This window comes from Stomoxys calcitrans, chromosome 4, assembly GCF_963082655.1.
Source record: "Stomoxys calcitrans chromosome 4, idStoCalc2.1, whole genome shotgun sequence".
Taxonomy (NCBI): Eukaryota; Metazoa; Arthropoda; class Insecta; order Diptera; family Muscidae; genus Stomoxys; species Stomoxys calcitrans.
The window spans coordinates 131,886,302-131,958,390 of NC_081555.1; the positions used below are offsets into that span (position 1 = coordinate 131,886,302).

The following is a 72,089-nucleotide window of genomic DNA, read 5'->3' on the forward strand; positions in this document are numbered from 1 at the left end:
CATTTTATCTTTTGGATTTCTACATTGACAGGGGAAGTGTTTGTTCTTATTTGCAATTCTTCATTCGGTTTGGCCAGAAAATTCAAAGTATATGTCTAAGGCTGCGATTTATGAAAACTTGGACTTTCCGAGTAGTTGCTTGTGTCAGGTTCCAAGTTGTACAACCATATAATCAAATAGATTTTTCATTACTGTTGAAGATCCTGACTTTTGTATTATATGAGATCTCCAAATTTTGTTGAGTTTAAGAAAGTCGTCTCTAGCCTAGTTGTACATATCTCTGCCTCTGATCCTTCGTCCTTTGGTATTTTGCTTCCAAGATAGGAAAAGTTGTCAACGACTTCAATGACATGGTCGTTTATAGTAAGAGGTGTCAGATTTGATGTTCATATTCTCATTATTTTGGTCGTTGCTATGTTTCCTTAGTCATACTTTGGCAACATTTTCATTCTATCGTTCCAGTTTCGCCTTTATGTGCTCGAACCGATGCGCAAAGAGGCATATATCATCCGCGTAGACCATGTCTTCAAGGAAGTCGTTAATACCCCAGCAAATGCCATAGGGTGCCTCAACATTAGTTGCTTCTAATACCAAGTCTAATAAAATTAAAAATAGCGTCGGTGACGGGATGCAACCCTGCTTCACTCCTTTGTCGATTCCGAAAAGTCTATACTCATTTCCATTGAAACGGACTGAAATTTAAGCATTCCTAAACAGCTCCCAAATTAATGTCAACATTTTTTCAGAAATGCCCTTATTCAACAACGTGCTGGATTTTTTGATATCCCCCCTTGGGATATCAAAAAATAAAGTAAATCAAAAACCTCTAGGCTTTTATTACTTATTATATAATTTTATTGTGCAATTTCATATTGCTCGTAGGTTTCTTATATGCTACTACTGTACACAACATATTCCAGTATCCATGTTTTTTTGTCACATCACAATGAACCACATTGCATTGCAACAAGTTAATTAATTAATACAAAAATAATTTCTTATCCTAATTATTTAAAAGCTAATAAATTTCAATTTATTTTATGAAACAAATACTTAATTGCGTGGCTTCATTCTAATTCGTATGCCATTTCCACTCTTCATTACCAATTCGGCCAAAGGATTGGGTTGAAAACCTTCCACAGGGAGAAATTCGAAATTGCGTAAAAGAGCAGACAAAGAACTTTTCAATTCGAGCATGGCGAATTTTTGGCCTGAAAAAAGAAAATGAAATAGAAAAAAAGGAATTGATTATTATTTTTTTTAAAATTGGGAAAACAAGTAAATAAGTGGACAAAAGATGCCATTAATATCACACATATGTCATTATTAAACAAATGTTGTATCCGTCATTATAATTCAGTATTCAGCCAAAGTGTTAACATACATCTTTTCAATTGTCGAACTTGATGTCCAAAAACTAATTTGCGGCAATGTTCGAAAGTTGTTGAAGATAACGGCTGCTAAGAGTTATCAAATGTTGGTAGAAGCTTACGGTTAACTTGCACCAACTCAAAAAAACTTGTGAACGATGATTTGCATTTTTCAAAAGAGAGATAACAACACAGAAGATAAGGAAAAAAATTTGCAGATGAGGTTTTCGAATCATAGGTTAATCAAAATTGTTATAAAATGCGATAATACTGAGACACATCTGCAAGATCGACGAAATCGAAAAAAAAATGAAAAGCCAGTGCCCCTATACACTCAGAAATGATAAGAGCAATTGTTCGATCTTCTCCTCTCCATCCTCATTCTCAACATGACAGCTTCTCCAGCAAATCATTATGCGAGATTCCCATGTACGCGGCCATATGGCCTATTGGACATTGCCCACTTCTGAGGGTTGCTACATATATTTTTGGCGCAATTAGGGAAATGCAAATATTTGTCATGATTTATAATTGTTCGTGAATGTATTCTCCAGCTGGATTTATACACTTTTGCTTGTGCTCAAACCAATTGTCGAAACACTTTTTCCACTTCGATTCAGACACCTCCAAAACATGGTTATTGGCAACGAAAATCGTAGATCATGCATTTTCATATCAACCAACGGAGGATGGTGGTATCCACCATTTTCTACCCTATAAAGTGTATATACCATCAATAACTGCGCCAAGTATGGCCAAACTCGATTCGCAACCTGATATAGTTCCAATATAAATGAATGAAATTGAATTTTGCATGACGTGTTTTGTTACGACTTCCAGCAACTGTGCCAAGTACAGTGTAAATTGGTTCATAACCTGGTATAACATCCATATTGACTTCGTGTGCCTATATAGGGAGCAAGTATTATTCTATTTGGCTGAAATTTAGCATGAAGTGTAAAGTGTAATCGGCATGTTGTGCCCTCTAAAAACTAAAAAGTAACCTCGAAAAAGTAAACTTTAAGTTAGGAATCCCGTGCTACTTACAAAATCCTTAATTGATGAAATCATGTCTGGTATAGTGTTCCCACCTAAATATCGGTGTCTTTTAACCGCGAAGGCATGGCAATGTCATAGGAAATGCTCCAAAGTCTCATCATCTTCCCCATATGCCCTACGCACTTGCTGCACCGATTTTGCATAAGTAAGCTCATAGTCCTATATGTCCCGTTATGATACCCAAAGTTATGCTGACCTCCTACATACTTCCTTTCAGTAATAGCCTCGTCCTCTCAAGATCCGGATCACCCCATAGGATATTTGCAGTCCTATCGGCATGTAACACTGTTGGCGAAACAGTCCTAAATGTGACACTTCCAATTAAGTAAGATCACTCCTAAGTATTTGATCTTGTCAGATGTCGAAATCGTTTTATTGAGGAAACGTGGTGCGTTAAATTGGTCCACTTTCGTCTTCCTTGTGAACAGGCATATTTCAGTGTTCTCTGGGTTAACATTGGAACCCCTGGGTCTAGACCAGTCATATACCTTATGGAAGACCCTTTCGAACCTGCTGCGTAGCTGGTTTGGATCCATACCCGTAAGAAGTATTGTAACATCGTTGGCATAGCAGACGTGTTCAAATCCCTCCTCAGTCAGCAAATGAAGATTTGACAGCCCGAACAATTTTTCGAAATGGCGAGTTGACCAACTTTAGTGGCCTGTCTAAGGCGCCCGGACAACCCAGGGACAACCTTAAGATGTTGCACACGATCTCGTTATTACCTCAGTTATTCAAAGAGGTATCTCTACCCGTTCTCCCACGGCATATTTTTGACTAGTTTTTTTTTAATTTTCTGCCACTGCGCAACATTTGTGAAGTACTGTACCATTTGGTATGGTAGCCATATAAAAACTTCCCTACAGAGAGGTGTCGCACTGCGGCACACCGTTTGGACTCGACTATAAAAAGGAGGCCCCTTGTCGTTGAGCTTAAACTTTAATCGAACAACACTCATTGATATGTTAGAAGTTTTCCCATGTTCCATAATGGAATATTCATGGGCAAATTTGAACTATCAAAATTGGTTCTTCTCTCTTGGTGGTGAACTTCAGACCCCAAGCACTTGGACTTTAATTTTAAGGCCAGATTCATATTCTACTCTTGTTCGTGATCCTCGTGGTCGATCTATTCTATCATGCTCGGTCTAACGCACCTCTCGACCGACGAAAATCACACTTTATTAGACTCTGATACACGGGTGGTATTGTATGGCTTCGAAGCATGAGTACTTGCGAAAGCAGATGAGGTAATACTTGGAGTGTTTGAGAGAAAAATCCTGAGTAAAATATATGGTCCAATGGAGAGTGCTAATATTCTACTTCACATATCTCCTACTAGTGTCAGAACAATTTATAAAAATTACACTTACAACGCAATGCAAATTTGCCCATGAATATTCCACCAAGGAACAGAGACAAACTTCTCACATATCAATGATAAGGGACCTCCATTTTATAGCCGAGTCCGAACGGTGTGTCGTGCGACACCTTATTTTTAGAGAAGTTTTTACATGGCTGCCATACCAAATGGTACAGTACCTCCCAAATGTCACCAGCATTAGGAGGGGATAAGCACCGCTGATGTTCTCGCCAGGACTCGAACCCAGGTGTTCAGCGTCATAGGCGGACATGCTAACCTCTGGACTATGGTGGCCTCCGACAACGCATCTACATTAAATTTTCTTTACAGTTTAGTAAGCAATGTTGACAGTATAGGGCCACGTTTTCTGTATAAAGACGGAACAATGAAATTACGTTTTTTTACGAAAAAATTACAATAATTGACTTCTTTTTCTCATTTTTTTGTTTTGCAACTCAAATAACTTTTGCCCGAAGAATCGGACCTTAGTATATATCGCGGCAAAAATATAGTTTATTTTATCAGCTTTCCAAATCATTTAAAAAATGTTTAATTTGGTGCAGAAATGTTTTCACAAACAACAAAATAAAGGACCAACCTCTGCGAAAATTTAAAAAAATTTTGTTAGTTCGAACAAAATTTTGTAGAGCCATCAAATGAGCCCTCAAGCGTTCTAGGGCCCTGAAATGCACATAAGCAGTTTGACACCTCATCTATTAGCGATTCGAAAATAGCAAAATTATTTCCACTTATATCTTTTTCTTCCCCTCCCACTGTGCGTCGTTTGAACTACACATCAAAATATTGGGTTGCCCAAAAAGTAATTGCGGATTTTTCATGTAGTCGGCGTTGACAAATTTTTTCACAGCTTGTGACTCTGTAATTGTATTCTTTCTTCTGTCAGTTATCAGTTGTTACTTTTAGCTTGCTTTAGAAAAAAAGGTGTAAAAAAAGTATATTTGATTAAAGTTCATTCTAAGTTTTATTAAAAATGCATTTACTTTCTTTTAAAAAATCCGCAATTACTTTTTGGGCAACCCAATACAATGGTTGCATTGGCCATGTTGTTGGGTCATGTTGTCAGAATGAATGAAGAAGCTCCAGCGAAGAAGTTTTGTGAAAGTGACCATAGTAGAATACGCAAATGGGGAAGACCGAAACTCCGACGGAGTGACCAAGTGTAGAAAGATATCTCGCAGCTGGGTGCCAGAGATTGGAGAGGGAGCGCAGAAGATGGATGCGCTAAGTTCGGCCAGAGGAATAAATGTTCCGTAATGCCCAATAAAAGTAAAGTAAGTCCATACATCTAGGGGGTAGGTCAAAGCTCAGATGCTCATTATAGGTATAGGCATCCATTTATAGGTTTTCGTGATGGAGCTTCCACACACACTCCCACTCACAAAATTGATTACAAAAATACTATTTTTGATCACTTACCTATGCAATTCCTGGGGCCAGCACTAAAGGCCACAAAACTGAAGGGATGCAAATCTTTGTCGTTTTTGAAAAATCTTGATGGCTTGAATTTCTCTGGTTCGGGGAAATATTTCTCATCACGATGTACCACATAGGATAAAATACTAACACTGCAGCCTTTGGGTACTTTTAATTTACCCACATCCATGTCCTCTTTTACGGAACGCGAATAGAATGGTACCGAGGGATACAAACGTAAAGTCTCTTTGATAACCGCCTCTAAATAAGGCATGGATTCTTTCTCCCTACCCTCCAGAGAGGCAGCTTCTTCGTAAGCCTGCTGCTGCACATCGGCATGTTGTGAGAGCAGATATATGGCAAAACCAATGGCTGAACTAGTTGTATCATGGCCTTCGAACATAAACGTATCGACCTCTTCACGTATTTCCGTATCGCTAAGGGGCAAACCTTCCATTTGCGATATCAGCAACATATCCAAAAAGGCGAAACGCTTTTTGGTGCCTATATCATCGATAGATTTTTCAGCATCTTGCATATTGTGTATCTTGGAATCCTGCAACATTTTACGTCTTAACTTTATGACACGATTGGTTTCACCATGCAAAATTTGCAAGGCAGCCACCATTTGCCGACCCGGTTCGGTGTATTTGAAGAAAACGTTATTTCTTTGCCAAAAGGAAAAGGAGCGTTTGTGTAAAATGTGACATATGCTGAAGAAAAGAGAAAATGCAGTTGTTAAAATTTAACTAGAGATTCTCTTTTCAATTTACTTACTCCTGCACTGCTCTTACATATTCCGATTCACTTTGCATTTGGGCATTTTTCTTTATGCCCATGGCCGTCTCACAGATCACATCCAAGGCAAACAGTGTAATGTAGGGATAGATGTCAAACTCCTTTTCGTTGGCCTTCTCCTGCAAGCGGCGTATCATAATTTTGCAATTCTCTTCCATGGGCTCTTTGAATTCGCTCAATATGCGAAAGTGAAATGCCGGTGTGAGCAGCTTTCTGCGCGAATGCCAAGATTCACCACCATTTGTCAAGAGGCCCGATCCCAACCAGGGCTGTATAACTTTGTAGTTTGATGATTTGTACAACAGGTTGTTGTTGCCCAACAATTGTTTGACATCTTCGGGATCAGTGAAAAACACCAACAAATCTTTGCCAAACCATATGCGAAATGTTGAACCATGCTTCTGTCGTAGCTCCTTCAACCAGGTGAGAATTTCTGAAACACAACAATTTGGTTCAACAAATTTATATACATTTAAAATTAGACAAATCATAGGAGTTTGATAGGAAGCCGAAGGAAAATTTGACATCTGACCGATGACTTTGGTACAGGCACATTTAATACTGCAAAGACGCAACGTGAAATCTAGCAATAGATACATAAAATGTGCCCATTAGTGTACACATTCCAACTCCAACTATAAAACAAGTGAAAGCGTGCCGGGCCGAATCTTATATACCGTCCACCATAGATCGCATTTGTCAAGTTCTTTGAATTATTTTTTCAATAAATATATGGCCTACATCAAGTTATTGGCCGATATGGAACGTGCTTGTAAAAGCTGTTAGAAACCATAAAAAATAAAAAAAATACAATTGGGAGATCGGTTTATATGGCAGCTATATCAGGTTATCAACCGATTTAGACCATAGAATTGGCACAGTTGCTGGAACTCATACCAAACGACATATGTAAAATTTCAACCAAACTGGATAAGAATTGCGATTCATAATCTGATGTAGCTGCCATATAAACCGCTATATAAGAAAAAAATCTTGACTTCTTGAGCCACTAGAGGGCTCAATTCATAACCGATTTGGCTAAAATTGTGCATGAAGTGGTTTGTTGTGACTTTTAACAACTGTGCTGAGTGTAGTTCAAATCGGTCTATAACCTGATATAGCTTCCATTTAAATTCGATCTTGTGTCTTGACTTCTTGACTTTCATGCAAATGAAATTTTGCATACAGTGTTCTGTTACGACTTCCAACAAGTGTGCTAAAAATGGTTTAAATCTGTAGATAACCTGATGCGAGGGTTGCCTTTTATATTTCGGGATTAGAGAACACAAAAACAAATACTAATCATCGAAAATCCCTTTATTGTTTTTCAAAATATTCCCCATTAGGGTCTGTAAATTTTTGCATGCGTTTGAACCAATTGTCGAAGCACTTTTGCTACTCTGATTGAGGTATCTCCAAAACATGCAATGTGAGCACATCAACCGCTTCTTCAGTTGTCGAAAAACGTTGACCTCTCATTTCATTTTTTAAATACTGGAATAAAAAGAAGTCATTCGGTGCCAAGTCAGGACTATACGGATGACTCATCAAATCGATGTTTTGAGTGCTCAAAAATGCAGTTGTTTAAGCCGATGTGTGAGAGCTCGCATTGTAGTGGTTTGGAGTGATCCGTCTTCGGCGGTTAGTTTTCCTGATTTCTTAGAAGACAACGGGCAAACAAATGATTATGTACCACTTCGCATTGACTGTTGTGCGTTGTTCTAGTGGTACGATTGCGACATGTCAAGTTTTTCCGAAAAACCCGGCGATCATTTGCTTGGAAGTGCGAGCAACTTTTGTTGGATTTGGCTCATCTTGAAACGACCATACGGTCGACTGCGGTTAACTTTCAGGTTCGTACGCGTAAATTAACGATTTGTTACCTGTCACGATGTGTTAAACGTGTTTTGAAGCACCGCGGTCATATTTTTGGAACGTTTCTTTCGACCAATCGACACGAGCCTTTTTTGAGCGATTGACAAATTGTGTGGAATCCAACGCGAACAAATTTTTTTGACGGTGAAATGTTCATGCAATATTGAATGTAAGCTGGTCCCACTAATACCTAAGGTTGTCTCAATCTCACGATAGGTCACATGACGATCTTGCAATAGCAGTTGGCGCACGGCATCAATGGTTTTTGAAACAACTTCTGATTTTGGACGACCTTCACGAAATTCATCTTGGAGTGAACTACGACCTCGGTAGAATACCATCGATAAACACTGGTCATTGATGGAGCTTCATTGCCAAAAATTGAATTAAGTTCATCGATGCTCAGATATTAAGTTAATCCAAGTCGAAAGTTGTAAAAAATTGGCACGAAAATTTTCACGATTTAATTCCATTTTTGGGCGAGATGAATCGTTACAGTTACTGTAAACAACACGAATAGCACTCGTATGGCAAAACGTTCTCAATGCGTATAACCTCAAAAATGTGAAGCTTTGCGATAGGGCTGTCAGTTGGCAGATTGCAACACAAGGGTTGTTCAATCCCGAAATATAAAATGCAGCCGAAATATTCCGGCTGCCACATAAAACGATCTGGGATCTTGACTTCTTAGGCCTCTAGAGAGCGCAATTTTTATCCAAGTTGGCTGAAATTATGCACGAAGTGTTTTATTATGACTTCCAACAACCGTGTTAAGTGTGTTCTTAATCGGTCTTTAATCTGATATAACAGCTACATAAACCGATCTGGGATCCTGGCTTCTTATGACTCTGGAGGGCGCAATTCTTATCCGATTTGACTGAAATTTTGTTGTGACTTCCAACAACTGTTCTTAATATGGTCCAAATCAGTACATAACCCTATATTACATCTTAAGCCTCTTGTGGGCGCACTTCCTATTCCATTTGGCTGAAATTTTGTACAACGTCTTCTCCCTTACTTGTTTTTGGCAAGAAAGGTAATTTTATTGTCTCGTCTCTATGGAGAAAATTTTACCAAACACATTTAGTTCGGCTCATTGTACCGTAAAGAGGACTTAATGTGGATTAGTAGCATATAGCTATATGCAATACAATATTGGCATTTTTTTCGAAAAATGTGGAAAACCGCTTTGAGCTCTCAAAACGCAAAGCCATAAGGTTCGGATTTGGATATAGTGCCCATATAAACTAATCCATTTATTTTACTTTTTTTGACCCAATAGTAAGTATTTCTTATTCAATCTGGCTAAAATAACTTCTCGCTAAAATAATTATTATCCAATTTACGCGCTTAGTAGGATCTGAATTGGTCCTAAACCGGTTATAGCTCCCCAAAATCCGATCTACTCATTGTACTTCCGATTTGGCTGAAATTGTACACAGAGTTTTCTGTTATGATTCCCAATTCTCGTTCTCATTCTAATTATTCTAATATCTCCAATTTCATTCTAATATCTCTGAGACCAAGAAGTGTCTCCCACCACTTGATCTTTCCATCGGGTTTTGGTCGTCCCGGTTTGCATGTACCACCGTGTTTGCCTTCAAAAGACTTCTTTGCTGGAGCTTCTTCATCCATTCTAATAACAAGACCTAGCCAACGCAGCCGTTGTATTGTGATACGTGTAACTGTGCTATCGTCATCATACAGCTCTTGGTTCATTCAGTTACTACTGCCGGTGACCGACCTATGATGTCGATGCCTTCGGCATAGGCGAGTAGTATGTGTTCTCTTAGGATTAGTGTGTCACATCTATTCACATATGCATCTCGTATAATCTTCTGCCTACATCAAAGCCATGGATTTGATGTTTAATTCTTTGGTAGAATTTCCGGACTTCATTCTGACTTGTGTACATCTCGTGGAGTATGCCGTTGCCAGCTGTTGTGTTTGCAGCTTTTCAATGTCGAGCTTCCGTGCAGTGTCAGATCGTACTTTCCTCGCCATGTTTAAACGAATGCGAATCTATGCTGCAACAAGGTAATGAGCCGATGAATGAATGCTTTCCATCTGGATGAATGCTTTCCATCTATCACAACGTGATCAATTTGGTTCCTCGTGTTTGGATCGGGTGACAGCCATGTGGCTTTGTGAATATTTTTATGTTGAAATCTGGTGCTACTACAATAATTACCACGTTTTTTGCCGCGGCGAAATCTATCAGCCTCAATCCATTACCGGACGTTATTTCGTGGAGGCTAAACTTTCCGACTGTTATACCAAATATGTCTTCCTTCCCTATCTTCGCTTTAAAATCTCCCTAAAATATTTTAATATTATGGGCGGGGCAGCGTTCATATTCTTTCTCTAGGCGCTCGCAGAAAATATTCTTGGTCTGCTCATCCTTGACGAATTACGATTTATGCGGATTGTAGCTATCCCCCCGAGTGTCATTGTAGCTATCCCCCCGAGTGTCATTGACACTCGATATTTATGCCACCTGAGTCCTCACAGAGACTATCCTCTCGAAAATCGCTGACTGCCGGCGGCCGTCAGATAGCTTCCCGTGATAATGATGGACACCACACATGTCGGAGCTCAAAGTTCCAGCCTGTATGGTGCTCATAGTTATCCCGTGTCGGCTGGGCTACGGCACCAGAAGCTTAAATTTTTGCTGGATTGTTCCGAAATTTGGTACATAAAGTACACATCTGCCCTTCAACCAATTTTATTTGTAGACATTATTAGCAGAATTCATGTGGTGGCTTGCCAAGTTTCGGCTTGGCAGAAATTAACACATTTTTGCTTTGTTCTTTGTCGAACACTTCCTGAAGTGTCATCCACAATAAAAGTGACAACTTTCAAGTACTCTTTTTTATTTTACCAATAATAATATTATTGCTTGACTAACATTATTATTTTCTTTATTAGTGTTTATTGTTTATTATTATTATTATTTATACAAATACCTTATTGAATTGTTATTATTTGACAAAGTTATAATTGATTTGTTATTATTGTGAGATATCTACGCCACTTCGAAAATTAATTTTTTTATTTTTCTTTGTTGTAGTTATTCCAACGTATTTACAATTTGGATTTAATACATGTTTGAAGAAGAAATAAAATTGTTGCACCTAATTTGAGAATAAGGTAATCAAATGACCTTTTGTTGTTTATGGTTTTATTTAAGTTAAAGTTAATCAAAAAATTTTTATTTGTTTTTGAAATATTATGAAACAAAATGTTATGTTTTCTGAGCCTAAAGGTCAAATTCGTTATATTCCGCTTTATAGGTTAGGTTTAAGCGGCAGTCTGCAATCCACCTAACTTACATTTATAGATAAATGTGTGCAGATAGTATCACACACTGCCTGCCGACTCTTAAAAATTAACTAGTTCAAATCGTTCTATAACTTAATAAAGTTCCCATATAGACCAATCTCCCGATTAGTCTTCTTTGTCTCTCAAAAACTTTAATTTTTACCAGATTTCTTTGAAATTTGGTACATAAAGTATACATCTGCCCTTCAACCAATTTCATTTGTGGACATTATTAGCAGAATTCATGTGGTGGCTTCCCAAGATTCGGCATGGGCGCAATTAGCACATTTTTGCTTTGTTCTTTATCGAATACTTCCTAAAATGTCATCCACAATAAAAGTGACAACTTTTAGGCACTATTTTTATTTTACCAATAATAATATTATTGCTTGACTAATAATATTATTATTTTAACTATTTTTGTTTATTATTATTATTTATACAAATACCTTATTGAATTGTTATTATTTGACAAAGTTATAATTTATTTGTTATTATTGTGAGATATCTACGCCACTTTGAAAATTAATTTTTTTATTTTCTTTGTTGTAGTTATTCCAACGTATTTACAATTTGGATTTAATACATGTTTGAAGAAGAAATAAAATTGTTGCACCTAATTTGAGAATAAGGTAAGTAAATCAAATGACCTTTTGTTGTTTATGTTTTTATTTGGGAAGTTAAAGTTAATTAAAAAAATTTTATTTTGTTTTTGAAATATTATCAAACAAAATGTTATGTTCTCAGAGCCTTAAGGCCAAATTCATTATATTCCGCTTTATAGGTAAGGTTTAAGCTGCATCCTGCAATTAGTCTAACTTACACTTATAGTTAAAAGTGCGCTGATAGTAGCAAACACTATCTGCCGACTCTTAAAGATTAACTAGTTCAAATCGTTCTATAACCTAATAAAGTTCCCATATAGACCAATCTCCCGATTAGTCTTCTTTGTCTCCCAAAAACTTAAATTTTTACCAGATTTCTTCGAAATTTGGTACATAAAGTATACATCTGCCCTTCAACCAATTTTATTTGTGGACATTATTAGCAGAATTCATGTGGTGGCTTCCCAAGATTCGGCATGGGCGCAATTAGCACATTTTTGCTTTGTCTCTCTTTGTCGAATACTTCCTGAAATGTCATCCACAATAAGAGTGACAAATATCAAGTACTATTTTTATTTTGCCAATAATAATATTATTGCTTGACTAATAGTATTATTATTATTATTATTTTCTTTATTTGTTTGTGTTTGTTTGAATTATTTATATAAATACTTTATTTAATTGTTATTATTTGACAAAGTTATAATTTATTTGTTATTATTGTGAGATATCTATGTCATTGTACGGAAATTCCTTGTTATATTAATTTGTTGTTTTTGTTTGTTGTAGTTATTCCAACGTGTTTACAATTTTAATTTATTACATGTTTGAAGAAGTAATAAATTTATTGCACCTAATTTGAGAAGATTTTAAATCAAATGACCTTTTGTTGTTTATGGTTTTATTTGGGAAGTTAAATTAAAATTAATCAAAAAAAAAATGTTCGTTTTTGGAAATATAATTAAAGAAAATATTTTATTCGTTATATTCCGCTTTATAGGTTAGGTTTAAGTCTGCAACCAGCATAACATACACTTATAGATAAAAGTGTGCTGATAATAGCAAACATTGTCTGCTGACGCTTAAAAATTAACAGTACTACCGATTCAAATAAAAATTTAATAAATTTTTCTGAATTTTTTGCGTTCTTTCTCATTGCTCTTTGAAAATCTCCGTTTAGAATATTAGGTGGACAGGGCCCGCTCCGCTGTGCCTTCTTTCACTCTCTTATTTCATCTAAGCTCTATACTGGAGCGGTCAGGAAATAAGTCCTATTTGCGGGCATTTGTACGACCTTTGAGATCTTTCAATACAATGTGGATATCATGTTAGTGCTCTACTCCCAAATACGTTTCACTTGATCCTTATATAGCAAATATGTCCGGTATGGGGTATTTTTGAGGCTGAGGCTGTAGTCTCAAATAGCTTTCAATTGAGTCCCATATTGTCATTATTGGTTTATATTCCATTTGGGTGGCTTTGGAGGTGGGGCGACCCCCTAGATATCCCACCTGGTGTTTTTGAAAATAGGGTAGGGGGAGTGTCCGTCCATTAAAGTTTGAATGTTTGATCTACTTCAATCTCTTGATTTTGGCCGTGGATTTGAGTAGCCAAACTCTTTGCCTCGAAAGTGGATATAAGATTCATACTCTACTCCTAAAAACCACATTTGAGCTACATATTGCTGTAGTCGGTATGCAAATTTCAAATTTTGCCCATGAACATTCAACTATGGAACAGGGGCAAACTTCTCAAACAATGAGTGCAGTCCGATTCAAGTTTTAAGCTCAATGATAAGGGACCTCCTTTTTATAGCCGAGTGCGAACGGCGTGCCGCAGTGCGACACCTCTTTGGAGAGATGTTTTACGTGGCTTAATACCTCACAAATGTTGCCAGCATTAGGAGGAGAAGACCTCCGTTGAAAATTTTTTCTGATGGTCTCGCCAGGATTCGAACCCAGGCGTTCAGCGTCATAGGCGGACATGACGACGTCTGCGCTACGGTGGCCTCCTTCTTTAGTCGGTATATATGCGTTGTTTAAGGGGAGTTTATGAGATGAGGCGTTCTTGAAACACTTGTTGATGGCCGGTTTGAAGGGACTTTAGGGGGGAGGACCCTGAAAGCACGCTTCTGATTTTATTTCACGTCCGTTTGATAATCATTCCCGTTCAGTTAACATGTCCGTTCGGTTGGTTTTACGATGTGGCCTCCCCCAGGTTATTTGATCTCAAAATTTTATACCAATTTCGTGTTTTCGCTTTAATCGGTGCATCCATCTTCGAGAGCGTTTTTGAAAATTGGGGTTAGGGGTCGTCTTAGCCGTCCGTTGACATCGAACAGATGTTGCAAATATAAAACCCATATAAACCATATAAACCGATCTCCCGATTATACTTCTTGACCTTTATATGGCTCAATTTTTATCTGGTTTGGTTGAAATGCACAATGACCTCTCGTATGACTTCTTACATGCGTGAAAAGTATGAACTGAATTCGTCTAAATCCTTATAAAACTCCCATATAAACCGATCTCTCGATTGCACTTCTTAATCCCCTACAGGATGCTTTTCTTATTTGATTCGGTTGAAAATGTGTACAACAACTTCTCCCATGACCTTCAACATGCGCGCGAAATATTGTCTGAATTGGTCCATAACTCTCATATAAACCGATCTCCCGATTCAAATTCTTAAGCTTCCCTATTCAAATTCTTAAGCCCCTATATCCAAACCAAGAATTGCCCGAGTCGGTCCATAACCTGATATAGCTCAAATAGCTTATCCATTATCCTTTGTTTGCCTATCATCCATGATGGTATATAAGATGCGGCCCGCTTTTACTTGAGAAAAACTTATTTCGTTGAGTGTAGACATTATAGACCATTGTGATACCCCAGAAGGAAGCTATCTTGAACTTGCCAAATCGATTCCAAAAGCCTAAAAATTTACGAGCGTTCACATCCGCTAAGCAAGACATGTCCATAGGGAAATGGGAATCTAAAGTGGAATCCCATTCAGTGCGTGACAAGCGCTCAGCAGAGGTCCTTTTCTTACATTTTTTGCAGAAGGTGAAAACGACAGCAACACGATGAACTTCTTCAAGTTTAGATTGGACCATATTATTCGTTGACTTCAAGCCTCATTTCGAAGAAATAGGTTATATATCGCTAGAGGCATGTATACCCTCTACCATGGATCGCAATTATCAAGTTCTTTGCCCGGTATCTCTTTATAGGCAAAAAAAGGTTAATGGATAAAAATTGCCATACTATTGGAGACATATCAGGTTATGGACCGATTCGGACCATACTTGGTTTGGCTGTTGGAGATCATAGTATATGGGAGCTATATCAGATTATAGTCTGATTTAGACAATTTTTGGCACGCATATTGAAGATCATACCAGAAGTCGTAGTTTAAAATTTCACCCAAATCGGTTTTTATGGGAGCTTTATTAGTTTATGAACCGATTTAGTTCATACTTGGTATAGTTGTTGAAATTCAAAACAAAACACTTCATGCTAAATTTCAGACAACTCAGATAAGAATTGACAGTTACATCAAAACATCGACCGATATGGCCCGTTAACAACAACAACTGACCTACACTAAAAGGAAATAAGTGAGTAAAATTTCAAGCGCTTATGATATGACCAATATTTCAATGTGTTACAAAAGGAATGGCGAAGTTAGTATACCCCCATCCCATGGTGGAAGGTATAAAGAAGCCCAGATTGTTACGTTCTTGGAGTAGACAGCTGTAATTTCTGTAATTAATTTCTTTCTTGAGTTGAAGAATTCAATTTTTATCAGCATATTTTTTAATTAAGGTTTTTAGAGATTTCAATATATTTTTTTATATGTAGAACAACAATTTGGCTTGAATTTAAATTTGCATATTATTTTCATTGTATCTTAGTGAATTGTTACGCAAAACCGAAAAAACCGGTCATATACCAATGAATAATTTATTTGTATTTTATTTTATTTTATAATATGCTGACTGATCCCGACCCGCTTCGCTGCATCTTCATTTACGTGGTGAAAAATATGTATCTTATTCTTAGTCTATACAGAAGAATTATAACATTTAAATTCTACAGAGTTTTTCTTCAAAATTCTTTATTCTGTGGAAATTTTTTTATATATGTCTATTTTTATCCATGCCAAAGACAGGCACTTAAACTACCTAAAACACTTATAGTTAAGGCCCGTCTTATGGTGACAAAGTTAAAAAATTAATACATATAATGAAAACAAGCGCAATTAAATTCTTATACATTATTTATTTTTATTCAAAACCTAACGGTGTCATAAAAAAGATAAATGCTGTATTATCAATTTTGGCTACACTACCTTTTCTTTGTTCGTGTTGGCGTCTCCATTCAGTTGATCCAATTGTAAACAGCCAATAGATGGCTCTAAATTAAGTGTTAGTGCTACTCGCTTGGGGTGGCTTGACGTCTATAACATTGACTATATGACTACCTATCATATAGTCATCATTTAGTCTTTTTTTAAATTAAATCGAATCAAATTGTCATATTAAACGATTCTCTGTACAAAAACAACTAATTTTCGGTCTAAATATTTGGTGCAGTGGCGATAGTTCTTAGAAATTAAACCATATAAAACTTTTGAACAAAAAAGTGTTGCCCAGCAGCATGCCGTTTGGTCTTATCTAGTATAAGAAGGCCCCTTATCGATGCGCTTAAAATGGTAGCCACCTAAGGTTTTCAACTCCTCCTATTACGCTGAACGAACCGTCATAATTTTGGGGGTATGGGGGCAAACATTTGTATCCCCAAAATAATTAAATCACACAGTAACCAAAAAAAAACTCAGTATCCTATTAGGTCATTACGAATGATCTACCGTTTTAGGGTGATGTGATCCCCTAGATATCGGGGTGGCGCCCAAGTTGCTTGGACCGATTTGTACCATACTTGGCACAGTTGTTGGATATCATAAAAAAACACGTCCTACAAAATTTCATTCCAATCGGATGAGAATTGCGTCCTCTATATGCTCAAGAAGTCAAGACCCAAGATAGGTTTATATGGCAGCTATATCAAAACATGGACCGATATGGCCCATTTACAATCCCAACCGACCTACACTTATAAGAAATATTTGTGCGAAATTACAAGCGCCTAGCTTTACTACTTCGAAAGTTAGCGTGCTTTCGACGCACAGACGGACAGACGAACGGACTTTATGGGGTCTCAGACGAATATTTCGAGTAGTTACAAACAGAATGACGAAATTAGTATACCCCATCCTTTGGTGGAGGGTATAAAAATAAAACAATTTTGACTAAGTGTCTGTGCTTCTTTGCAATCTTAACTTTTTGAAATATGCACTGCATACCGAAAGATATTGGCAAGTTGAGTATGTCCACAATGTGAAGCATCTTCAAACACAAGATACACCCGTTTAGAATATAAATATTAGTACATTTTTATTATGTGTGTAGTAGAAGGCAAAGCGGAGCGTGCTTGGCTGCTAGTTAAGATTATTAGCACAATGACTTTGACAATTTCTATTGTTTAGAACTCAATCATTATGGGGTAATCAACGTAAAAAAACTTGATTTCTAAAGAAAATTTAGTTAACACTTTGTTCCTGCAGAAAATTATTCAATATTTTATTTTATTATTTTTTGTTTTTAATTTGTTTTTATGGAATATTTTGTTTAATTATTATTTCTATAGAAATTTTTGTAAATTTTTATAAAAGATTTTGTTGATTTCTAAGGAAAATTTCGTCAAAATTTCATTTCTATTGAAAATTTTGTCAAAGTTTTATTTTAGAACATTTTATTTCTATAGCAAATTTTGTCAACATTAGGCATTTGCTATATATTAACCCATTAGTGACCAATGGGTTGAAGAGTATCCATGAATAGAGCTGTTACAAAAAGAAAGACCCAACATTTCAGACTTGGCAGCATGCCTTAAATAGAAACACTTCTCTTCGTCTAAGCTAGACAAATATACAACGAGATATCGGTAAAATATTGTCACTCGATCACTGTAGTGATCAATTCTCATTACATATGTATTTTTTTTTTTTTTTTTTTGTTTTTTCAGCATACTCCATTAACTTATTATATGACTCGGTCAAACTTGTAATGCCTAAACGAATGTTTGAATCTGTTGTATAACACCACAAACCCATTTTTATCTTTTGAATACAAACATCTTCAAATATCATATCAAGAGGAAGATTGATAAGATTTTTCCCTTTAGCTTATTTTTCGTACATCAAATAAAAATAATCAACTTTGGATTTGCAAACAGAACACTGTTATCTAGGTCATTGTTAACAAGAAATGAGTTTGCCTACACTAGCTGCATTATTTCTTATTCCATACTTACGGCCTTTTTTGGCATTCTCGATAAGTTCACCAACTGTTGGTCCCGGCAATGAGTCTGACCAACGTTTTAATTTTATAAACTCCATAATTTTAGGTAAATACCTCATAAATAATGCCCATAAGGCAAATGCAATGAGAGCCAAGGTATTCATTTTTTTTTTTTTTTTATTTATGTTTTCCTTGTCTACTTGTCAATCAATGTTCGAATTAAAATTTATAGAGCACTTATTTAATATTCATTAGCAATAAATTTTGTTTCTTTCTTTCTAATTATTATTGAGCAGAGAAATAAATTTACATTAGTCTGATTGGCGATCCGCCGTTCTTTCAATACGCGCACGCACTCTCGTCTTCTCGCACTATCAGATCGAAAGCAACTAAGTTGATATTTTGTTATAACCATAATGTTCATTCACAAAAGCTTTGCTTCATCTTTAGTTGTGGGCTAGAAAAACTGGTCGGTCTATGATAAACTCTGGACATTCTCAAACAGTGTTGCCGCATTTATTTGTTAAAGACCACAAAACATCGGCTGAATTTCCTCATTTCTTTAAAATTTTATTTAACAACATTTTATAAAAAAAATATTTTTTATATAATACTAGCCGAACCGGGCCCGGTTCGCTGCGCCTTCTTTAATTCTCTAATATATTTTTAGGATTGGGGCATTTCGCCCTGAATGCGGATATTGAATGCGTGCCATTGTAGCCTATGACGCTAAACGCGTTCTAATCCTGGCGAGAACATCGGACAAAGCGTTGTTTTTTCCCTCTTAGTGTTGGTGATATTTGCGAGGTACAATGCAATGCATGGTTATTTAAAAAATTTCCGCAAAGAGGTGTCGCACTGCGGGACGCCGTTTGGATTCGGCTATAAAAAAAGGTCCCTTATCATCGAAAAACACTCATTGATGTGTGAGAATTTGCCCCTTCTCGATTCCTGGTGGTAATGTTCTTCCCTAGGGTAATGTTCTCATTAGGGGTGGGATGGCACCTCAGACATTTGGACTCAAATGTGGATATCAAATTCGTGCTGCACTTCAAAATTCCTTTAACTTGATCCCCATATTGCCATGGCCAGTAAATATGAATTGTTTGGAGGGTGTTTAGGGGCGGCCACCGGCACTTTGCACTGAAAATAGATATCAAATTCGTTCTTTATTCCCAACGGAAATGAAGTTCAGTTGAGGGGGTGCTTTAGCCTGTACCCCAAAACACTCGGCACTTAAATTGGATATCAAATTCTATTTCTACTCTCAAATACCTTTCATTTGAGTCCCATATTGTCATAATGGGTCAAAAGCGCCACATAGACTTGAACGCAAATTTTAATGTCATATTCGCAATCTACTCCCTAATACCATTCATTTGAGTCCCATATAGCCATGGTCGACTTATATGCCCATTTGGGGGTATTTAGGGGTGGGCGACTTCCAATTTCTTGGAGCTAATGTTTTATGATTATTTGTAATCTACTGCCTAACACTTTTGATTTGAGTCCCATATTGACATACTGTTCGAATATATCTATAAAGAGGAGTTTTGGTGTTGGTTGGTGGACCCGCTGGGTACTTGGACCCAAAATTTTAATACCAATTTCGTTTTGTGGTCTCCAATACCTTTCATTTGATACCCTTATTGTGTCCATCGGACCACTTTCGGATATGGGTGGCGTTTTTGGGGTAAGGGGAAGGGTCCGCCTCTACCCGATATCTAAAAATTATATAGCCTATGTTTCCTTCCAGACAAACATATACAATCTATGAAAATTGTAAGAAAATCGGTTCAGCCAAGTATCATATAGTCATAATGGGTTTAATGGCGTTTTTGAGGGGCGGCGTTACCCCCTATACTTCGATCTTATTTTGTATGCCAGATTCGAAATCTGCTCTCCAATACATTTCATTTGAGCCCCATATTGAAATGAGAGTCTAATATGTCTATTTGTTGGAGTTTTGGAGTTGTGGCGGCCCGTGGTCACCAATAAGCTTATTTTAGGGGGTTTTGGGCACGGGTTGGCCCCCAATTGCGTGGGCCTAATTTTTACTCAGAAATTATTACTCCATTCGTGAATACCTTTCATTTGAGTCCGATATTGTTCCGATTGGTCTACTTTTATTTTTGGGTGGTACTTTGTGGTTAAGGGAGAGGGTCCGCCGCCCCTTCAGATATCAACAAATTATATAGCCTATTGTTCCTTCGAAAAAAAGCACTTTAAATGGCGCACCCCCGATTTTTTCATTTTTTGCACCCTTCCTTTATTTGACCCCCGGAACACGAATCTGAAGTTCGTTTTTGCGGCAAAGGCTCCTGGACCCCCCTGTAGGTCAAAAACGTCCCCTTGGGGGGAAGTGGGCAAACGTAGGAAATATTCATTTGATATCGTAGGTATCAAATGAAAGGTATTGTCGAGTAAATGCAAATGCAAATTTTTATTTATTTATTTATTTATTTAAAAAATTTGAAGGGCCCCAACACATGAAGGTTATATAGACCCTGTATAGTTCAAATTAATTATTTTGTGTTTTTAATTTACAGGATGTACATATTTTTACAATGCAATATTATACTAATGTACAAATTAAATCAAATTATACATATTTATTTCTGTTAGAAATTTTTTAACGTTGTTGAAATTATTTACATTTGATAATATAGTGATGTCCTTTATATTATATTTATTTTTAGTAGGTAGAAATTTGTTACATGTGTTAAAAATATGATATATTGATAATAGTTGGCCACATTCGCAGCACGGTGGAGATGATTTTTCAATAAGATATTTGTGTGTTATAAGACAGTGTCCTATTTTTAGTCTATTTAATTTAACTAGATCTGTTCGTCGTAAGGACGGTTGGGTATATTTATATGGGATTTGATTTTGAATTTGAAATAATTTTGTTTGGTTATTAGAGGTCCAGTGATCGTTCCATAAGCCATGTAAGTATTTTTTGATCTGAGTCTTATAGTCCGCGGACTGAAATTTGAAGCCATAGTTGGTGTTTCCATTTAGTGCATCTTTTGCCAACTTGTCAACTTTTTCATTTTCTGTGATACCAAAGTGACTGGGAATCCACATAAATTCAATATTTTCATTAGGTATTCTTGATAATATGGTTCCTATTTGTTGAATAATTTGGTTTCTACTAAAAGGGTCACCCATTCCTTCCAAAGAGCTTTTACTATCACTCAATATGAGAGTTTTCTGTCCAGAAGAATAAGGTATAATTCTCTCAAGGCATGTTCTAATTGCCAGCAGTTCACAGCTGTAGATGGACGAATAGTTGTGGATGCGTTCGTATGCAGTAAGGTTCTCCCCAAGGACTGCAAATCCAGCCTTTTCATTTATAACTGAGCCATCTGTATAATAACGCACATAGTGTCTATATTTCGTATTCATCATCTCTAAGTAGCGTTTTCGAAGTACCGTGGATGACATATTGTCCTTGTTGCAGTATGCAAGTGAAAGATCAATTTTCGCATTAGGGTAGGTCCAAGGTGGTGTATTAGGTATCTTCATCGATTCAATACTATCTATATCAAGAGTATATTTCGAGGTAAGTTCCCTGAATTCTCTGTGTGCTCTTATGTACAATGGATGATATCTTGGAGGTTTTAAGATAAATCTGTCAATCTTATGTCTGTCAAAAAGCATTTGCGAAAAAGGATGGTCTTTTACAGAGAGCATTTTGAGAGTGTAGTTGAGCAGTTGTCCTAATCTCCTTATGTGTAGTGGGGGACACGATGAGATTGCCTGTAAACAAATAACTGGACTAGTCCTAAAAGCCCCTGTAGATAACCTCAAGGCGGTGTTTAATATCGGGTCGAGAAGTTTCAAACGAGTTTTCGAGGCAGATGAATAAATCATGGAGGCATAATCAATGGTGGGTAATACTATCGAATTCATTATCCTTAGTAGTGTCCGTTGGTCTGACCCAAATTGTGAGCACCTTAACATTTTGAGAATATTCAATTTCGAGTTAGCCTTTGCCTTGATATGCAGAATATGGTTATGAAAGGTCATTTTTCTATCAAAGATCACACCCAAAAATTTGTAGTTGTCTACAAATTGAATGTTTCTATCAGACAATCTCAAAAAAAGATCTCCAACCATGCCGTTCCTTCGTACAGAAAATCTCATAGCTACTGTCTTCTCCTCATGAAACTGAAAACCACTGGTATCGGTCCATGCTACAAGTTTGTCGATGGTCCTTTGTAATTTATTCGTTGACCTGATGCAGCTCCCATATAAACCGATCTCTCGATTTTATTTTCTTAAGCCCCTAGAGGGCGCCATTCTTATCCGAAATGGCTGAAATTTTACACAATGACTTTTACTATGGCCTTCAACATTCAGTTCATTAATGGTCCGAATCGGAGCATAACTTGATATAGCTCCAATAGCATAGCAATTATCTTATCCATTATCCTTTGTTTGCCTAAAAAGATAGATTTGATAAGGGGCAAAGAACTCGACAAATGCGATCTATGGTGGAGGGTATGTATGATTCGGCTCAGCCGAACTAAGCAGGCTTTTATTTGTTTTATTGCAATTCAATTCATTTCCTTTCATCTCGTTTTATTTGTTTTTTTATTTAAATTTCATTTTTTATTATTTTTTTTTTAATTTTCCTATTTTATTTTATTTTACCTTTTTTTTAATATTTTATTTTATTTTATTTTATTTAATTTTATTTTATTTTATTTTATTTTATTTTATTTTATTTTATTTTATTTTATTTTATTTTATTTTATTTTATTTTATTTTATTTTATGTTATTTTATTTTATTTTATTTTATTTTATTTTATTTTATTTTATTTTTTTTATTTTTTTACTTTATTTTATTCTATTCTATTTTATTTTGTTTTATTTTATTTTATTTTATTTTTTATATTATTTTATTCTATTGTTTAATTTTATTTTGTTTTATTTTATTTTCTTTTATTCTATTTTATTTTATTTTTTTTATTTTCTTTTATTTTGCAAAATATGCAAATTTTGCCCATGAACATTCCACTAAGGAACAGGGGCAAACTTCTCACTTACCAATGAGTGCAGTCCGATTGAAGTTAAGCTCAGTGATAAGGGGCCTCCTTCTTATAGCCGAGTCCGAACGACGACCCGCAGTGCGACACCTCTTTGGAGAGAAGTTTTACATGGCATAGTACCTCACAAATGTTGACAGCATTAGGAGGAGAAAACCACCTCTAAAATTTTTTTTTGATGGTCTCGCCAGGATTCGACCCAGGCGTTCAGCGACATAGGCTGACATGCTAACCTCTGCGCTACAGTGGCCTCCGAGGTATTGTCGAGTAGATTACGAAAATACAAAAACATGTCAAAAAATTTCACCCGGGAAGGTCCTATGGGGTCTTGAGAATTTTTAACCCAGGTAACATAGTCAATATGAGTACTAAATGAAAGGTACGAAGGAGTAAATTACGATAGAAATGCAAAAAACCGAAAATAAGCTCTAAAAAAGAAACATTTTTCAAAGAAAAAAAATGAGCTGGTTTTTCTTTCTTTAAGAGCTTAATATATTTTTTTTGTATATCTATTGTAATTTACTCCTTGGTACTTACATTGCCTATGTTAACAAGGTGAAACATTTGCAATGTTCTTCCCGGGTCCAATTTTTAGGAATGTTTAAGCACAAGGAAATCGAAATCTACTCGATGATACCTTTTATTTGATACACATATTGCCTAGGTTGGTCCACTTCCTCTCAAGGGGGTTTTTGGCCCCTTGGGGGCCCAGGGGCCTTAGGCCCAAAAACGGACTTCTGATTCGTGTTTCCCTGGGGTCAACTCACGTAATTTACTCCTTGGTACCTACATTGCCTATGTTAACAAGGTGCAAAATTTGCAAGGTTCTTCCCGGGTCCAATTTTTAGGCATGTTTTAGCACATTCGTAATCTACTCGACAATACCTTTCATTTGATACACATATTGCCTAGGTTGGACCACTTCCTCTCAAGGGGGGTTTTTGGCACCTTGAGGGGCCCAGGGGCCTTTGCCTACAAAAACGGACTTCTGATTAGTGTTTCCCTGGGGTCAACACACGTCTTCATACCAATTTTTAACGAAATCAGATGGGCGCCCTGTAATGTGCATTTGCCATTCCTTCCAGATCACTCCCCACAATCTGTGAAAATTTCAAGAAAATCGGTTCAGCCGTTTTTGAGTCTATAAGGAACAAAAAAACTTAAATACCCACAAATAAACGAACAAATTTTATTGATGTTTTTTTAATGTGTTTTTTAATGTTTTTATTTTTATTTAGGTTTTTTTTGTATTTTATTTAGTCTTTGGTGCACAGATTTTTTTTCAATACAGAAAAAGCGGCAACTCTGTTGCATTATGTATACAAGAGTGCTGAGTATTTTGTCAATTATTTGTACATGTTTTTGAGAGAGAGATAACGCATGCTGCTGAGAATATAGTTTTCTTCGCTTTTAATTGCCGATTGTACTTAAACTTAACCCAGTTATAATGGCAAGTCTTTATTAGCTCTCTATTGTTAGGGTGTCCAGCACAACATAAATATAAAATACAACGTGAAATTGGAAAGCAGTTGCCTATTGCTTGTTACTGCGTTGTAGCTATACCGCATTATGTATATGTTCATGGGTAAAAAGCCAGGTAGAATGCCCATAGCTTTCTAATACGAATCTAATACGAGTACACAAGTGTAGAAGCCTATAAAGTTAAGAAAGCTTTTGCCATAAGATTCAAGTGAGATGAAAATTTAACTTTATACAGGTTCCCGCTGAAGTTAAAGGCCAGGTTAACAATTTCGTTAAAACACCAAAACAAATAGCACAATGAAATTTAATGCAAATGCCCAGCGGCGATGTTCTAAGAAGACCCCTTTTCCGGCCTGTCTAGACTTTCCAGAGGCCTGCTTAGCACATTGCATCTTCCTTCCCATTTGACATGGGGTGAGCCAGATATTCAGGCCTTATCGTTGAGTTCCATAAAAAGGGCTTCACCAGCCCTTCATATGGAGCCATTCTACAGGCGTGTAAGTAAGAACTGCTATATTATTACTGGAAAATTAACCCTTTCAAAGCCATTATCAAGTAGTAAAGGCATTAAGGTACACCAAAATGATTTGATTTGAAATTAATTATTGTAATTAAATTGGAAATACAAGGACTCCTTGAAATATATTTTTAATGACGAAAGTTATCCAGCGATGGCATTTTATTGCAAGGTTTCATCCTAACGCTTTGTTCGTCAAAACTGAAAACATTAAATGTCAGTATAACATTACTTAAAGATATTTTTGAAAATTGAATGAAAAAATTTACCTTTATTTTATGCAAGGTTGTCTTGTTTTTCCGTTATTTGTGGGAAATAGCATCCGAGCTGTACGAGGTTTATAACTAAACAGAAGAAATTGCGGATATTAATCCGCCCCATGCCACTATGGACGTACACCTAGTTGTGCGCTCTAAATACTAAAAGCAAACAATTAAAAAGGTGTTAAGTTCGGCCCACAACCTCTGGTGTATATGTAAACCACCTTTCGTCATAATGCGGTGAAAAATTCATAAAAATTCGAAATATGGTCCGATTTGGGCCAAATTTGGCACCGACTTTGAGTGGTCTAAAAAGTACAAGAAGTCATTGTTTAATTTTGGTAGCCATATCCAAATATAGACCGATATAAACCATATACGACACGGATGTCGTAAAGCCTATCATAAGTCACTGTGTCAAAATTCAGCGAAATCGGATTATAAATGTGTCCATTATGGTGCCAAGAATTTAAATCGAGATATCGGTCTATATGGCAGCTATATCAAAATATGAGCCGTTCGTGGCCAAATTGAAGAGGGATGTCGAAGGGCCTAACACAACTCACTGTGCCAAATTTCAGCAAAATCGGACAATAAATGCGCCTTTTATGAGCCCAAGACCCTAAATCTAGAGATCGGTCAATATGGCAGCTATATAACATCTGGACCGATCCGAAGAAGAATGTTGAAGGGCCTAACACAACCCACTGTCCTAAATTTCGGTGAAATCGGGCAATAAATGCGCCTTTTATGGGCCCAAGACCTTAAATCGATATATCGGCCTATATGACAGCTATATACAAATTTGGACTAATCTGGGCCATATTACAGAAAGATGTTGAGGAGCCTAACTAAACTCAATGTCCCAAAATTTCGGCGAAATCGGATAATAAATGCGTCTTTTATGGGCCCAAGACCTTAAATCGAGAGATCGGTTTATATGGCAGATATATCCGTATCTGGACCGACCTGGGCCAAATAGAAGGAGGACGTCGAAGGGCCTAACACAACTCACTGCCTCAAATTTTGGCAAAATTGAAGAATAAATGCGGTCTTTATGGGCCCAAGACCTTAAATCGTGATATCGGCCTACATGGCAGCCATATCCAAATTTGGACCGATCTGGGCCAAATTAAAAAAAGATGTCGACTGGCCTAACACAACTCACTGTGCCAAATTTTTGGCAAAATCGGATAATAAATGCTTTTATGGGTCTAAGACTCTCAATGGGCGGATCGCTTTATATGGGGGCTATATCAAGATATAGTCCGATATTGTCCATCTTCGAACTTGACCTGCTTGTGGACAAACAGAGAATCTGTGCAAAGTTTCAGCTCAATATCTCTATTTTTAAAGACTGTAGCGAGATTTGAGTGGCCACCGTAGCGCAGAGGTTAGCATGTCCGCTTATGACGCTGAACGCCTGGGTTCGAATCTTGGGGGGACCATAAGAAGAAATTTTCAGCGGTGGTTTTACCCTCCTAATGTTGGCAACATTTGTGAGGTACTATGCCATGTAAAACTTCTCTCCAAAGGGGTGTCGTACTGCGGCACACCGTTCGGACTCGGCTATATCATTGACCTTAAAAACTTAAATCGGACTGCACTCATTGATATGTGAGAAGTTTGCCCCTGTTACTTAGTGCTTTTGCGAGATTTCAACAGACAGACGGACAAGCGGAAGGACATTGCTAGATCGTCTTAGACTTTTACGACAACCAAGAATATATATACGTTATAGGGTCGAATGGATATTTCTATGTGTTGCAAACGGAATGACAAAATGAATATACCCCCATCCTTCGGTGGTGGGTATAAAAAAGTAACCTTATTTACTTACCCCTCAGTAGTTTGGTGGACGGCAATGGAGAAATAGTGCAACATTAGGATATACAACAGGCTCAGAGAGCATGTTGTCTTGGCAAAGGCGGAGCGATGAGTACCACTCCTACTAGGGCAATGAAGACCATTCTAGATATCCGACCCATATACATAAAAATTAAGAGTGAGGCAGCCATTGCGGGTATGCGACTTAAGGCGATGGGAGAATGGATACTGGATAGGAGCAGGTCATACCATCGCGGTATAATCGAGGTGACGATAGGAAAATTGGATGGAAGTGAAGTAGTTTCCAATCTGATACCTGAGACGACACTTGAGGCCGAGTGCGAGGTACTGCTGCAAGCGACACAGTCTTCGAACCCTAGTATTGGCATCTTGAAGACCATGTTACACGGATGGATCAAAGCTAGAAGAAAGAGTTGGCCTGGGAGTCTGCATTGAGAACACAGGGACTGAGATCTATTTTAGACTGCCTGACCATAATACGGTACTGCAGGCGAAAATCCGGGCGATCACGGAATGCGTGAGGTGGTGTAGTGTGAACGCGAGTACGTCGAGTATGAACATCTTTACGGACAGAAAACAGGCCATAAGGGCAATAACAATCTGGACGGTAAGATCATGAACAGTCTTGGAATGTAAGAAGGAGACTAAAGCCTTCTCTGAGAATGGCGCAATCCGCATCGTTTGGGTGCCGGGCTATAGCTGAGTAACTGGGAATGAGAAAGCAGACTATTTTGCAGTGAAGGCCAGAGAACTGCCGTCAATAAACTTGGTTAAACCGAAGCCTTTCGGATCGACGCAATCCGAGTTAAGGGCGTGGGCTATGAAAGCGCATGCAACATTGTGGATCAGTGAAATGGTCAGCAGGACGGCTAAAATCCTATGGGGGATACGGATCGTGAGAAGACGAGGCTATTACTGAAAGGAAGCAAGAAAGAGGTCAGTATTGCTATTGGTATCTTAACGGGACACATAGGACTACGAGCTCACTTGTGTAAAATTGGTGCGGCAAGTGATAGCATGTGTAGGGCATGCGGGGAAGATGATGAGATGTTGGAGCATTTCCTTTGTCATTGCCCGACTTCGCGTCTAACAGATACCGGCACTTGGGTGGGGACACAAAACCAGACATGAACCATCTCAGGGGCGTGGCATGGAAAATAATTAAGGATTTTGTAAGTAGCATAGAATTCCTAACACAGATTTTTTTTTTTGGTTACTTTATATACGGTAAATGCCGTTACTTTTTGTGTACTTGTTGGTCAGATGACGCAGAACAAACTCAGATTGCATCATGTCATTATAAGCACCTGATTTAAAGAAGTGAAAGGCAATGTATACACATATTAAAACATACTTTTAGAAGGAGAAGGGAATGTGTTGTGGTTGTGCTATGTTTAGTGGCAAAAGTAAAGAGAAGGTAAACAGGCCTTCTCTTTTCTTCCACCTCCTTACAGACATAGGGTCTAATATGAATGAAAAGTCAGAACTACTTCAGGCCTTATAAACGGAACACATTGCCATTTAAGGGATCATTCCGCCACTGAATACAAACATCGCAAACAAAAAGAAAATAAAATTAATTTTAAATTCAATATTTTTGGTCTGTTTTAGTTGCCAATCTAGCGGTTTCGCTAGGTAATGGACAATTAAAACTCAATTCGCACTAATTGCTCTGTAATTTAACATTGACCTTACACAAATGCAATACTTATCCGAAACAATCAAATATCAATCAAACAGAAATAAAAGTCATTTTTATATAGAAATAAATGTTTCTTGGAGTTCATAAACGCAATTATATCGAGGTTTTCAATAATAGCGCTACAAAAGTTTTTCTTTTTTTTTTAAATAAAACAAAAACGGTTGTGGATATCGATGAAATTCTTTATTTTTGTGAAAGTACATTTCATGCCATTAAGCATGGAACTCGAATTCTTTTGCATCTCCACCACGGGCACCCTTGCAGAAGTCCAGACCCTGAACCTAATTTTCAACTGTTTTCAAGCATATATCGGCCGTCACTGCTGCAATTTGGCGTTCGATGTTTAGAGGCCAACTTGGCGCAGAGGAAATCATGTCCGCCTGTGACATTCTTTATTACATTTGATGCCATTATATATGGAACTCGAATTCTTTTGCCTGGCCACCACGGGCCGGCTCGCAAAAGTCCAGACCCTGAACCCAAGCATAAGTCGGCAGATACCGCTGGCGTTCGATATTCGTACGATTTTTATTCACACCCCGCTGTGATCATCAGAAACATTTTCAGCGATGGCCATCCCCTAACTAATGCTGGCCACATATGGGAGGTATCCCGCCATGTTAAAACTTCTCTACCAAGTGGTGTCGCTATTCGGACTCGGCATAAAAAAGCCGTTCGGACTCGGCATAAAAAAGGGGACCCCTTTTTATAGAGCTTAAACTTTAATCGGACTGCACTCTTGGAGGCCACCGTAGCGCAGAGGTTAGCATGTCTGGCTATGGCGCCGAACGCCAGGTTTCGAATCCTGGCGAGACCATCAAAAAAATTTGTCACCGGTGGTTTTCCCCTCCTAATGCTGACGACATTTGTAAGGTACTATGCCATGTAAAACTTCTCTCCAAAGAGGTGTCGCACTGCAGCTCGCCGTTCGGACTCGGCTATAAAAAGGAGGCCCCTTATCATTGAGCTTAAACTTGAGTCGGAATGCACTCATTGATACGTGAGAAGTTTGCCCCTATTTCTTAGTGGAATGTTCATGGGCAAAATTTGCATTTTGCACTCTTGGGTTTGAGAGAGGTATCCCCTGTTCTTTTTGGAATGTTCATGGGAAATTAAGTTAGTATTGAGTAGTATTCGTTTGAAGTTCATCAATCTTTGCTGGCTTGTTGGCTTAGACGATAGACTTGACGTAGCCCCACAGGAAATAGTTTAACGGCGTCAAATCGCACGACCAATGCGACCAATCGACTGGACTATTTCGTGAGTTAACACGTTCTCCAAACTTGGTTTCCAATAAATTGATTGTGGTATTTGCTGTGTAGCTCGTCCCGCCGTGCTGTTGGACCCACATGTCCTCCATGTTCATATCATCCAATTGAGGCCAAAAATATTTTGTTATCATTGAACGGTAGCAATTCCCATTCATGGTAATGTGCCGGTCTTGATCATCACGGAAGAAGCACGGCCCAATGACGACACCAAACCATAATTTTTTAGGGATACAATGATGTCTCATGGAGTACGTGTGAATTACTGACTGACCAATGATGCATAATTTACTAATAGACAAAGCCACTCAGCCAGAAATGGGCCTCATGAATGGGCTGAAGATGATTTTTCGACGAAAATCCGAATCATTGCCAAGTTGTTGCTCAGGGCAAATTACGAACATACGACGCATACATACACATCCGTCATAAAATGACAGACCTAACTGAAGAGAAATGTCAAAAGAGCGGAAACAATATGGCGTCATTTGCTGTCCCTTTTGGTCTACTCCAGATGGCGCATTAATAATACGATTTAGCTAAAATTTAAAACGTGTTGTTTTCTATGACTTCTAACAGTCATGAAAAGTACGGTTTATATCGGTCTACGACTTCATATTTTTGAAAAAACCATTCATTGAAGATGTCAAATGCAATCCACGATTTGACTTCTTAAAACTCTAGATGGCGCATTTATTTTCCGATTTGGCTCCAATATTTTTTCATGACTCCTAACAGTCTATAGAAGTAAGTTCCGTATTGGTCTAAAACTTGATACATCTCCTAAATATTTGAAAAAAATATTCAAAGAACATGTCAAATGCGATGGTCGGTATAAAACATTCGGCCCGGCCGAATATCTCATTTTATTTAATATGTTTGTTTTTATTTTTTGTTTATAAATACTAAATAAATATAATTCAATGAAGTCAAACCCGCAACACTGTTCCTCAATGCTCCTCGATTACAAAAATGAAAAGACATTATAAAGAATTTTCTATGAGTTTTTGCGAGAGTCAATTTGTGTTTTAGAATAAAAGTTTTCGTTCTCAATTATCTTTCCAAGTTCAGCCTAAACTAAATGTGATAACGACTTGTACATTCGCATATAATACGAATGCAAACAAAACGATAACAAGCAGTTGAAACAAGTAAGAGCGTGCTAAGGTCGGCCGGGCCGATTCTAATATACCCTTTACCATGGATCGCATTTGTCGAGTTCGATGCGCGGCATCTCTTTTTAGGCAAACAAAGAATATTGAATAAGAACTGTTATGCTATTGGAGCTATAACAAGTTATGCTCCGATTCGGACCACAAATGAATGCTGAAGAAGTCATTGTGTAACATTTCAGTTCATTCGGATAAGAATTGCGCTTTGTAGGGGCTTAAGAAGCAAAATCGGGAGATCGGTTTATATGGGAGCTGTATTAAGCTATACATCGATTCAGACCATATTGCACACGTATGTTGAAGGCCATGAGAGAAGCCGTTGTACAAAATTTCTGCCATATCGGATGAGAATTGCGCCCTCTAGAGGCTCAAGAAGTCAAGATCCCAGATCGGTTTATATGGCAGCTATATCAGGTTATGTACCGATTTGCGCCATACTTAGCACAGTTATTGCAAGTCATAGCAAAATACCTTATGCAAAATTTCAGCCAAATCGGATGAGAATTGCGGCCTCTAGAGGCTCAAGAAGTCAAGATCCAAGATCGGTATATATCACAGCTATACCAGATTATGAACCGATTTGGATCATACTTAACACAGTTGTTGGAAGTGATACCAAAACACCACGTGCAAAATTTCAGCCAAATCGGATGAGAATTGCGCCCTCTAGAGGCTCAAGAAGTCAAGCCCCAAGATCGTTTTATATGGCAGCTATATCAAAACATGGGCCGATTTGAACCATACTTGACACAGTCGTTGGAAGTGATACCAAAACACTACGTGCAAAATTTCAGTCAAATCGGACGAGAATTGCGCCCTCTAGAGGCTCAAAAGTCAAGACCCAATATCGGTTTATATGGCAGCTATATCAAAACATGGACCGATTTGGCTCATTTACAATCCCAACCGACCTACACTAATAAAAAGTGTTTGTGCAAAATTTCAAGCGGCTAGCTTTACACCTTCGAAAATTAGCGTGCTTTCGACAGACAGACGAACGGACGGACATGGCTAGATCGACTTAAAATGACATGACAATCAAGAATATATATATTTTATGGGGTCTCAGACGCATATTTCGAGGTGTTTCAAACACAATGACGAAATTAGTATACCCTCATCCTATGGTGGAGGGTATAAAAAAGTTATCAATAAGGTCATTAGTATGTTTTTAGGCCCCCGCATCATAGGAGGAGGGGTATATTAATCTAGTCTTTCCATTTGTAATAATTCGAAATATTTATCTGCGACCCCATTATATGCGAAATATTTATCTGTGACAGTAGATGAAATTTTCTCTAAAGACAAAATTTTGAAGGAAATTTTCTCTAAAGACAAAATTGCAATGAAATTTTCTCTAAAGACAAAATTGCAATGAAATTTTCTGTGAAGACAAAATTTCAATGAAATTTTCTCTAAAGACAAAATTTCAATGAAATTTTCTCTAAAGACAAAATTTTAATGAAATTTTCTCTAAAGACAAAATTTTGAATGACATTTTCTCTAAAGACAAAATTTCCATGAAATTTTCTCTAAAGACAAAATTTCCATGAAATTTTCTCTAAAGACAAAATTTCCATGAAATTTTCTCTAAAGACAAAATTTCCATGAAATTTTCTCTAAAGACAAAATTTCCATGAAATTTTCTCTAAAGACAAAATTTCCATGAAATTTTCTCTAAAGACAAAATTTCCATGAAATTTTCTCTAAAGACAAAATTTCCATGAAATTTTCTCTAAAGACAAAATTTCCATGAAATTTTCTCTAAAGACAAAATTTCCATGAAATTTTCTCTAAAGACAAAATTTCCATGAAATTTTCTCTAAAGACAAAATTTCAATGAAATTTTCTCTAAAGACAAAATTTCAATGAAATTTTCTCTAAAGACAAAATTTCTATGAAATTTTCTCTAAATACAAAATTTCCATGAAATTTTCTATAAAGACAAAATTTTAATGAAATTTTCTCTAAAGACAAAATTTCTATGAAATTTTCTCTAAAGACAAAATTTATATGAAATTTTCTCTAAAGACAAAATTTATATGAAATTTTCTCTAAAGACAAAATTTATATGAAATTTTCTCTAAAGACAAAATTTCAATGAAATTTTCTCTAAAGACAAAATTTCCATGAAATTTTCTCTAAAGACAAAATTTCCATGAAATTTTCTCTAAAGACAAAATTTTTATGAAATTTTCTCTAAAGACAAAATTTCAATGAAATTTTCTCTAAAGACAAAATTTCTATGAAATTTTCTCTAAAGACAAAATTTCTATGAAATTTTCTCTAAAGACAAAATTTCTATGAAATTTTCTCTAAAGACAAAATTTCTATGAAATTTTCTCTAAAGACAAAATTTCTATGAAATTTTCTCTTAAGACAAAATTTCTATGAAATTTTCTCTAAAGACAAAATTTCTATGAAATTTTCTCTAAAGACAAAATTTCTATAAAATTTTCTCTAAAGACAAAATTTCCATGAAATTTTCTCTAAAGACAAAATTTCCATGAAATTTTCTCTAGAGACAAAATTTCCATGAAATTTTCTCTAAAGACAAAATTTCTATGAAATTTTCTCTAAAGACAAAATTTCAATGAAATTTTCCCTTAAAACAAAATTTCAGTGAGATTTTCTCAAAATGCCTTTTTTGTGGGTAGAGTACGAACTTGAAAAAAGAAACTGGTAAAAGCTTGCCGGGCCGAATATTGGTAACCCACGACCATGGAACCTGCTAAAAGTTTACACAAAGGATTTAGACCTTACGTGACCACGGCACGGGATAGCTGTGAGCACCACTCAAGCCGGAACATTGAGGTCCGATATGTGTGGTATTTATTGCTGTCACGAGTAGCTTACCTTCGAGCTACCGGGCGTGTCCACAGGTTGCAGATAGTGAAATGCTCCATCCGGAGTAGCTGTAACTGAAGTCGCGGACAATGAGCGGTATCGAGCGGAGAGTCTCAGTGAGAAGTCGGGTGGCATCGGCTCTTGCACAAATACTGAGTGCCAAGATATGACAAGGCGAGATATTGGCGCCTTTAAATAACCAATGGCCACCCCGTTTCCGCGGCGATCGGTTCTTTGGTCCAGAACGAACTTGCTCACCTACTGGAGCTTGATGAGGATCGCCACCTCCACATGAAAATATGGTTGCAAAACAACCGTACGTTACACGATTGTTGGAAGTCGTACCAGAACACTACGCACAAAGTTTCAGTCCCATTGGATTAAAATTGAGGCTTTAAGGGCCTTGAGATGTCGGTTCATATAGGAGCTATATCATGTAATACACCGATTTGGACCGTATTTGCCACGATTGTTGGAAGTTATAACAGAACCATACATTTTGCACACTGACTTCCAGTTACGGTCCCAAAACCTCATATAGCTCCCATATAAACCGATTTCCCGATTATACTTCTCGAAAATCTTGCACAGCTATTAATAATATAGTACTTCCCCAAATAAAACAGATTTGTAGGACCCAAAGAAAATCCACGAATTTTATTTTTTTGCGTGTGGTAGTGGTCTGCTAGCATCGCTGCTTTATCCGAATTTTAATACCATTTTTACTTTTAAGAACAATTTCTGGCACAGGTTGTGGTTGAAAGCCTTTAACAGGCAAAAATTCAAATTTTCGGAGTAATGAGGAGAGGACACACTTCATTTCTAACATGGCATATTTTTGACCTGAAATGTGATAAGAGGGAAGGATTTAGTTAGAAGAATTCATTATTTTGAGTTTACCCGAAAAATACCCCTTTAATGCTACAGAGCAAGATACACATAATCAGTAAAGACAAAAGCAAGAAGTAAGAACGCTGGCTGCTATTTTACAATCACGTTTAAAGAAAATAGCCTGAATATATTTTAGATACAGATGAATTCCATAGGGTTCCATTTGAAATGGCATCAAGGATTTATCGTTTTTAGAATATGCGTGATTGCTTCATTAACCTTTTTTACACATAGGCAGCGGCGTGTAATATTCTTATCTTCATTTGTCTTTGCTGTTTATGTAGGAATATATATAGGATTTAATTTTCCAACACATGACTCACCAATGCAATTTCTTGGTCCCGCACTGAAAGGAACAAAACAGAAAGGGTGCAACTCTTTGCCATTTTCCATAAATCTCTCAGGCCTAAATTGTTCTGGTTGAGGAAAATATCTTTCATCACGATGCACAGCATAAGTTAAAACTGTAACATTGGCACCCTTGGGAAGAGTAAGTGATCCTACCGCCAAATCTTCTTTCACCCCTCTGGAAAAGAAAGCTGAAGCAGGATACAAACGCAGAGTTTCCTTAATAATGGCCTCCAAGTATGGCATTGATTCTTTTTCCTTGCCCTCTAAAGCGACAGCTTCCTCATATGTCCTCTTTTGAATCTCTGCATGTTGCGATAGTAGATATATGGCAAAGCTTATGGTTGAGCTGGTGGTATCATGTCCCGCAAACATGAAAGTATCAACTTCTTCACGTATTTCTTGATCGGTGAGTGGTATTCCCTCCATTTGTGAAATTAGGAGCATATCCAAAAATGCCAAACGTTTTTTCTTTCCATCGCTATCGAAGGTCTTCTCAGCATCTTGCATGCTAAGAATTTGCGAATCCTGCAATAGTTTTCGCCTAAGCTTAATGACACGATTTGTCTCATCGTGCATAATTTTCAGTGCAGCATCTCGTTCTCTGCCATCTTTGGTGTATTTGTAGAAAATATTTAGTCTCTGCCAGAGGGAAAATGATCTTTTATGAAATAGATGACAAGTTCTTGAAACAAAAACACAAAAGTCAGTTAAAAATTTAAAATTTCAAACTTTGCTGGAACTTATTTCTAAACTGTTTCCATTGTTAATTAAACTTTGCCTACTTTTATATCCTACTGATTTTCACAAACGGACGGACTTAGCTTGATCAATTAAGTGTGACGAGATAATATATAATTTTTATATGTACTCATACAGTGATCCTCTTAGATCCATATAACAAAGTGTAACAAACTGAATTTCGAGATTATTATAAGTTTTGTTACCAATGAAATTTCAATACTAATATCACAGAAGACTTACTTGTTTACGGCTTTCACATACTCTGACTCATTCTGCATTTGGGCATGTTTCTTCAAACCCATTGCCGTCTCACAAATAACATCTAAAGCAAATAATGTTATATAGGGATATACATCAAATTCTTCACCTCTTTGGGCCTCTTTCATTAGACGGGTTGCCAATATTTTGCAATTCTCTTCCATCGGCTCTTTGAACTCACTGAGGATGCGAAAATGAAAGGCTGGTGTTAGAAATTTTCTCCTTGCCTGCCATAATTCTCCACCGCTTGTCAATAAGCCGTAACCCAACCAAGGCACTACGGCATTATAGTTGTTCGCTTTGTAGAGCAAACTATTGCTGGTCAGCAGTTGTTTGATGTCCTCAGGATCACTAAAGAATACAGTCATATCTTTGCCAAACCAAATGCGAAATATTGGACCATGTTTCTTACGCAATTCGTAAAGCCATTTGAGGATGCCTAAAAAATTTTGAAATGTTTATAGGGGCAAAATTCTAAAGGGTTACTTTTTAAGAGCTATAGGAAAGTTTAAAAAAAAAAAAAAAAACATAAAATTCAGAAATCAACCAACACGCAGGGGATGTCCCCTATGAATGCAGTGCATTGCGTTGGCGAATGAAAATTAGTAATTGGAGGGGGGAAAAGGATGCAGTGTTTATTGACATTAGTCTTAAATCTCTGAATGTCATAGTGGGTGGGCAAAACATTACCCGTAGGTCGATTCCATATACTAACGGTTCGGGCGAAATAAGATTTCTCCCTATAATGTATTGTGCGGTACACTAGCCAATCAATTACAAACGGGTATGAGTTCCTGGAATGTCTAGTATTTCTGACAAACATCCTTACATCAGGAATAAGAAGACGAATATCAGATGAACACACACCATAAAAGTATCGATAGAACTGCGCCAAACAACCCACATTGTGACGATGTTCAAGGGAGGCTATAGAGTTGAATACTCTTCTGTGCCCAAACAACGCCATCGCTCTCCTCTGTACACGGTCCAGTAGCTCCAGGTATGATTTTGAAGCCCCAGCCCATTAATGTAAGTTGTACTACATCTTCGGCCTTATAAAAGAGGCATAGTCGTTAAGAAGATCAGAAGGGGTGAAGAAATTCCTATACCGTTTAAGGAAGCCTAAGCACTTGACTTCTAACACTTCAAATATATGTTTAACCCAACGGACATCACTTTGTATTTTAAAACCCAGAACATCAAGAGCTTCTGATTGCTCAACTTCTATACCGTTGATGGACAAAAATGATCGTAATGGGTCAGCGAATCGTTTGTGTGACAAATACAGCACTGAGTCTTCCTTGCAGAAATGGCCAGCAAATCCTTTCAGAATGTATCGTCCATAACCTGCCTCTTGTACTCAATCTCTCGAAGACTCTGCCTATGGTTGAGTGGGTACGAATGACAGAGATTACTGTCATCCGCAAATAAGTAGATCGGATTCGATGTCTGACACAACAGGTCGTTTATCAAAATAAGAACAAGTAAAAGCGTGCTAAGTTCGGCCAGGTCGAATCTTGGGAACCCACCACCATGGATTCTGCTAAAAATTTATACAAAATAAATTAAGTTGTAGGCCAGCAAAAATTAAAGCTTCTTGGAACAGAAGAAGGACCGGTTAACATGGGAGCTGTATCAGGTTATAGACCGATTTGGACCTTACTTGGCACACTTGTTGAAAGTCATAACAAAACACTACTTCCAAAATTTCAAAACGGAAAAAATTGCAGCTTCCAGGGGCTCAAGAAGTCAAATCTGGAGATCGGTTTATATGAGCTATATCAGGTTATAGACCGATTTGGACCGTACATGGCACAGTTGTTGGTAGTCATAACAGACCACCATCCTCAAAATTTCAGTCAAATCTGACGAAAATTGCGGTTTCAGGGCTCAAGAAGTCAAATCTGGAGATCGGTGAATATGGGAGCTATATCTAAATCTGAACCCATATGGTCTATTTGCAATCCCCAACGACCTACATCGATATTAAATATCTGTGCAAAAAAATCAAGTGGCTAGCTTTACGCGTTCGACCGCTATCGTGATTTCGTCAGACGAACGGACGGACGGACCGACGGACATGGCTAGATCGAGGAGAAGTTCAAGAATATGTATACCTTATGTGGTCTTAGACGAATATATCGAGGTGTTAAAAACGGAATGACTGAATTAGTATACCCACATCCTATAGTGGTGGGTATAAAAAGATAAGGATAAGGATAGAGTCCTGGGTTACACCTGCGATCAATGCACATTGGATGAGAACCCATCCATAACCGATACCAAATGCGACTAGCTTTGATAGTAGTGCACCGTGCTAGACCTTATGAAATGCATTGAGATATCCACAGCCACAATCTTACTCTCACCAAACTGGTGGATTGAGCGACTTCAACGTTCCGACAGAAATGCCATGAGGTCGTCCGTAGAGCGATTTCTGCGTAACCCATACTTTTTGTCGCGAAGTAGGCCAATTGGACTAAATACCTCACAAGATTGTGAATAATCATGCTCTCCATAACCTTAGAGAGCGGAGCATAACGCAAGTGGCCGGTAATTCGCGGGGTTATTCGCCTCATCTTGAGACTCTCGCACTGTAGGCAAGAATGAAAAGGTTGCGTAATGGACGAGTAAGCGTCAAAGAACACTTGCGCAAGACAAGTGTTGATATGCCATCCGGGTCCAGGGATTTACTTACGTCTAGATTCTCAAGAATCCTTTTAACTTCACCAGTTCGAAAAAATATGTGCGGCATGATGCCAGATTAATTTTCGATTAAGGCCAGTGGTTGATTGCTATCCGACAGTGAAGAGTTTCCTGTAAATGGATCAGCCAACAGGTTAGCTTTATCTAGCTGGTCAGTGAACGTTCGATCATCCTTAACAAGAGTTGGGATAGATGAAGAACTACCCTTTAACCTTTTTACGAACGACCAAAAGCTCTTATTTCCTCGTGTAGAAGTAAGAACCTTAGTACGTAGGCTCTGTTCGACACGAATATCTTGCCTGCTTGCGCAGCAGCGCATAATTGGCATTTTTATCCAAGCGTCGGTTCCTGAATGCCACCTCTTTCGATCTGACAGCATATCGGCATGTCTGGTTAAACCAGCTTTTGTCGTCTGACTTAGCCGTTATAAATCCTATGAGGTGATACGGATCGTGAGAGGACCAGGCTATTACTGAAAGGAAGTAAGAAGGAGGTCAGTTTAGCTTTTGGTGTCATAACGGGACACAGGATTATGAGCTCACATATGCAAAATCGGTGCGGCAAGTGATAGCATGTGGGCAAGATGATGAGACGTTGGAGCATTTCCTATGTCAATGCGGCAAACTGACAGCCGTATTTAGGTGGGGAAACAATACCAGACATGAACCAACTTAGGGGAGCGGTATGGGAAACAATTAAGGATTTTGTAAGTATCACGGAATTCCTGACTTAGATTTCTTTTTCAAGGATACTTTTAAGTTTTTAGAGCGCACAACAAGCCGATTACTGGCTTAGGTGTATATCTATAGTTGAATGGGCGGATTAATATCTGCACCCTCTTTTCCTTTTTTGTATGTCCTCATTCCATTTAAAATTATCTTCTCAATCATTTTAACAGTAGCATTTATATCATCATCTAGAAAACATAGTTTTCAAAATAAAATGTTGAAATAATCCCTTGAGCTCATCCCAACGTGCTTTTTCGTATAAAAATATTGATCGCTTCGAGACTGGGGAGGAAGCACTACGAAGAGCAGATTGCGATAAAGATGCTGAAACACTGCAGTGAGCAGTGATCGGAGTTACCAAGAGGTGCAAAAATATAGACTCCATACTTTTCAGGGTGTGAAGTCAAGAAAAGGTCAAGAGGAGGTATTACTTTGGTGCTCTAAGACATACACGATATGTGTCGGTTCGTTCACTAGCTGCGCCAAACCCATATGCGCAGCGAAGACACAACGTATTGGCCCTCAGGAGTCGTATGGCTCAAATGGGAAAGCCAGGAGAGGTTATGGACATTGAAATCCCCAAAGACAACAATTTCGCTACCTGGAAAATCCCCCAAAATATTTGTAATAGAATCAGAAAGAGCGTCAAAGCCGTTCATGGAAATCTCCCTTTTTGAGTTTGGACTTCAACACAGAAATCCAAAGTGTAGTATATGTGTTCCGATCCCGTATTTAACCCGAAGGGAGTTAAATTCAGGATCCTTTGAGTCCAGGTGTTGTGGTCTTTGGAACAATACTTCATAACGTGCATATACCACGAGGCCCCAGTGCGAAATGAAAAGAGACAGAGTGTGGTACCCAGGGATGTGAATATCCTGTGGATCAGAATCCTCACCCACGTGGGTCTCACAAAGAGCTAGAATGTTAGGACGGTGAAAATGAATATTTGCATGCACCGCAAGAACCGCTTAGTCCAATTTTGACATACTATTTCCAACATTTTGGCCGGTAACTTACCAATAAATGCTTCAATGTTGTCTTCCAATGCGTCAGTTGAACCGGGTTTGTCTGTTTAGACATCAGTTTTAGCATAACCCCACAAAAAATAGGCTTAAGGCGTTTAATCGCACGATATAGGCGGCCAATTGACCGGTCCCGAACGTGAAATAAAATTTTCATCGAACTCGCCTCTCAATAAGTCCATTGTTACGCTTGTGGTGTGGCATGTGGCACCGTCTTGTTGAAGCTACATGTCATGCAAGTCAAGCTCTCGCATTTTGGCCAAATAAAAATTGGATATCATCTCAAGTTAGCGCTCATCATTCACAGTTACGATACGATTCGCGTCGTAAGTACGGTCCAATGATGCCACCAGCCCATGATCCGCATCAAACTGTAACTTATTCTGGATGTATTGATAGCTCTCGCAATGTTTCTGGCTGATCTTCATTCCAAAATCGACTAAATAGATCTAGGCTAGACTTCAAAGTGTTTTTTTTTTCATAGAAAATATCATTAAATTTGCATTTCACTGGTCATTGACAATTCAACATTCATTTGTTCGATTTTTCATAGATTTCACATTAAAAAAGATAATGACATACTTTCCCACAAAAAAGTAGTCTATTGTATTGATTCCAATTTAAACTGTCAATAACTTTACTGATAACCACTATACAGCTTGTATGCCTACATGGACCTTTGCAGGAAACTATGAATATTAATTAATTTAATTGCATGTTGTTTTATTTTTTTTGATTATAGTACAAAGGCAAAGGTGGAAATACTTCCGTTATTTATTGCACTATGAAAATATTTATTACACTAAATATTTCCTACCCTAGTAATTATGTACACGCAAAAAATAATTCGTTTCACATAAACAAATTTTCGTCAAGTAAAATACTTTTGTGAAAAATATTAGACTTTGTTTACGATGAAGATAATTGTTTTGTTACTAGAAATCCTTGCAAGATTTTATGATACATGTAAAGTTTTCTTACCCCGACAATACCATCCATTGTTGATACATAGAACATGTTGTTTGGGGTTTCAACTACTTATATACTAATTTCGTCATTCCGTTTGTAACACCTTGAATATACGACTAAGACACCATGAAGTACATATATTCTTGGTCGTCATGACTTTTAAATCGATACAGCCTTCCAAGTACTGTGGCAAGCATGGTCTAAATCAGTCCATAACCTAGTATAGCTGCCATATAAACCGAACTCCCGATAAGACTATTTGAGCCTCTAGAATTCGCAATTCTGATCCAATATGTTTGAAATTTTGGACATGTCGTTTTAGTATGACTTCCAAAATCACGCAAAGGGTTTTATAAAGGCGATATTGTGGTACATATTACAGTCAAACATTAGAATGGATTTCGATGAAATAGACATTGCCATCAATCGAAAGATATTTTTCCAGTGAAGCGACGATTATATAGAAAATTAATTTTCCTTAAAGAAAAGCCTTGAAATTTAGTAAATAATTTTCTTTTAAAGTTGAAGAAGCTTAAAAACAGCCAATTGCTGTTGGGTTTTTTTCTAAAACACTCGTTATGGGTGTGAATGCAAAGCCATAGGTGAGAGTATTAGTGGTGAGAGTAAATGAATCAAATGGTGTGGGTATGATGCGATGTGCATGGCCCTTCTCGGCATGTTGATCAGCCAATTTCTAAAGACTCGGCTTTACGTGGCATTTGCAATTTTGGTTTTGTTTGTATGTGCATCCATTGGGAGCCCACACAACAAGACAACAAATTTTGTAACTACAGTAAGGTCGTATGCAGTAGGTGGGTGGGAAGTGAAAATTAAGAAGATAGCCGTTTATGAATGATTCTGCTCAGTCAAAGTAACTAATTGTGTGGTTATACTTTTAAAAGTAGTAGGGGAGAGAATGCAGTATTTTGCAATATGTGATGGGCTCATATGTTTATTATTTACAAAAAAAAAATATATATATATTTTTTTTTGTATCTCCATATTGACGACGTAATCTATTTTCTTGAAATGTTCGCAGTGTTTAAGGATTATGTGATGAGAAAACGGGATATGTGGTAGGTCGCCTTTCTACGAACATACCCAAAAAGTACGTGTCCGCTTTGGGGCTGCTATTAGATGCAATGCGACGAAAGGCGTGACAAAGCAGTATGGTGTCTCAAATGGAAGGTATAGCGAATCTGACATAGAAATATGGCGTCATGTGCCTGCGAGTCATTCCAGCCGCAAAAAACCAACGATCATGATAAGGTAGCACTCAATTGCGAGGGTTTTGGAAGTATGGTATCAAGCAAACATTAAAATATAGATTCAGAGCACCCCAAAAGGGCTTAACGAGCATGTAACCTAATTTTGACAATATGGGGTTTAAATTTAAGATATTTGAGAGGAGTGTACGAATTTGATATCCAACTTTTTGGGCCAAGTATTTCAGGGGCCATCAATCTTTGTAGCAAATAAAAGGGTTTTAGGAGTAGAGACATTGGCAATAAAAAGGCAAGTATCTAAGCAGCCACCTCCCTTACAAATAGTAGTAAACGGACTTTTAATTCGATCATAACATTTTGGTTTTAATTAAAGTCATTTAGAAGTGAGGAGATAAACATTTCAGATTAAGTATCAGTAGAGTGCGAATTCGAGGAGTGGTTTACGATTAGCCATAAAATTAAAGGAATGTAGCCCAGAATAACCTATGAAGGCTTGAAAATATTTGACCTTTCAGATTACTGTTATCACCACACACTCTTTGCTGATTTTATAAAATAATTTTAACATTGCAAGAAACAGTTTCGACTTTTTGAAGTTCTAAACAATAGTTAGCCTATTTCCTACATTTTAATGTACATTTGTGACAATTTTAGATGCGCATTTTTGGTTTAAAAGCTTCAAAATGATTTTACCAGATATTTTGTTTTAAAAAAATTGATAAAATTGAGTTTTGAAACTCAAAAATTTCAAAGATAAGGTGAGATATAAAGGGGGTTTTTTTTTGATGTTAGGATTTTCATGCATTAGTATTTGACAGATCACGTGGGATTTCAGACATGGTGTCAAAGAGAAAGATGCTCAGTATGCTTTGACATTTCATCATGAATAGACTTACTAACGAGCAACGCTTGCAAATCATTGAATTTTATTACCAAAATCAGTGTTCGGTTCGAAATGTGTTCAAATTTTGACAAATTTTGTTCAGCGATGAGGCTCATTTCTGGTTGAATGGCTACGTAAATAAGCAAAATTGCCGCATTTGGAGTGAAGAGCAACCAGAAGCCGTTCAAGAACTGCCCATGCATCCCGAAAAATGCACTGTTTGGTGTGGTTTGTACGCTGGTGGAATCATTGGACCGTATTTTTTCAAAGATGCTGTTGGACGCAACGTTACGGTGAATGAACACATTTCGAACCGAACACTGATTTTGGTAATAAAATTCAATGATTTGCAAGCGTTGCTCGTTAGTAAGTCTATTCATGATGAAATGTCCAAGCATACTGAGCATCTTTCTCTTTGACACCATGTCTGAAATCCCACGTGATCTGTCAAATACTAATGCATGAAAATCCTAACCTCAAAAAAATCACCCTTTACAACTTCTCCAAGTTTTTATGACATTTAGCATATGAAACAGCAGAAAATGTTTGCTGTTGTTACTCCAAAATTTTTTATTGATTTTACTAACAAATTTCTTTGAGTCTAATTTTTTGCAATATTGTACATAAACCTTTGAAGCCAATATGCAATCGTAAACCCTTAAAGTTTAGATTACAAATATAAGGCATTTTTGGTATTGTGGGCACAGCGGAGCGTGTCTGGTTGGGCTAACATTAACATTATAATGTTGAATGTGTTTATACCCTACACCACCACTGTGGTACAGGGTATTATAGATTTGTGCATTTGTTTGGAACTCTAAGAAGAAGACGAGCTATACCCATTGATAAGTATACCGATCGACTCAGAATCACTTTCTGATTCGATTTAGACAGGTCGTATTTGTTGTCCAATCATCACAAAATTTTGCACATATCACTTTTTCAATTTTCAACCGATCTGCACTGTTCTGTTTCGTTACTGTTTTTAACATATCTGCACATTTTCATCCAAATCCGTTCAGATTTAGATATAGCGCCCATATATATGTATCGTCCGATTTTCACTTAAATGGCCGTAGTAGCTACAATTTTCAACCGATCTGCACAAAATTATGCATGGATTGTTTTGTTACTGATTTTAACATAGTTGCAAGTTTTCATCCAAATCGGTTCAGATTTAGATAAACCTCCCATATATATGTATCGCCCGAATTGCAGTTAAATGGCCGTAGTAGCTAAAATTTTCAACCGATCTGCACAAAATTTGGCACGGATTGTTTTGTAACTGATCTTAACATATGTGCGAGATTTCATCAAAATCGGTTCAGATTTGGATGTAGCACCCATACATATTTATCGCCAGATTTGCACTTATATGGCCGTAGTATTAACAATTTTCCAACCGATTTGCTTAATAGTCGGTTCAGATATAGATATAGCTCTCATATACATATATATTTATATATTGCCCGAATTTATAATTGTAGGGTAGGTGTAGGGTATTATATAGTCGGCTCCGCCCGACTTTTGCCTTTCCTTACTGGTTTTTATTTGCGTTGAAATGGTTATCTCACACGACAACTAATTTTCTTATATTACTCACTGCCTTCTTTGGCATTTGCCATAAGTTCTCTCGTTGTTGGTCCAGGCACCATTGCTGACCATTGTTTTAATTTCACGAGTTCCTTAATTTTGGACAAGTATCGCATAAATAGAACACCTAGGGCAAATGTTATCACTATGAGTGTATCCATATTTAGTTCGAAACGAAAACGAAAGAAATTTTTAAACGTTTTTTCCGTAGACTTTTGTTAATTGTAGATCTTAACGATAGCAGTAACTAACTGAGACAGACTTTTAAGTTGATATTTACTAGTCCAACTCCGATGTGTATTGCCATTTACTGTTATCGGAGAGATTATAACAAACAGTGCCCTTTAGGAACCGGTTTTATTTGAAACGAATTGTTTATATGCATATTAATGTATACCCACTTATATACGGTTACTTGACACCCTCCTGCACAGGTTGGAGGGTATACTAATCTATGCATTCAGTTGTAACATGTGGAAATATTAGTCTACGATCCAATGAAGTATACATATGTCCGTCTGTCTGTCTGTAGAAATGACAATAGTGGTAAAACGACTAAAGATATCCGCATGAAATTTTACACAAAAAAATTGTTATTGTCTCAATGTTAACCCAGAGAGACTGAAATCTGCCTGTTCACGAGGAAGACGAAGGTGGGCCAATTTGACGCAACACGTTTCTTCAATAGAACGATTTCGATATCTGACATGGTCAAATACTTAGGTGTGATCTTGGACAGGAAACTAAATTGGAAGTGTCACAATCAGGAGCTTACTGAGAAGGCTCACAGATGTTGGACACTATGTAGACGGGGCGTATGCTCGAAATTGGGCCTGAATCCGAGGATAGTCACTGGCTCTACGGGAGCGTGATTAGATCAATACTTACTTACGCCTCGGTAGTTTGGTGGACTGCTATGGAGAAAAAATGCAACATAAAGACCATAAACAGGTTCAAAAAATATGTTGTCTTGGCATAGGCAGAGCGATGAGGAGAGACTGGAGACTATTCTAGATATCCGACCCATTGACATACTGATTACATGTGAGGCAGCCACTGCGGCTATAAGACTTAAAGGCGATGGGAGAATGGATTGAGGAAGGAGCAGCTCATACCATCGAGGTATAATCGAGGCGCCGATCGGATACCTGAGACGACACTTGAGGTCGAGTGCGTGGTACAGCTGCCAGCAGCTCAGTCTTGGATTGACGGAACCCTAGTATTGCCATCCGGAAGATCATGTTACACGGATGGATCAACGCTAGCGGACAGAGTGGGCCTGGGGATCTACATTGAGAACCCAGGGTCTGTGATGTGTGTTAGATTGCCTGACCATAAAACGGTCTTGCAGGCGGAGATTCGGGCGATCGCGAGGACTTCGAGTATGCACATCTTTACGGACAGAAAACAGCCATTAGGTTTTGATTTTTGTTTTGACTCGTTACTCGGTTTAAATCACACAGCCAGCAAGGGTTCAAATTTACTCGATAGATATGAAGCAGACATTTCATTTCTACCATAGCATATTTTGTTGGCCTTTAAGAAAAGCAAGATTTAAACAAGATAATATTTAAAGATAAGGATTGTAGATAAATAATAAAAGCGGGTTTTTTAAATGCTATAGGAAAGTTTTTCAAAAAAAACACACACGTAAAATTCTTTATTTGAATCGACAGTTGGGCCCATATTATTTAATGTTTGTAGATTATTTCATGCAAATGTTGACCGTGAGTGCGCCTCAAATGTTCTATCCCCTTAGTCCAATTTTGGCATACTCTTTACAACATTTCGGACGGTATCTCATGAATAAATACTTCAATGTTGTCTTTCAATGCGCCAATTGAAGCGGACCTGTCTGTATAGACATGAGCTTTAACATAGTCCCACAAATAATAGCCTATAAGCGTTGAATCGCATGATTTAGACGGCCAATTGACAGGTCTCGAACATGAAATAAAATGTTCACTGAACTCGCCTCTCAATAAGTCCATTGTTACGCGCGCTGTGTGGCATGTGGCACCGTCTAGTTGAAATCACATGTCATGCAAGTAAAGCTCTTGCATTTTGGGCAAAAAAAAAGTTGGATATCATTTCACGATAGCGCTCACAATTCACAGTTACGTTACGATTCGCATGATCTTCACTCCAACATCGACCATTCTGCTTATTTACGTACCCATTGAGCCGAAAATGAGCTTCGTCGCTGAACACATTTTGAACACGATGAACTTTCTTAACAAAGCACACATTTTGATAATAAAATTCAATAGTTTGCAAGCGTTGTTCACTTGTTAGAAGATTCATGGTTAAATTATAGACCAAACTGAAGATGTTTGACAGTGCAACAAAACACGAAGCGCGCGGGAGATTTTAAAGCAGTGTTGCCAAAAAGATAATAGCTAAAAAGTTAGGTTAGGATAGTTTGAAAAGAGGGTGCAGTTATTAATCCGTCCCATGCTACTATGGGAACTATAAAGTAACCTACATAAAACTATAAAGTAACCTCTAAAAAGAAAATTTTAAGTTAGGAATTCCGTGCTACTTACAAAATCCTAAATTGATTTCAATACCACTCCCCTATGTTGGTTTAGGTCTGGCCAACGGGCAATGACAAAGGAAATGCTTCAACGTCTCATCACCCGCACCGCATGTCCTACACATGCTATCACTTGCGTCTTCTTACACTGCAAGAATGTTCGTGACCTTACCGTCCTGGTTGTTATTGCCCTTATGGAAATTTTACTGTCGGTAAAGATGTTGATACTCGACGTCCTCGCGTTAGCACCACACCACTTCACGCATTCCGTGATGGTCAGGCAGTCTAAAACAGATCTCAGTCCCTGGGTTCTCAATGTATACCCCAGGCCCACTCTGTCCTCTAGCTTTGATCCATTCGCGTAACATGATCTTCCAGATGACAATACTAGGCAGCAGTGCCTCGCACTCGCCTTCAAGGTTCATCTCAGGTATCCGATTGGAAATCTCTTCCCGTCCTTCCAGGTTTCCTATCGTCACCTCGATTATACAGCGATGGTATGAACTGCTCCCATCCTCAATCCATTCTCCTATCGCCTTAAGTCTCATTGCCGCAGTGGCTGCCTCACATCTCTATGCCAATGGGTCGCATATCTAGAATAGTCTCCCGTGCCCTAGTGGGCGTGGTCCTCATCGTTCCGCCTATGGCAAGACAACATGTTCGCTGAACCTGTTGTATTTTCCTTATATTGCACTTTTTCTCCATATCAGTCCACCAAACTACCGAAGCGTAAGTAAGTATTGCTCTAATCACGCTGCTGTAGAGCCAGTGGACTATCCTCGGATTCAGGCCCCGTTTCGAGCCAACGGCCCTTGTAAATAGTGCCCAACATCTGTGAACCTTCTCAGCACGCTCCTGAATGTGACACTTCCAATTCAGTTTCCTGTCCAAGATCACACCTAAGTACTTGACCTTGTCAGATATCGAAATCGTCTTATTGAGAAAACGTCGTGCGTTAAATTGACCCATCATCATTTTCCTAGTGAACAGGCATATTTCAGTCTTCTCTGGGTTAACATTGAGAACTCTGGGTCTAACCCAGTCATATGCCATATGCAAGACCCTAAAAAATCAAATCACGAATTGAGTGTACCTGTTGAGCTCATTTCGCTCCTCAAAGAAAAAAAAACCGTATATCTGAATATTTAACTATTATTCAAAAGCCTTTCAGGAGTAGGCTCAAAAGGGAATTCAAAGACCCAACAGCTGCGGTGGTGGCATTAATCCGTAGCATGTTGTCCTATCCTCCTATAGGTGTGGGTGCCTTGGCGCATGTAGTCGAGAGTAATGCTTTTAGTGCACAACCAGCACAGTTCGTCCCAAGAATTTGAGTAAAGGTGAGATTTCTGATTCAGATTCAGACAGCGACAATGTCAATGAAACAGTCATCGCTGTCGAATCGAGAGATGAGGGCATCGGGATGACGGCAGAGGTGAACGAGGGCTTTGCTAAGCTTACACGCAGATAGAGCTGGCAAAATATCAATGGCACTATCGATATTTAACTTTTTGACTTAATATCGATTGATATTTTTCCGATGGATACTATCGCAAAAGTTTTTTTTTTGCAAAACTAAACAAAAATGAGCAATCCGACACTAAATATATCCTTTAGGATGCATTGCGGCTATAGGGGCGCAATTTTCATCCGATTAGGCTAACATTTTGTACAATGATCTCTCTCATGACTTCCAACTGACTTTATTAACCTTGGTTTTTTTTTGGACTGTGCATTGATTTTGCTTCTATATAAATCGATCTCCAGATTTTTACTTCTCATTATCGTTTGAAATATAGGTGATGGGAAATTAACGATAGTATCGATATTATCGTTAATTTCCCATCACCTATATTTCAAACGATAATAAATCGATCTCCAGATTTTTACTTCTTATTATCGTTTGAAATATAGGTGATGGAAAATTAGCGATAGTATCGATACTATCGATATTTATTATAAAAACTATCGAAATTATCGAATGCTGCGATTATTGATAGTTTGCCAGCTCTACAAGCAGACCAGGAAAGCGATTCCGAACACGACGAAGGAGACAGAGGAGTATGTACCGGCAGCGCAATCGGGCGAAAGTGTAGGATGCTGGAAGGGATAGAACTGACATTCCAAGCACTTCTACGTAAGCTGGAAAGAGAATGAGCTCTCCCGAAGATCATAACACTGCTAAAATGCTGAAGAAGAAGAGCTCCCCGCTTTCAAGCAATCTGGGAAGACCAAGCCATCCCTCCAGCAATGGAAACTACAGACAGTGTCCTACGGAGGGACGATGGAAGCGTGCACGGCCCCTGGGTCTTCATGGAGGACTGAATTCCAAAAGTATTCCACAGCCATCACGAAAGGGGAATATGGTCGCTGCAAAAAGGTAAGGAGCCGCCCTCCTACAGCAGATTGGCAGGGAAGCACAACAGAGATGAGATGACTTATGAAGTCATTGATATCGGCAGTACATCCGGTTGGATTCCACCAGATCGTCGGTCCCAAGTCAGGCATTTGGTAAACGAACGGATTTTCGATCATGTGTTAAACTGGTGAGCTGCGAGTATAGAGGGGACATCTTAACGCTGCACTTTGCAACAGCGGATTGTATTGATACCGCAAAAAAGCTCGTTGCAAGTATCCAAACGCCCAGGGGCGCAAAGCTCGACCTTGTGAAAAAGATCGACATCCCCCAGCTCACAAAGGCGGCGGTCTTCAACAAGGATGAGGGCGGCGAATTCGCGGCGGAACGCATGATGGAAATCTTAAACAAGCAAAACCAAGAGTTCGCCGTGGATAAATGGGAGGTATTCCATAGGGAGTATTACATATGGAGGTAGGAAAGAACTCTCCTTCTAGTGGCCATTGATCAAGTCTCCGTGACTAGTTTGGCTAAGACTAAAGGCATGGCATATTACGGGACCAAGGCCGTCTTTATTAAAATGGGAGAGACAAGGCAAATATCCTCATGTTGAGCCATCAAGCGGTGCAGTGGCAGAATACCTAATACCGCCTAACGATCAGGGGGCCAACCAACAGACAATAAGAGACAAGGATAGGCTTAGATCCTAATACTAAAACTTCATGCGGAGCAGGGGCGAGCGACGCAACACAGCCTAACGAACAGGGACCCGACGACAGGCCTATCACCGACTTTTTCAAGATTCGGAAGATTAGGATAGGTAAAGATCCTAATATTGAAACATCAGGCAGCCTAACGAACAGGGAGCCGACGACGAGACCATCACTTACTCTCAGTTTTGGGAAGACTAAGATAGGCAAGGATTTGGAGGCCACCGTGACCCCGAGGCATAGCGATACCATTTGTTAGAGAAGTTTTAACATGGCAGGATACCATATAAATGCCAGCATCAGTAAGGGGATAACCACCGCTCATTTCAGGCTCCATGTCCGCCTACGACGCCGAACGCCTGGGTTCGAATTCCGGCGTAAACATCAGCAATTTTTTAGCATTAGTAATCCCCTTACTGATGCTGGCTACATTTGTGAGGTACGATGTGTGGTTTCGCTATGTGACACGCCGTTCGGACTCGGCATAAATAATGAGGCCCCTTATCATTGAGCTTAAACTTTAATCTGACTGCTTTCATTGATATGTGAGATGTATCCTCTGTTCTTTAGTGGAATGTTCATGGGAAATTAAGTAGTTTAGTTAGTGAGATAGGCAAAGATCCTAATATTGAAACATCAGGCGGTGCAGGGACTGGAAACTTAATACAGCCAAATGAACAGGGACCCGATGATGGATCCATTACCGATTTTATAAAGATTCAGAAGACTAGGATAGGCAAAGAACCTAATACTGAAACAACAGACGTGACAGGAAAGTATTGCCATCAGGGCAATTACAACCAGGTTGGCACAATCCTCCTCGCTTGGATGTCGGGTCGTAGCGGAGTAAGGGGGAATGAAGAAGCACAGGATTTGGCAGTGAAGGCCAGAGGACTGCTGTCAATAAACTTGGTTAACCCGAAGCCTTTCGGGTCGCCGTAGTCAAAGTTAAGGACGTAGGCTACACTGTGGAATATCGAAACGGTCGGTAGGTCGGTATTTTCTTTTTCGAGGTTTCTTTTTGTACCCTCCACCGTAGGATGGGGGTATACTAGTTACGTTATTCTGTTTGTAACACCTCGAAATATGCGTCTGAGACACCATAAAATATACAGGGTGGCTGATGAATATTGCTACAATGATGAATATTGCTACATTTTTTTTTCGGTGTATGGAATACATTTTTCTTTTATTCATGTTAAATTAAATTATTAAATTAATTATTAAATTATTATTAATTAAATTAATTAATTAATTAATTAAATTAATTATTAAATTATTATTATTAAATAGAAAAAAAGTTATTACATTTTTTTTTGGTAGCGGCTTTCATCAGCCACCCTGTATATATTCTTGATCGTCATGACATTTTATGTTCATCTAGCCATGTCCGTCCACGCTAACTTTCAAAGGAGTAAAATTGGCCGCTTGAAATTTTGCACATATACCTTTTATTAGTGTAGGTCGGTTGGGATTGTAAATGGGCCAAATCGGACCATGTTTTGATATAGCTGCCATATAGACCTATCTTGGGTCTTGACTTCTTGAGCCCCTAGAAGGCGCAATTCTCGTCCGATATGACTGAAATTTTGCACCTGGTGTTTCGGTATCACTTCCAACAAGTTAAGTATGGTTCAAATCGGTCCATGTTTTGATTAGCTGCCATATAAACCGATCTTTGGTCTTGAATTATTTAGCCTCTAGAGGGTGCATATCTCGTCCGATTTGACTGAAATTTTGATCGCGGTGTTTTGGTATCACTTCCAACAACTGCGTTAAGTATGGTTCAAATCGTTCCATGTTTTGATATAGGTGCCATATAAACCGATCTTGCGTCTTGACTTCTAGAGGGCGCAATTTTTTTCCGATTTGACTGCACGTAGTGTTTTGGTTTCTTTTCCAATAACTTTGTTAAGTATGGTTCAAATCGGTCCATGTTTTGATATAGCTGCCATATAAACCGATCTTGGGTCTTGACTTCTTGAGCTTCCAGAGGGCGCAATTTTTGTCCGATTTGACTGAAATTTTGCAGGTAGTGTTTTGGTTTTTTTCCAAATACTTTGTTAGGTATGATTCAAATCTGTTCATAATCTGCTATAGCTGTCATATAAACCGATCTTGGATCTTGACTTCTTGATCCAATAGAGCGGAAGGTGACCGATTTCTGAAAGTTTATATGCAAATGTGATAAGATTTCACAACTTTACAAAACTGGTTGACTACAGGGTTTTCGGAATTCTTACACAAAAATGAGGATAGCAAAGAGGACCAGCGATATGCTAGAGTCTTTTTATAGAGTTTCGCTTATTTAGTTGTTCAAAAGTGGCCGTAATTAAGCTGGTAATTAGGGTTTATGTACTACATTGGATTGACACGCAATATATTTTCCTCATCTTGTAGTAGGAGCTTCTCATAGGAAGCTCGGTAAAGGCGCTGATAAGTGTTCAATAGCTGTGTCTGTCCTCTAGAGTATACTCCTGCGATGATATTGAACAAAAATTTTATATTTCATTTCAGCACATATTGACTCAATTTCCACTTATCTGAAGTGTAGGTTTTCAATTGCACAAGTGTTTGTGAGTGTGTATATGATTTTTTGGCCAATATACTTCATGTAATTCTCATTTATAAATACATGTCTAAATGTCTACTTCTCACATAATCTCTCTTAAGTTCATTTGACTCCAAGTTTGGGCATAACTTTAAGCAAGTTAAGACTCTTTGTGGTAGTTATTCCTCTTAAGTTTATCCAATATCAAGTTTTGTGATACATTTTCTCTTTTCTTTCTCTTTATGGTTACAGGTTTTAGGTTACAGTCTTCGAGTAGCAATGACATTTTTCTCTTATATCTTTAGTGTTTGCTAATGTTGAAATTCCCTCTCAATTTGTTTAATTGTTCTATGCTTCTCTTAAGTTTTTCCCACATTGGGTAAGAGAAAATATTTAGCAGTAAAGGCCAACAATCACTTTTTCAAACCCCTCTGATAGTCAGTCGTTCGTTGGCAGTGGTGGATGGCAGCGGTGCACAATATGGCGGCAGCCTTGGCCTCACGTCTCTTGTTTCAATGTGAGAAACAACACGTGTATACATTTTCGTAATCATTTTCATGGGATATTTACCCTAAGGAGTGTGAATGACTTGGTAGTGGTAGAGATGCCACCTAATGTTAGAGAAAATAATTCTTCGTGTTTTTGATCCACCAACAATTGTTTTTTTTCTGCTGGAGCCAAGGTGCAGATTTTTTTCTACTTAATTTGTTGTTGTTCTCATCAGGGATGGAAAAGTCTGTACTGTAGTACTTTTTCAATATTTTTTCGCATCCGAGAAGTACCGTAATACTCCCGCGACCGATTTAGTACCTTTTCAAGCACTACGAATTTATCGACAATTCTGATGTTTATATACCCTACACTACTACTGTGGTACAGGGTATTATAACTTGGTGCATTTGTTTGTAACACCCAGAAAAAGAGAGATAGACCCATTAATACATGCAAAAAAAATAATTCGTTTCACATAAAATAAATTTTTGCCAAGTAAACTTCTTTTCTGAACTATGTTGGATTTTGTTTACGTTTTTTTGCGAAAAATTGTTTTCAAGAATTTGTGACTAATATAAAGTTTTTTTTTACGCCGTCAATACCATTCATTCATTCTTGATATATAAAATGTTAATCGTGGTTTCAACTGGTTTTGCTTTACTTATAAATTAATTAAACGTCACGGTTATGTATGTTTATTCTTTTTATACCCACCGCCATAGAATATTGGGTATACTCATTTAGTTTTTCTGTTTGCAATACATCGAAATATCCATTTCCAAAGTATATATATTTCGGATCGTTGTAAAATTTTAAGGCGATATAACGATGTCTGTGTGCCTGTCCGTCCGTCTGCTGTAATCACTCTCCAAGCTTCAAAAATTGAGATATTAAGCTGAAATTTGGCCGTATCTGTGGCAAATTTCAGCTCTTTTTGCAAATCGGACCATATTTGCATATAGCTGCCATATAGACCGATCTGCCGATAAAGAGTCTGAAGCCCATAAAAGCTTTATTAATTGCCCGATTTCGCTGAAATTTTGAAGAGTGAATTATTTTAAACCTCCCGACATCAGATCGGTATTTATATATAGTGGCCATATAGACCGATCTGTCGATTAAGGGTCTGAAGCCCACAAAAACGTTATTTATTACCCGATTTGACTAAAATTTTAAGCAGGGATTTGTTTTAAGCTTCCCGCAATCCGCCCAAATATGGCTAAGTTCAGACTTAATTTAGATGTAGCTGCCATATAGACCATTCTGCCGATTTTTAAGCCTCCCGACATCCGATTCAAATATGATCCAGATCAGGCTAAATAGATGTAGCTGCCATATAGATGGATTTCGCTGGAACTGTTACTCGTACTCGAGTTTTCGGAATCAATCTCGGAACAAGCCTCTATTTAGATATAACTATGGATATGGTAGTGGAGTTATAATAGGGATGAAATAGGATGAAAAATATATCTTTGGTGGTGGTTATCCAAAGTTCGCCTCGGCTGAACTTAATGCCATTTTTTTTGTTTACTCTAATATCTTTCATTTGTGTCCCATATTGTCATCATTGATCTGTACATCAATTTGGCGTTTTTTGGGGGTGTGAACCCTAGTTACCCCACCAGAACAATGGATACCAAATTTTTGCTTTTGGGTAAAATAAGAGTGTCAAAAAATTTTGGTTTGCTTGGACCACCCGTCTTCCGGATCTGGTGGTTTTGAAAATTAAGATAATAAGGATATCTTTTGGGGTGTGATGGCCCCTCAGACATTGAGCCTTAGATACGGATTTTAAATTCGCGCTCTACTCCCAATTACCTTTAGTTTAGTCCCTATATTACCATTGTCGGTAAATATGTACCGTTTGGTGATGTTTTGGGACCGCTAAACACTTGGCTACAAAATTGGATTCCCGATTGAAATGATAGGTCATTGAGGTGATTTTAGAAGGCAAATCGCCACCTAGATATTTGGATACAAATGTTAATGTCATATTCGTAATCTACTCCCAACTATCATGTATTTGAGTCCCTTATAGCTATTATCGACAAATATTCCCATTTGGAGGGATTTTCGGAGGTGGGGGCATAAAAATCAATCATATTTTTAGTCTACTCCCCAATACCTTTCATCTGAGCCCCATATTGGCATGAACTCCAATAAATCTGTTTGAAGGAGTTTTAGGGTTAGAGCGGTCCCATGGGTACTGAAAGCCAAGTTTTAATATCGTTATCGTATTCTACTCTTCAATATCTTTCATTTGATAACGATATTGTCCCGATAGATCCTCTTTTGATTGGTGGCGTCTTTGGAGTATTAGGTTCTTTTACTTTCTTTTTTCAACGCTCCATTTTGAGTTACTTTTGGTATTTCTTCCCTATAAAGATCACATTCGTACCTGCTGCAACCATAACTTAAAAAAAAATAGTCGAAGCAGTCGGCGGCAAAAATCGAAGTGAAACTATTGGGTTGCCCAAAAAGTAATTGCGGATTTTTTTAAAAGAAAGTAAATGCATTTTTAATAAAAATTAGAATGAACTTTAATCAAATATACTTTTTTTTCTAAAGCAAGCTAAAAGTAACAGCTGATAACTGACAGAAGAAAGAAAGCAATTACAGAAAGAAAGCAGTCACAGGCTGTGAAAAAATTTGTCAACGCCGACTATATGAAAAATCCGCAATTACTTTTTGGGCAACCCAATAAATCCATTTCGATTTTTATTAAATTTTTTTTTTTATTTTTTATACTTTTATACTTTTCGGCTTTTTTTGACTTTTCATTTTTATGCCCTCCACCATAGGGTGGGGGTATACTAATTTCGTCATTCTGTTTGTAATACCTCGAAATATGCGCCTAAGATCTTCGTGACATTTTAAGTCGAACTAGCCTTGTCCGTCCGTCCGTCTGTCTGTCGAAAGCACGCTAACTTTTGAAGGAGTGGACCTAGCCGCTTGAAATTTTGCACAAAAACTTCTTATTAGTGTAGGTAGGTTGGGATTGTAAATGGACCAAAATGGTTCATGTTTTCATATAGCTGCCATACAAACCGATCTTGGGTCTTGATTTCTTGAGCCTCTAGAGGGCGCAATTCTCGTCCGATTTCACTGAAATTTCGCAAATACTGTTCTGATATCACTTCCAACAACAGTGCTTAGTATGGTTCACATCGGTCCATAACCTGATATAGCTGCCATATAAACTGATCTTGGGTCTTGACTTCTTGAGTCTCTAGAGGGCGCAATTCCTATCCGATTTACTGAAATTTTGCACATAATGTTTTGATATCACTTCCAACAACTGTGCGAAATATGGTCCTAATCGGTCCATAATCTTATATAGCTGCCATATAAACCGATCTTGGGTTTTGACTTCTTGAGCCTCTAGAGATCGCAATTCTCATCCGATTTGGCACAAATTTTGTACAACGGCTCCTCCCATGGCCTTCAACATATGTGTGCAATATGGTCAGAATCGATCTATACCTTGATACAGCTCCCATATAAACCGATCTCCCGATTTCGCTTCTTGAGCCCCGAATCGGATTATAACTTGATATATTATTCATTATACATTGTTTGCCTAAAAACAGATACTGTGCAAAGAATTCGACAGATGCGACCATGGTGGAGGGTATATAAGATTCGGCCCGGTCGAACCTAGCACGCTCTTAATTGTTAATTCTTTGGTAGAATTTCCGGACTTCATTCTCATTTACCTGCACATTCCAATTGGCTCACACTCACGTACTCACACTCGATACTCTTGGTTGGTTGTTGTTGTATCAGTGTGTTGTACACTGAGGTTGCCATGTGATTGCCATGGGTCGTACCATGGGTTTCTTGAGGAGGCTTCAGGTACCCAAGTACGGTTGTACGATTTGCCACTGCGCCATTACATCATCGGAACAAGGAGTGCTTTTATCAAGCAGTTGGGTCAGCCGAGTAGGGTAAGTCAGTATCATCTGTTATGTTTGAAACTTTTCAATGTCCAGCTTCCGTGCAGTGTCACATCGTACTTTCCTCGCCATACTCAAACGAATACGAACCATTGCTGCAACAAGGTAATGATCTGAATCTATATTCACTCCACAGATCGATCGTACATCTAACACGCTGAGTGAATGCCTTCAATCTATCACAAAGTGATAAATTTAGTTCATCGTGTTTTGATTGGGTGACAGATATGTGGCTTTGTGACTAACTACCATGTTTTTTGCCGCGGCAAAATCTATTGGCCTCAACCCATTATCAGACGTTATCTCGTGGAGGCTAAACTTTCCGACTGTTGAACCAAAGACGTCCTCCTTCCCTATCTTCGCATTAACATCTCCCAGAACTATTTTAATATCATAAACGGGCCAGCGGTCATATTCTCTATCTAGGCGCTCGTAGAAAATATCCTTGGTCTGCTCGTCCTTGTCTTCCGTCGGAGCATGGGCACAAATAGGCTGATGTTGAAGAATTTGACTTTTATGCGGATTATGGCTAGCCTCTCATACACCGTAGTAAAGCTTGAGACAAAGTGTTTCAGTCTCTGACTAACCACAAATCCACAGCCAAATTGACGCTTCTTATTATGTCAGCCATAGTATAGCTCATCAACGTTTGGTCAATCGCACTTCCTGTAAGTTGGTAATAACTGCCTTGTACTTCTCCAATACATTCGCATTCGCGAATACTCCACCTTCTCTATGAAGAGTGCAGACCTTTCGTGGGTCTTCAATCTTAAGGGGGTCCGTTTTTACCATTCTTTTGTTTCTCAGAGTGATTCTTATATTTTTCCGGCGGCGGGTTACTGGCCCAGCGTCCCAACCATATGGGTTTTGTGGGGTCGCATATGTATGTATGTCGCTAGCCGCTTGCTTCAAGATCTGACGCTCGCCTCTAGCCGCTCCTAACCAGACGCTGATTTGGCCATTGGTTATATGAAGACGCTAATAACTCGCCTTGTCATACCGATTACCATTGGCACTCAGTGGCCAGTGCCAGGTGACCCCTCACTGAGTCTCTCCTCTCGAAAATCGCTGTCGTATTTGCAGCTACTCCTCATATTAACGAATTTATCCACTATCCGCAACCTGTGGATGCGCCCGGTAGCTTTCAGCTAAGCTTCCCACGACAACGATGGACACCACACAAGTCGGAGCTCAAAGTTCCAGCCTGTGTGGTGCTCATAGTTATCCCCAGTCGGCCGGGAAGAGAATATAACACATAATGAAAAAATTATCCCCGCTCTTAAGGCAAACAAAAGTTGAGATTTTTAAATAATTTGTGCAGACAAAAAGTACTCTTTCGGTCCAAAAAATACCTTTTTAGTACCATTACCAAATTATATTTTTCCATCTCTGCTCCTAATGTGGATGTTCACTAATGTTAGTTCTTATGGAAAAGCGCTACTAGTCAACAAACCTTAGTGCCTATTTACTAGAGAGCCAGCGAGAGTGTGCAAACAAGTCTATTGTGGGGTTTTTGCATTAGTTTTGCTTGCCTATTCTCTTTTGCTATGGACTGTTGGGGCACTGTTGTTACTGCGCTCATGTTATAACAGTTTTACATATCCAAGCATGCATACATACACTCATTTACGTTGTAGTGTATGTCCCCTCTGTGGTTATCAATTTTGTTGCTGTTCATATGACTATTTAGCTTGATGAGTATTTAAGAGCTTAAATTCTTCGGTGTACTGCAAGTGTATGTATGTGTATGTATGTATTGAGATGTTTTTATTATTACTGTCATTTGCTTTCTATGGCATTGTAATTTTGTAGCCCTAAATGTATGCATATAGTAACAACTCGATTAACGTCGTTATTCGTTAAAAAAAAATCGCGAGGTAAAACTGGACGACTTACATCGAAATTCAAATAACCCGTACATCAAACCACCAACCTTTTTATATCCACCACCGTAGGATAGGGGGTATATTCATTTAGTCATTCGGTTTGCAACACATCGAAATATCAATTTCCGACCCTACAAAGTATATATATTTCGGATCATCGTAAAATTCTAAGACGATTTAACGATGTCCGTGTGTCTGTCCGCCTCTTGTAATCACTCTAGAGCCTTTAAAATTTGAGATATTGGGCTGAAATTTGGCACAGATACGTATTTTTCATGCACGCTGGTTAAGTTCTTGAACGGGCCAAATCGGACCATATTTGGATATAGCTGCTATATAGACCGATATTCCGATCAAGGGTCCAATGCCCATAAAAACTTTAATTTTCATCCGATTTTGCTGAAATTTGAAACAGTGAGTACTTTAAGGCTTCCCGACAACTGACCCAAATATGGTTCAGTTCGTACTATATTCTAATATAGCTACCATATAGACCGATCTCCCAATAAATGGTCTGAGGACCATAAGAGTTTTATTTATTACCCGATTAAGCTGAAATTTGCAACAGTGGGTTATTTTAAGCCTCCCGATATCTGACCTAAATATTTCCCTACAAAGGGTCTGAAGCCAATAAAAGCTTTATTTATTACCCGATTTCGTTGAAATTTAAAACAGTGAGTTATTTGAAGTTTCCCGACATCTCATCTAAATATGGTTCACATCTGACTATATTTAGATATAGCTGCCAAAAAGACCGATCTCCCGATAAAAGGTCTGAAGGGCAAACAAGCTTTATTTATTACCCGATTTCGCTGAAATTGAAAAAAAGGGTGTTATTTTAAGCTTCCCGACAAACCGAATAAGGTACAGATCGGACTATATTTAGATGTAGCTGTCATATAGACCGATCTGCCAATAAAGGGTCTGAAGCCCATAAAAGCTTTATTTTTTTTTACCGATTTCGCTAAAATTTGAAACTGTGATTTTTTTTACCCTTCTGACGACCGACCTAAATATGGTTCAGATGGGATTATATTTAGATATAGCTTCCATATACACCGATCTGCCGATATGGGGTCTGAAGCCAATTAAAGCTTTATTTATTACCCGATTTCGGTGAAATTTTAAACAGTGAGTTTTTCCGAGCTTTACGATATCCGACCTTAATATGGTTCAGATCGGTTTATAATTGGATATATCTGCAAAAAATACCAATATTTCGTTGTAGAACGAAATATTGAATAGTGGCGTATATATTATACCACTCAATTTCCGTGCCGAATTTGGGTGTTTAAGTTATCGAATTTTCACAGGATTGAGACGATATGGGATTTACATATATACCCGAGGTGGTGGTTATCCAAACTTCGGCCCGGGCGAAGTTAATACCTTTTTACTTGTTTTTTATAAATCCATAGCAAAAGTGCTGAATACGGTAAAAGTGCCAAAAATACTCCTTTAAATGAACCCATGAACACGAATATAAAGAACTAGTTTTGAGCTCGAGGCAAAAGTGCAGTTTATGGGGAAAATGGCAAAAAAATTTAATTATTTGCACATCTTCTTAAATTGACCCCAGGAACACGAATATGAAGTCCGTTTTTGGGGATCGGGCTTGGGGGCCCCAAATTGGGAAATATTATAAAAAAATCGTCTGCTATCTTTAGCGTTACCAAGGATTTGCATCGTAATAATTGTAACATTTTTAATTTTTTTGAAAAAGCTCAATTTTTTCATCATTTAAAAAAAAAACGCTATTTTCTTAAAAAAATTTTCACATATGGAGCTATTTCCGAACAAATTAAAAATTTTTCAATAAAATCGCGCCATTTTTTATATTATCAATGTAAAAAGGCGTTGGATTTGAAACATTTGTAATATTTTTAAGCCACAGTCCGCGCGAATTTTTGTTTGAAAAAAAATGTTCGTCTATGGCACATTTCCGTATTCGTCTTCTGCAAAAATTTTCCATTAATTTGATTAACATATTGCCTATATTTGGCGCAATTTTCCCCCATAGATCGATTCCGAAATTCCTGAGTTCATTTTAGGGGGTTATACAAAAAATAAAAATTTGTTGCAATTTTCCCCATAGACTGCACTTTGGCCGAGCTTGGTCCTGGGAACTTCAAATTACCCTTTCCACACCCAAGAAATGCCGCAAACGAGGATTTGGTAGCCCCAACAAATAGTCGAAATACCGAGGTGGCTAACTTTAGAGAGCGTGGAAAAGTTATAACCTTAACCTTAACCTTAATCGCTTATACCTCAGCTCTAACCATTCCAAATTTCAAAGTGATATTTCTACGCGTTCTCACACGACATATTTTTTACTAGTTTTTTTTTTTTTTGTAGATTTTCTGCCGCTGTGTGACGTCATAAATGGAAGTTATAAGGAAAATGTTTTTTGATTACGTAAATCGAAACGATGTTAACCGAGAAATTGTAAATCGAGGTGTTACTGTATTTCAAACTGTACTCATGGGGTGCTCCTATGTACATATATGCCATCTTGCACGGAGATAAATTGTTGCGTATGAGTTATTTTTAAAATCATTGAATTTATATGTGTCTGTGGCGCAAAGAAAATGAGTGTATGTGGGGTTTACTCTACCTTCAAATGCCAAATGTGTTTTGGACATTTTGCATTCACGTCACTAGTCTTTTTCCGCAAATTTTGTATGAACTTTGGAACAGGACAATTTCGTCTTAAGCTGGCGAAAATTAGAACTTCATTTTATTTCGTTCATAATAAAGTTTTAAGAAATAGGGACAAAACGTGTCAGTGAATGACACGCGATTTAAATCCTATCTTAAGTCAGGGAGCTAGAGGACAGAGTGGACTGGATCAAAGCTGGAGGACAGAATGGGCCTGGGGGTATACATTGAAAACTCAGGGACTGAGATCTGTTTTAGACTGCCTGACCATAATACGGTCCTGCTGGCGGAGATCCGGGCGATCACGGAATGCGTGAGCTGGCAATAACAACCAGGCAATAACAACCAGGCAATAACAACCAGGACGTTAATATCACAAACAGTGTTGAAATGTAAGAAGGAGATTAAGGCCTTCTCTGAGAGTGCGGAGTAAGGAAGAATGAAATAGCAGACGATTTGGCAGTGAAGGCCAGAGGACTGCCGACAATAAACTTGTTTAACCCGAAGCCTTTCGGGTCGACGTAGTCCGAAAATGTCATGCACGGAATTCCTAACTTACATTTTCTTTTTGAGGTTACTTTTTAGTATCCTCAGGATCATCCAGGATTTTTCTTGGACCGATTTTCTTTCTTGAAGAGGAAAACTATCTGCGAAAGTCCCTCCTAGTGCAGTTGTAATTTTGTTGACAATGTCATCTATGGTTCGACAATCAAAATTATCTTGCCCAAGTCTTCTTCTAAGTAGTCCTCCGAATTTTGTCCAGTTGGCTATCACTTGAGGATCTATCTCGTTACAGGTTTGGGACCTGTTCCTGTTGATACAAATTCATTTGCAATACACATTTTTTTCCACTGAAATTTAATCCCAGTAGGGCACTAAATGCCAGGAATAGACCTTCGATTTTCATTGAAACTGTTTCATAATTCATTCTCTTCTTCAAATCTGGCCATTTGACATCTATAGCTGTATACCGAACAACAGATTTAAACATTTTTCTTTCACATAGACAACCTTTGCTGAAAAGGCCTTTAACAAAAATTTAAAAATATAATGCCCTAGCAAGGACATGACAAAATGGCATTTCCCATATCCTGCCAGAGATAAGAAAGGTTCATTTATGTCACTATTACTTGGTCGCGCAATCCTCTCAGTAGGGATACCCGGCCACTTCCATAGAAAGTGTCAAGAACAGTTAAGCGACAAATTTGTCCAAGGATTTCGTGCATATACTCACTCACCCACACGCACTCAATTTGGAATTTGCCCTTTTCACTTGCCGTCATCAACCGATGGGTGATGTGCCCCGTAAAACTCATCATCATCATCATCATTGTGTGGTGGTCGTTTGTTGTATTGTGGAGTCAGCCACCGTCAAATCTTTCGCATGTCAATAACAGAGACTATAAAGCCAGTAATGAATTATAGTGGCAGAGGTAGAGCAAGTGTGGGGCTGTTGGGGGATTGTGTGAGTGTTATAGGCAGGCGATCGGTTGTATGTCCATGACCATGTTTGGCGCTGTTGGATGGATGTATATGGTGTATGGTAAACGTATGAAGACCTCAGAATGAACATTTTTATTTGATGTTCTTGGTGTACCGTTTGCTCTTCTTGTGATGTATCGTGGGCAAGTTACACAAATACGCACTGACACTCACACACACACACCCACACACGCACATAATTGTATAGTCATTCATCAAATATTCGCTTACAATGGCTCTCCTATATTTTTTAGTATTTTCCACAGTATTCTGTTTGAACCTCTGTCAAAATGTAAACCCACCCACACACACAGTCACACACAGACATCTACATCTGTCTTCAACACCATATCGTTGGATACTCGTCTGTATGTTTATGCGCGTGTGCTTTATTGCTGTCTTTTGAACGGACTTTGGTACAAAGTTTAAATGTTTGCCGTCATACATGTGTCAAGCCATGATTTATTAAGACGATTAAGAATTTCATTACTTAAGAGTCCCAACGATCCCAAGGGGAAAAACGGAGGTACATACAGAAATGGTTGTTTGCATAGTCGTTTGCTTTTATTTTTTTTTTTGTTTATTTTCCTTGGCTGTTTCGAATCTTTATCGGCCTTTTTGGGATATTTGTCTTTGTTTTTCTGAAGCTTTTAAAAGTCAAAGATTGTAATGTTTTATTGTACGAAATCCCAGTTGGTGACCATGGTATTTTGGGATTGCATGAAATTAATATTTTTTAAAACAATTTCATAAACAATTGGTGAAAAATACTTTTTCTGCTCTCTACCACATACCCCATGGCATGGTAACTTTGTTATTCTTAATGCCAAAACGTACAATATATTTTTTTTCAATCAACCAACACGCAGCGGAGAGGATAGTTAAGAATAGCAGGTGGAAAAGAGGGAGTAATGTTTATTGACACTTGCTGTAAATTTCTGGATGTCATAAGTAGCGGAAAAAACATCCACCGGAAGTCGATTCCACATACGAAAAAATGCGAAAAAATAGTTCCCTCGGTAGTGCATGGTCTGATCAGCTGGCCAATCGATTACAAACCAGTGCGCGCTTCTAGAAAATCTGAAAAACAACCTCATGTCACGAATCAGAAGACTGATTTCCGAAGAACTCACACCGTGGAAGAATCGATAGAACAGCGCCACACAACCCACATTTCGATGATTCTCAAGGGAAACAATAGAGTTGGATACCCTACCATCTCCAATCAACACCAATGCCCGCCTCTGGACAAGGTCAAGCAGCTCCAAGGAAGATTTTGGAGCTCCCGCCCATATATGCGAGTTATATTCCATCTTCGGCCTGATGTAGTGTAGATAATAAGAAGATCAGCGGAATGTTTCGAATACATATTTTGGCCAACGGACTTCACATTGAATCTTCATGCCCAGAACATCAAGAGCATCTGACTGCTTGATATCTACACCGTCGATAGATATTGACGATTGTAAAGTGTCAGTGAATCGTTTGTGGGACAAAAACAGCACTGCGTTAAGCGTCCATTAAAATCTACCCTGTTCATTCGACCCCACTCAGAAATGGCCAGCAAATCCTGGCATTCGAACCTACGCAGTCAATAATCCGCCTCCTGTCTTCAATATCTCGAAGACTCGGCCTATGGTCGAATGAAATTGAATGACAGAGGTTGCTGTCATCCGCGAACGAGTAGATCGGATTCGACGTCAGACCCAGTAGATCGTCAATGAAAATAAGAAAAAAAGAGGGAGATAGAACAGAGCCTTGGGGTACTCCTGCGGTCAATATATGTTCGTCAGATGAGAACCCATCTACAACAACTCTTATAATGCGATCTCTAAGAAAAATCGATCGAAGTTATTACCGACACCAAAAGTGACAAACTTTAAAAGGAGTGGTGCTGGACATATCCAGAGCCACGACCTTACTCTCACGGAACTGGTGAATAGAGCGACTCTGACGTTCAGACTGGAATGTCATCAGGTCACTCGCGGAGCGATTTCTGCGTAACCCATATTGTCGGTCGCTAAGAAGGCCATTGGACTCTAAGTATCTCACAAGATGGTAATTTATCATGCTCTCCATAATCTTGGAAAGCGCAGAGCATAACGCTATTGGTCGGTAATTCGCAGGGTCGGTTGCCTTACCCATCTTGGGGATAGGTTGCACATTCGCACTCTTCCAAAGCGTCGGGAAAACACCCGAACGGTAAGCAATGTTGAAAGGACGATCGAGCGTCGAAGAGCACTTGCATAAAACATGTGATGATATGTCATCCGGGTCCGGGGATTTATTTACGTCGAGCAAGAACCCTGTTGACTCCACGTGTTCGAAAATATATCTGAGGCATGCAACAAGATACGTCTTCAATAATGGGGAGTGGTTGATCGCTTTTCGGCAGGGAAGAATTTCTCGCAAACATTGTCAGCCAGCAGGCTAGCTTTATCAAGCGGGTCAGTGAATATCTGGTCGTCTTTAATGAGAGTCGGGATAGCCGATGATCGAGTTTTTAAATACCAGACTCGGTTCAGCATAGGAAAGCACTGTATCCAACTTTGGACTTCGTGTTATCGTTGACCGATCGCATAATACAACATTCCAAACATTTCAGAACATTGATACCGTGCGTGACATATCTTGAGATAGCATCCTTTGGCATTTATTCCACCATTATACATTCGATATTGCTTGAACACCTTGCCGTAAAAGAAAATTTTTTCACGTTTGATTCCGAATAATTTGACAATCGCTTGGAAAAGACTCGTGTCGATTAATGCAAAGAAACGTTGAAAAAATACGATCGCGGTGCTTGAAAATACTACAGAGAACAAGTAACCTTCTTGACACGAGATATATGATTTCAAGCGTTTGTCCCACAAGCTTTGTTTGTTCGCATCTGGCTGTTGCGATCCAGCGATTTAACCATGTATCCCTATAACGCACCTTAATTCCTTGGGAAATTTTCGATAGTGGTGGGTATACAACCAATATTAACACAACAGCAAGGCTAACACCCGTGTCGCAAGCATATCCGCCTTCTCGTTTCCTAAAGGATATTTGTTCAGAAACCCAGCATAAAGCCAGATTATGATATCTCTGAAGACAATTTAAAAACTTTCGCCACCAACTCAAAACTTTAGATCTTATACTCGTTTCAATTAAAGCTTTCAATGCTGCTTGACTATCGCTCTAGATACCGATGTTAGATCTACCTATTCTTTTGGATAGCACAATCTCGCAAAGACCTCTGCCTGGAAAATGCTACAGTCATCTTGCATACGCAAAGAGGCGTTGATGTCAAGTTCTCCGCCATTTATGCCACAAGCAGGCCCGTTTTTTATCTTAGATCCATCTGTAAATATATTAACATTCGTAAATCTAATCCAACCTTCCACCCATACCGTCAGAGTCTCTATCCCAATTGATATTCCGCGGTCTTGTATTTCTGTTCCAACTTGTAAGTCAGTCTGCAGGTCCTTCAATGTGCTGTCCAGCATGCGGGTATGTCCAACTGGAGTTCTCCTATGCAGGTCAAGCTGTAATGGTCTAACAGAGTTTTTTTCCGACTCCATTATAAACAAATTGAACGGCTGGATTCTCTTCATAACCTCTAAGGACCTAGTCGCCGTAGTGCCTATAGGGCCTTCTTTATCCTAGATTCCCTTTTGAGATTCCAGTGCAATATACTGTCCAGAACCACACCAAGCAATTTGGTGTGATACCAGTACAACACCCGGCAGCGAGGGAAGTCTTAAATTGCAAACTCTTCTTCTCTGTGTGAACAATACCAACTCGTCCTGGCGTTCACGCTCATCTTTCAAACGTATATCCAAGGGCTCTGTTCAGTAGGCTAGGTAAGGTTTAAGTGGCAGTCTGCCATCAGACTCACTTAGATGTTTTCGTCCATTGTGATACCACAGGAACAGAAGAAGGAAGATGCTTTCTAGTTCCTACCGTTGAACCATCCAAATCGCTTTAAAAAGTCCAATAACAGATTCTCAAAGAAATGAGAACCCAAAGTGGAACTCCTTCTTAATGCTAGTGCGGAACTCACACACAGAAGGTGTTCTACAGTCTCTTCTTCCTCGATGTCCCTACAGCTTCTGCAAAAGTCGTTGCTGGCAACCTTCAGTCTGTCAGCATGTTTTCCGATTAGACAGTGACCTGTCATGACGGACACAATGAGTGAGACGTCTGTTCTAGCCAATGACAGCAAAGCAGTAGACCTCTTCAAGTCGAGATGAGGCCACATAGTTTTGGAATGCACACAGCCCCCTCTTTGTGACTATCTATCATTCGTGGCCCTTCGGGCCTGGTCCTGAAAACTTAGCTAAAATGTGTAGGGTATAAATAGGTGTAGCGTATAAATATCTGTGCAAAATGTCAAGCGCCTAGCTGTACTCCTTCGAAAGTTGGCGTGCTTTCCACAGACAGACAGATCTCAGATCAATATTTTGAAGTGTTACAAACGGATAGTGAAGTTAGTATACCCCCATCCTAAGGTAGGTGGAGGGTAAAATATTGTGATGCTTTAAAGTTTTTAATTAAGCCCATTTGAAGTGCCTGTCGCTAGAGGCATACCCACAGATTCCAGTGTCCCAGGAGTAGGTAAGGTAGTTCCTATTCTCGCAAGCTCATCTGCTTTAGTTCAGTATCTCCGGCACAAATTTGTCGACTGCAAAAATAACTAGGTCATCCGCGAAAGGTCACACTTTAACCACTTTTGTACCAAGTTCCTCAAGAATCCGATCTACCACCATGATGCATAAGAGCGGTGAAATGATACGACCTTGAGGTGTTCACTCGCGGCAGCTATACACACCGACGTTTTCCTTATGCTCGCGGTGATTGTCCTATTCCGAAGCATGTTCTTTATCCAATCCAGCAGTCCCTGCTCTATCTCCGCGTTCCTCAAGGCAGACGAGTGAACATTTTTGAATGCACTCTCAATGTCCAGGAAAGCCGCCAAGGTAAAATCCTTTTACTCGGGAGACCTATGTAAAGCGGAGTCGACTGATCTATCCCTGATGTAAGCATGCTGACGGATGTCGGAAAAGTATGACACACCCAGCTTCTTCCTAATGTGCAAATCTAGAATCCTCTCCTGTATCTTTACGAAAAAGGAAGAAATACTTATCGGCCTGAAATCCTTGGTCCCACTGAATTGCAGCTTCCCCGCCTTGGGTATATGTATAGCGAGAACTTGCTAACACTTTGTGTCATCTACCCCATAGTGTAGGTGTGGGGTACTACAATATATAGTCGGTACTGCCCGCCTGCGGCTTTCGCCTACTTGTTTTTATGATGAATTTCCACTTTCAATTTCTTTATTCATCATATCCAAGTCATTATGGGTCAGAGATTAAAGGCTTACCTTTATTGAAAAGAAATCTTAAAAAGTTAAATACATTAACGGCTACAACTTGAAGCAATGCCAAATCGAACTATAATTTAAATTAAAAACAATTCGAAAGAATTCAACCACCACCTTCGATTTTTTGCCCTCTTTTCTGCTTCCACAATGCACTCAATGTGTTTGTTGTTTATTTTTGCTTTAGTATCATACTTTTGTATCCCATTCAAGTGTGTCTGGGCCACCAGACAAGCACGAAGAAGAACAGACAGAAAAGGACATACAGCGGTCAAAAAAAGTATTCATCATTCAATGTTTTTTTTTAATAAGTCTACAAAAGACAATTGGAATAAAAACATATTAAACTAATGATGCAGTAGTGCTTGTGTGATATATATGTACACAATTTCATTGTTTTTAAAGAAAAAAATAGTATTTATTGGAACAAAAAGGGCCATTTTACAGCTGAACACAAAAAATTAAACAAAAAAAGTATTCATCATTGCAAAAAAACAAAAAAATAAATAACATAATTTAAAAAAATTAATACTTTGTTATTCGACCACCGCGTCTTATAACTTCTTTTAAACGGTTTGACATCGATTGGACTAATTTAGCGGTTATATTTTGGTCTATATTAGTCCATTCCTCCATTATCACCTGTTGCATTTGACTCTTGCTCGAAAAATTGCGCGTTCTCAATTTGCGTTCGAGATGTTCCCAAAGATGTTCAATTGGGTTCAAGTCGGGACTTTGAGGAGGAGTTTTAATGACTTTGGGGCAGTTATACAGCATCCACATCTTGGTATTTAAAGCAGAATGTTTGGGGTCATTATCTTGATAATATTGAAAGTTTTACAGTTTTACAGCACTATCTTTTAAATTCCTCTTTAAAATGTCAATGTAATACTTATGATCCATTACTCCATTAATAATTTCAAGATTTCCCGCTCCTGAAGCCGCCATACACCCCCAAACCATTAAACCACCTCCACCATGTTTTACAGTAGCAACTGTGTTTCGTTCTTCAAGCTCTGTATTTGGTTTTCTGTACACTATGACCTTTCCATCGCACCCAAAAAGATTAAACTTGCTCTCGTCTGCAAAAATGACTGTTTTCCAAAATGATTCGGGCTGTTTTACATACATTTTTGCGAAGTTTAGCCTTTTCACTCGGTTTATTTTATTTATAAAGGGCTTCTTACGTGCAGTTCTTCCTCTGTAACTATGCCTTTTGAGTGTATTTCGAATTGTTTGTGTAGTAACTTCCTTCCCTAAATATTCCATAGTGTTTTTACGAAGAATGGTCGCATTTGTCTTCGGAGTTTTCTGAACTTGCCGCACTAGCCAACGCACATCTCCAACTGAAAGTGCTTTTGATCGACCAGATCTTGGTTTATTGTCAACAGTTTTCGTTTCTGTCCACTTTCTGATGATGGATTGTATAGTAGATCGTGGTCTATTTAATATTTCACTGATAGTTTTTTGAGTTAAACCATTCCTGTGGTGTTTTATTATCAAAACTTTTACCTCATCAGAAACCTCGTTTTGCTTACGACCCATTTTGACAAAAACTATATTTTCAATGAAATCAAATATTTGCTGTCAAGGGCAAAGCCTCCTTTACTAAATAAAACAGAAAAGGGGGATTCCCAAATAATATTTGAATTTGACTTTGATGATAGCACATCAATGATGAATACTGTTTTTGTTCTGTTTTTGGTGTTATTATATAAAATTGCATTTTTTGCGCTAATTAAATTTATTTTTTGAATTTATTTTAAAACATATTACGAAAAATAAACTATTGCATAAAACTGCATTATTTGTTTACTTTAAATTTTCTTCAATTACCCAAAATAAGTGAATTTATTATCAATTTTGCTAATGATGAATACTTTTTTTGACCGCTGTACATGAATGACAATATATACACATACATATATACATACACATATGGAAACAAACAAATGAAGGATATAATAAATAAAACGTTAAGTAAATTGATAAACTTTTAATTTAACACGAACAGTTGAAGGAAGTAAGCCCATACATAGATAGTGGCAAAGCTGAAGGGCTTTAAATGGATGAAGTTGGAAGGTAGGTGTTGAGAATATTTTTACGGCCAAGAGTTGAGGTGCAATTTTCTTAGAAGCAGTTGGGTTTTTATTTTTGTAATATTCCAGGAAAAATATATTTAAAGACTACAAAGTCGATCTGGCCATGTCCGCCTGTCCGTTTGTCTGTACAAAATTACGATATCGGCCGAACAAGCAATGATACACGCTTGAAGTTTTGCATAGATACCTTTTATGGAAGCAGGTCTTTGGAGATTGCAAATGGACCATGTTGGTTCAGATTTGGATATAAATAGCTCCTTCGACTTAACTTCTTGATCCTTTTAA

The 72,089-nt window shown here is 38.2% G+C and overlaps 2 protein-coding genes across 2 annotated transcripts; both read right to left on the reverse strand.

Moving 5' to 3' along the window:
* Positions 1-875: 875 nt before the first annotated feature.
* On the reverse strand, positions 876-18,367 carry LOC106082633 (probable cytochrome P450 4s3). Its single transcript, XM_013245258.2, has 4 exons — positions 18,205-18,367; positions 6,003-6,456; positions 5,229-5,938; positions 876-1,211 (listed from the first exon to the last, which is right to left on the reverse strand). Exons 1-4 carry the CDS (start codon positions 18,353-18,355, stop codon positions 1,054-1,056), a joined length of 1,473 nt encoding a protein of 490 aa, XP_013100712.2. The 5' UTR covers positions 18,356-18,367; the 3' UTR covers positions 876-1,053.
* Positions 18,368-35,022: 16,655 nt separating this feature from the next.
* Positions 35,023-45,951, reverse strand: LOC106082632 (probable cytochrome P450 4s3). Its single transcript, XM_013245257.2, has 4 exons — positions 45,724-45,951; positions 36,569-37,025; positions 35,560-36,269; positions 35,023-35,188 (listed from the first exon to the last, which is right to left on the reverse strand). Exons 1-4 carry the CDS (start codon positions 45,872-45,874, stop codon positions 35,031-35,033), a joined length of 1,476 nt encoding a protein of 491 aa, XP_013100711.1. The 5' UTR covers positions 45,875-45,951; the 3' UTR covers positions 35,023-35,030.
* Between the last annotated feature and the right edge of the window lie 26,138 nt (positions 45,952-72,089).

Excerpts from the sequence above, each read along its gene's own strand:
- LOC106082633 (XM_013245258.2), bottom strand. The coding sequence starts at position 18,355 with ATGAATACCTTGGCTCTCATTGCATTTGCCTTATGGGCATTATTTATG. Across the intron at positions 6,457-18,204 it reads CGAGAATGCCAAAAAAGGCC|AAATTCTCACCTGGTTGAAG; the intron begins GTAAGTATGGAA and ends GTTGTGTTTCAG. Across the intron at positions 1,212-5,228 it reads TGGCCCCAGGAATTGCATAG|GCCAAAAATTCGCCATGCTC; the intron begins GTAAGTGATCAA and ends TTCTTTTTTCAG.
- LOC106082632 (XM_013245257.2), bottom strand. The coding sequence starts at position 45,874 with ATGGATACACTCATAGTGATAACATTTGCCCTAGGTGTTCTATTTATG. Across the intron at positions 37,026-45,723 it reads GGCAAATGCCAAAGAAGGCA|GCATCCTCAAATGGCTTTAC; the intron begins GTGAGTAATATA and ends AAAATTTTTTAG. Across the intron at positions 36,270-36,568 it reads TATGTGAAAGCCGTAAACAA|AACTTGTCATCTATTTCATA; the intron begins GTAAGTCTTCTG and ends TTTTGTTTCAAG.